Source organism: Chelmon rostratus, chromosome 3 (assembly GCF_017976325.1).
Source record: "Chelmon rostratus isolate fCheRos1 chromosome 3, fCheRos1.pri, whole genome shotgun sequence".
NCBI classification, from domain to species: Eukaryota; Metazoa; Chordata; class Actinopteri; order Chaetodontiformes; family Chaetodontidae; genus Chelmon; species Chelmon rostratus.
This window is the reverse complement of record NC_055660.1, coordinates 8133132-8194079: the sequence shown is the minus strand read 5'-3', so window position 1 is coordinate 8194079 and position 60948 is coordinate 8133132. Positions and strand designations below refer to the sequence as shown.

General features: G+C 41.9%; 4 protein-coding genes across 8 annotated transcripts; 3 read left to right on the top strand and 1 right to left on the bottom strand.

Annotated features, from left to right (window-relative positions):
- The first annotated feature begins 344 nt into the window (after window positions 1–344).
- Window positions 345–5468, top strand: rpl9 (ribosomal protein L9). Its single transcript, XM_041933544.1, has 7 exons — window positions 345–502; window positions 637–752; window positions 1598–1693; window positions 1923–2055; window positions 2793–2873; window positions 3970–4099; window positions 5310–5468. The coding sequence occupies exons 1-6, from the start codon at window positions 457–459 to the stop codon at window positions 4074–4076; spliced, it is 579 nt and encodes a 192-aa protein (XP_041789478.1). The 5' UTR covers window positions 345–456; the 3' UTR covers window positions 4077–4099; window positions 5310–5468.
- A 2220-nt stretch (window positions 5469–7688) lies between these two features.
- On the top strand, window positions 7689–17982 carry rfc1 (replication factor C (activator 1) 1). 5 transcript variants are annotated; one of them, XM_041933411.1, is made up of 21 exons: window positions 7689–7795; window positions 8256–8408; window positions 8506–8581; window positions 9151–9267; window positions 9519–9817; window positions 9977–10051; window positions 10657–10734; window positions 11645–11824; window positions 12338–12442; window positions 12706–13123; window positions 13264–13376; window positions 13538–13652; window positions 14249–14337; window positions 14687–14824; window positions 15063–15158; window positions 15262–15512; window positions 15691–15808; window positions 16177–16322; window positions 16421–16634; window positions 16904–17089; window positions 17208–17982. In XM_041933411.1, the coding sequence occupies exons 1-21, from the start codon at window positions 7793–7795 to the stop codon at window positions 17292–17294; spliced, it is 3057 nt and encodes a 1018-aa protein (XP_041789345.1). In that variant the 5' UTR covers window positions 7689–7792; the 3' UTR covers window positions 17295–17982. The 5 variants fall into 5 exon arrangements, with proteins under 5 accessions (XP_041789345.1, XP_041789344.1, XP_041789346.1 ...); XM_041933410.1 differs by having other exon boundaries at window positions 17205–17982; XM_041933412.1 differs by having other exon boundaries at window positions 13261–13376; window positions 17211–17982.
- Window positions 17983–18626: 644 nt separating this feature from the next.
- wdr19 (WD repeat domain 19) lies at window positions 18627–33508 on the bottom strand. The gene is made up of 36 exons (XM_041933053.1): window positions 33411–33508; window positions 31350–31441; window positions 31162–31227; window positions 30918–31043; window positions 30616–30731; window positions 30394–30509; window positions 29955–30035; window positions 29548–29660; window positions 29279–29452; window positions 29126–29196; window positions 28857–29029; window positions 28087–28207; window positions 27862–27968; window positions 27651–27767; window positions 27139–27294; window positions 26386–26533; window positions 25772–25985; window positions 24980–25139; window positions 24773–24883; window positions 24414–24523; window positions 24265–24322; window positions 23538–23684; window positions 23298–23380; window positions 23123–23206; window positions 22886–23032; window positions 22416–22540; window positions 22217–22326; window positions 22021–22089; window positions 21862–21939; window positions 21059–21155; window positions 20839–20963; window positions 20062–20143; window positions 19767–19917; window positions 19553–19676; window positions 19367–19443; window positions 18627–18886 (listed from the first exon to the last, which is right to left on the bottom strand). The coding sequence occupies exons 1-36, from the start codon at window positions 33414–33416 to the stop codon at window positions 18772–18774; spliced, it is 4050 nt and encodes a 1349-aa protein (XP_041788987.1). The 5' UTR covers window positions 33417–33508; the 3' UTR covers window positions 18627–18771.
- Window positions 33509–53461: 19953 nt separating this feature from the next.
- Window positions 53462–58407, top strand: LOC121604685 (homeobox protein unc-4 homolog). The gene is made up of 3 exons (XM_041934260.1): window positions 53462–53726; window positions 54352–54527; window positions 57244–58407. Exons 1-3 carry the CDS (start codon window positions 53462–53464, stop codon window positions 58405–58407), a joined length of 1605 nt encoding a protein of 534 aa, XP_041790194.1.
- Window positions 58408–60948: the final 2541 nt, after the last annotated feature.

The following is a 60948-nucleotide window of genomic DNA, read 5'->3' as shown; positions in this document are numbered from 1 at the left end:
GTAAGGCCTGACGCTGCGGCTCTGTTCGTGCTGAGGGCCGCAGCGGGTCCAGCAATGTTATTGGGTGAAGATAATATTCATACAGTTTTAGGTGTTAGTTACACTTACTACTATGTTGCGGAATTCCAAGTTAGCTCTTATGTCAAACAGATGGATGACAGCGGTCTCACTGCTCAATGTAGCTGTTAGCATTATCGCTAATGCTAGTCAGAATAACGCAGTGTGGCTGTGCCCAGTTGCCTGAGCGTAGCAGTTGCCACATTGTTTTAATAGACCTGTTTAAACTAAACGTTATACTGCAGCAGTTTAATGTACAATATGTTAGACAAGCCATGAGTGTCCGCACACAGCAACCTGAACTTCAGAACTTAAGCTTTGGAAAATAAAGTTGTCACACATCTCAAGTGGCTCAAACAAACTTCAGAGCATTAAACACATTGTCCCTCTCTCTGCAGAATGAAGACCATTCTCAGCAGTCAGACTGTCGACATCCCCGACAATGGTAAGAAACGAGGGTGATTTTTGCAGACCATCAGAACCCCGAGGTACTTGTTTTTAAGGTGCAAGTTGTGTGGAGGCTGGTTACTTACCTTTAATGTTTTTTGTCCCCTCGCTTCATCGTGTGTGGTGGCACAGTCGAGGTGAGGTTGAAGGGGCGGACAGTGATTGTCAAGGGGCCCCGTGGCAAACTCGTCAGGGAGTTCAACCACATCAACCTGGAGCTCAGCCTGCTGGGCAAGAAACAGAAGAAGGTAAGGAGGTGCAAGAGTTGTCTTAAATTATGGGAAATGCAGTGTATTATAGGAAATGCTGCCTTTAATGCTTAAATACAGATGTGTAGGCTGGCTCTTGTACGGTTGGGCTATATAGTCACATAACGACCTTCGTAATTCATGAAAAATTTAGTAATGCAATTGAACTGATGTACAAGGGACTGCTTTGTGTGTTTTCATTTAATGTATGCATGTTCAAAAGTTCAGCAAGTCATTTTGCTGATCATAGCTTCATCAGAACTATTCATTTGTATGATGGAAATTTGTATGTCACAAGGAAGTTGGAAAGCAATATTTTAGAGTCTCAATGCACTGGCAAGAAACTCAGATGAGCTGCTCAGTGTTTTTGCAAAATTTAAGTTAACCAGTGTTCAGAAAGAAGTTTCTGGAGTCCGAAATGGGTTGTTGATGGTATCTGTTGTAATTGAGTAGTTAAGTGTGTCGTGGAGTTTGTAGGTGATGTACAGTTCAGAGCTCCCACCAACATTTACTGCCATTTTTTGATATTGTTAATCTGCCAGTTACTTGATAAAACTGACCATCACAAATATTCAAGCTGTTTGACCTCTTCAAATTGTGTGTTTTTCAACCAACAGTCTAAAACCCAAAGAATAATTAAATGTACAATTCTAAAAAAAAAAAAAAAAAAAACAGCTTATTGAATCAGCAGCTGGAACAAGCATATTTTCTGGGTTTAACTTTATAGATAGCAGCTCAATGATTTGTTGTTGTTGAAGGTGATACATTTTGTGGTAATTGATACATTAGTCAGTAGTTTGTTTTTGTACAGTTAGTGATGTTAGTTGCTGTGCTGTCTTCCTCAGCTTCGTGTGGATAAATGGTGGGGTAACAGGAAGGAACTGGCCACAGTCCGCACCATCTGCAGCCACGTCCAGAACATGATCAAGGGAGTCACTTTGGTGAGACTAAAGTTCAATCTTTTCATTGACGATGGTTAATTGTGCCAATGTTAGACTGCCACAATAAGCTCTGTGCCCAGTCTTTTATGGTGGGATTGACATATTTTGTAGTCAGGATTTCTGTTGTGTGGCTGTGAAGCCATACAGCAGGTTATTGTTGGCAGAACAGTTTATTTTGTTTGCCTTTACAGTTCGGCTCAATGCCTCCTTTGCTTCTGTGTGACTGCAGGGTTTCCGGTACAAAATGCGTTCTGTGTACGCCCATTTCCCCATCAACGTCGTCATTCAGGAGAATGGAACTATGGTGGAGATCAGGAACTTCCTGGGAGAGAAGTACATCCGCCGTGTCCGAATGAGGACTGGTGAGTTTGTTTCAAATTGTGGAAATATAATTGTAGTCATGAGAAGGACGCTGTGAGGTTTCATTTTTTTCAGTTTCTTTGTGGTCTAAGTGACAGTGTAAATTTAAGTTTCATCAATAGAGGTGGGGAATATGGGTAACTGTATGTTGGGACAGGAAATTAATTGTGATGTTGTATTTGTCAGTTCATTTGAGTTTAGGAGTAGAATAAGAAAATGGGGATTCTAATTTGTAACCTGTAAATCTTGTAAATTGTGTAATCCAGTGGATTAAATGCGACTAAGGATTTCATTGATTTAATTCAGTTGATTTTCTCGATTTATCTTTTAAAATGTCCCACAGCCCAAGGTGATCCATTTTAGTACCCCAAAGATGTTCAGTTAACTATCATATGATGAAGAAAACAATAATTTCTCACATTCAAGGAGATGGTACCAGCAAATCAATTATCAAAATATTTGCTCAATAATGTTTAAATAGATTTAATTCTTGCTCCTGTAGATTTAAACACATGACTAAGCAAGTACTTAAAGTGTTGAACTCCAGTGTTGCCATAAAGTGTAAAGCATTGATCTGCAGATTTAATAAAGTCAACAGAAGTGACGGCTGCTTCCTGTAGAACCACTACAGCTTGCCCAGCAGCTCCACCAAGGGTGCTGTAGAAGTGCAGTTTGTTTTACCAATATTTTTAATGAATGATTGTGAATAGTAAAATAATTTCTCCTCTCCTTCTTCCAGGTGTGAATTGTACAGTCTCCGCTGCCCAGAAGGACGAGCTGGTCTTGGAGGGTAACGACATTGAGCTGGTGTCAAACTCAGGTAGGCTGTGCACCTTTATTCTCTACAGCTGTTTTACTCATGACACTACCCTGCTTCCATGTTTGAACCCATTCTGCTTCTTGGCTGTTAAACTCTCAACTAAGATGTTGTGGATTGTTTCATTATTTCACAAGCAGGAAACCTCAGTTCAATGATGCTGCCTTTAAGATCAGTGTAAAATACTTTTTTATTTTATCAAACAAAAGGTGATCAGACAGACATCAGGAAATCTGTTGGTGATGGGATTGTCAGAGGCCTGGTCCCTCCCCTGTAGATATTTCTGCACCAGTTTGATGTCTGTAGTCTCTGTTGCTAGTTTAACATCAGTTCTATGGTGGTGTTAATATTGTAAAATCCTGTTTTCAGATACAGCCCTCCCTTTTCAGATATAGCCCCTCCAATATGTCCACTGTTATACAGTAGTGTTAGTAAGATGGTGACATTCCTTTGTGTTTTGGCACTGCACTCCAGCATGTTGGCCTTGAAACTAGATGACTTTCAGCTTTATAGTTGCTTTGTTCAACAGTGCAGAGGGTGCATATGCAACAGCGCAGTAATAAACAAGGAAACTAGAACCAAACAAACTCTAGAGAGTTTTAAGTCAGTCTCCTGACCTCAGTCAGTCTTTCAATTAATAAAGACCAGACTGAAGACAGAAAGCCCCTAAAACAAGCAGCAGGTGAATGTGGCTGCAGTACAGTCCTGGCAGAGCATCACCAGGATAGAAATTGTCTGCTGATGTCTATCGTTTGCAGCCTGTAAACTTTAGACTGCAACAGATTCACAAACATTGATAATGGCCAATGTGTTTGTTAGTGCCCCATACACTTAGGACAGCTCAAATTGTGAGCTTATTTAAAAATATTCACTTCATATGATGATGCGAATGCTCTTAAATTAAAGCTGAAATTGAAACCTTTTTTTTTTTTGTACAAAAGTGAAACAGCCAAAACAACACAACTGTCACAGTCTTAGTACTTTTCAGGCTGCACTGTATCTCTTCAGTGCTCATCCCTCCTCAGTCTGACCTTTCCTCTGTAATTATTGTGATCCTGTGTGACGTGCTGCTCATCATCCCAACTTCTCTCTATTCCAGCTGCTCTGATCCAACAGGCCACCACAGTCAAAAATAAGGATATCAGAAAGTTCTTGGACGGTATTTACGTGTCTGAGAAGGGAACAGTAGTGGAACCGGATCAGTAAAATTCACATCTGCACTCATAGAGGTTAGACCAAGCCGTCGAAGTCTCCCTTTTGGCCTATGTTTTCTTTCTCTTTGCATGTTCCTTATGCTTTCTGATGTCTTGGTGGTAATGCAAAACAGGTTTCTTTTCCTTTTCTTGTATTGTTCCAGGCATGTCTGCAGGTTTTGTGCAATGTAAACACAATGTAGTTTCACGACTATTTTCATTATCGATAAATCTGATTATTTTCAGGATAAATCGATTGTTATAAACTGTCAAATTGTTTCCCAGAGTCCCAAGTGACATCTTCAGATTGCTTCTTTTGTCCAGCCAACAGTCCAAAACCTAATGATTCTTCATTTCTGATCATGAATGACAGAAGAAAAGCAGTGCATCCTTACATATAAGCAACTGGAACAAGCAAATGTTTACAAATTGTGTATAAAAAAAAACGAAACAATTGATGATTTAAATAGCTGTGATTTTCTTCTCTTCAATTTTCTAATCCTTACTGCTCTTAAGTAATGTTTATTTCCAGTATTAACCAAAATGTCTATAAAATTGGTTAAAAAATTGCTATAATTTGTCTGTTTGATATGGCATTTCTTAAAATTGCTCTTTTGAGCCAACAATCCTAAACTCAGTACATTTGCTATATATGACAAAAGCATCAAAACCATAAAATTGAGAAGCTCAAACCAGCAAGTGTTTGGCATTTTTACCTGAAAAATGGCAAATGATCAAAATAGTTACATTTTCTGTCAATAAAATAAGTTAATTAATGACAGTTCCAATAATATTTTGACAAGTCGTTCTTGTAGTTATCATGGGTTGCTTTTGAACATCTGCATCTGTCCAATGCATGTAACATGGCACATATATTCAAAGAAATTTAGGTGCATCGAACTCAATATTTTACCATTTACAGCAAAACATTAACAGTCCGTCTTTTCAATAATAGGAATTTGTAATTAATTGGGGCCACACAGTTTTGTGAAAGAATACACTGACAGTCCTGCTGCTTCACATGGCTCATTGTGTTTTTGACTTTAGTTTAATGTCTTAATTTTAACACTAACTACAGCATGTCTCTAAAATCTGACTTGTGAAATCTTATTTTTATGTTTTCTGATCAAAGCAAATTGTGCACCTCTCATGCAGGCGTCTGTAATGTGCCATTTTGTGGCCATTAAAACACCTAACTGCATGTGATCAGGCCTCTCCCTTCACACTTGGCTCTTTGTCTTTTCAGCGGCCTTGATCCAACAGGCCACCACGGTCAGAAAGAAGGACATCAGGAAGTTCCTGGACGGCATCTATGTCAGCGAGAAGACCACTGTGGTGGAGCAAGATGTCGAATAGATGTTCATGTCCTCTCATGACCAATAAAATTACCAACTTTTCCAATGAATTTGAATTTGTCCTCGTTTGTCACCTGATTAGGTGTGATTGCATGAATAGAAGCTATGGTGAACTAGTTGTGGGTCACATTGCTAACCTGTGTCCAGGTGCTCTCTGTCCCTCTTTATCTCCTTGCAGTTCTCCATCAGCTCCATGCTGACTAGTTTCTTCAGCTGCTTTGACATGCAGTGTGCAGGGGGTTGTCGTCTTCTACGTTGCCAAAATTTTAACCATTAGATGTGTTATTCTGGCCAAATGAATACAAAGACTTTTTTGACAAAAGATGTGGAAGTGGAGTGAAGAAAAAATATCAGCATTTAAATGTAGGTGAGACAAAAACATGAATATGCAGAAAATATTGATTAAAAAAGCACATGAATGTAAATATGTGAAGGAGTTTGAGATTCAGGGGATTATACAAAACACGAGGTTATATTTTATTAAGTGGCACCAAATAATTTACTAATGCTCTGCAGACTTATTACAGAGAACATCTTTTGAGTTGGCAGGTTTTTGCAAGCTCTTAAATTCATCAAGAATGCACACACATGCTTAGTTTACGGTTTTAAATACATCACAGGGTGATGTGCGTTTAAGTCCAGGGAGCAACTGAATCTGAAAGAAATCACAAATCATATATTTGGACTCAAACTCCTCCCAATGTCGAGCTTTAATTTTAAGTTCACTCCCGTCACTATTCATCTTTGGCCTGCCGAGACGCTATTGTTTCATTTTCAGTGCTTTCCTCAGCTCCCTGAGATCGAACGGGATGTGCCATCCTGAATAACATATCTTCATGAAAGTGGGCATCAAGCATGTTCCTGTATCACTACACCACTGTATGTGAAGGCACGCTCAGATTATCAAACATCTCTCTGTTACCACGATGTTTTTGCAGTTCACTTACAGTTACAAAAAAATAAAATGCATACTTGGGAGTATACATAAAAATATGTAGTGTTGGTGCTAATAAACAGGTTAAATATTTCCCACACAACCTACATATTATAGTGTCACTATTTGCATGAACAGACAATTATTCAACTTGAATTCAACTTGTCAGAAACCATTTTACATTCACTTGCAAGACTGCCAAAGACATTTTTTCTCTGTGGAGATACAGAACTTAGATACATCACAGAGAATCTGTCGTGCACATCACACATCTCGACCCTGCCAGCTGGCAAGAAGCGTCCGCTGCCGTACCACCAGACTACAGAGCAGCTTCTCCCCTCAGGCTGTGAGACTCCTCAACTCCACCTCCTCCTGTGTATCTACATTTTCTGTGTGTATAGCACGGACGGAGCTACACCTGCATGGTGCTATCCTGTACTGTGTAGTGACAGCTGTCCTCAATCAGTGACTGTTGTTTCTGATGAGCAATCATTTTCAAACATTATCTGGGAACTCGCTTGATCAACTTTAACAATTTCAAATGTTAATTCAATTTAATTTAGCACCAAATTACAACAGAAGCCGTTTCAGAACACTTTCCATATAGAGCAGGTCAGGACCATACTCTTTAATATACAGAGAGCAAATCCCCCCATGAGCAAGCATAAGCAAGTCATATCCATAACATATGCCAATTATCATGTTCTTTATTATGGTATATGGTCCTGTATATTTATTGGTGTTATTTTATCAGCCTTACATGATCCCTTTGATCTTATGGGTTTATGTGATGTGTGATGTCTGATATGTCTCGCTGACATAGATGTCGTCCAGGAACTTTCTGATGTCCTTCTTTCTGACCGTGGTGGCCTGTTGGATCAAGGCCGCTGAAAAGACAAAGAGCCAAGTGTGAAGGGAGAGGCCTGATCACATGCAACAGTACATATAAGATCGGTACACCAAGAACCATGGGGTCCATGGTGTACCGACTGGTGTCTACGCTCAGGCCAGTTCCAAAACTAAATTACGTGCACTATGCACAGTTAAGGGCCTGAGTCAAACGTGTCCAAGAATAAGACCTATGAGTTTGGGCATCTATGGACACCATATAAGTGAACCTGAACAACCTGTCTTGGTCATGCCTGGGCATGTCTCTATATCTGATCCTGATAGTTAACTATGATCCTGAATATTAACTCGGCACCTAACTTTTTAAACACAAACACTTTCTTTAAATTAATATGTGCTTGATGTTAATTGTTTTTTGTATTAAAAAACAAAAGACGCACGCTGAGTGACGCACATGACGCACACCTATCGGCTCTCGGGCGTACGTCATCTCCAGGCGACGATAGACTCTTGCTTCGCGCCAAGCAGTTGAAGGATTTCATTACTTTTACTAACTAACCTGAACCTAAACTGCGAGAAAACCTGTTCGTAATGGTACGTTACAATTTTCAACTGTTTGTTTGCTCTGATTGCAAGCTGTCCGTATAAACAAAGAGGATGAATAAAGCAAAGATAATCCTGTTTTCTTGTTAAACCTGCGCGCTGCCGTTGAAACGCAAGTCAAGTGCGCAGTGTTAGCAAGAGCTAAAGATGAAAAACGTTAAGCCTTTTTATTAAAGTTAGCCAGTAAAAGTTCAGTGAGCAGCACATTATGATCATCTTTTGCTCTGTTGTCGTCTAACAGGTGACATTTTCGCGCTGTAACTAAGTTCTTGTGATGCACATATTCCTGAAAAATCTGTCAGAAAGCGAAATCATCGAACTATCGAGCATCAATTTCCTTTTCATATTTGGATAATAGTGCAACGTTTGTGCTCATTGTGCTCAGTCAACAGTGTCTTGCCGCGGTTTTGTAATTAGACTCAAGTAATCATACATGTTTGCGTGCACACAGGATATCAGGCGGTTCTTTCAACCGACCTCAGCCAAGCCTGCGGTGCAGAAAGCAGCCCCGAATGGAAACATTAAAACAGAGGAGAAGAAGAAGAAAAACCCTCTGTCTTCAGACGAAGAAGTGAAGAAGAAGAAGAAGAAAGAGACAGCCAAGGCAAGGAAATATTGTCAACTCCTTCCCTCCTTCATGTAACGACTCCCCTGTTTCGTTATCTTACTCATCACGTTTTATTGTGCTTTAAATGCTTTAGGTCCAGAGCTCCAAACCAGAGGAGAAACGCAAGGATAGCGAGAAAAAACGCAAGAAGCACGCAGTCATAGAATCAGGTGTGTGACTTCTGTGCCACTATAGCAGGATGCAGCCATTGTTACATTGTGATTAGCCCAGGTTTGTGCCTCTCATGTGTTATCATTACATTCAGAGCCAAGCATCTGTTTTTCAGAAAAAGGTTTTAGAGCTCAGGCTGGTCACTTTTGTTTTGAAGGCTGATAATCAGATTGAATTGCCATTCTATCTATCCATCCATCCATCTATTAAAATGAGCAAGGAGATAATTTCCATCTTTATTTGGATTAGGAAATCGAGTTGCAACTAGGGGAAACAAGTTAAAATGTTTTTTGTGCGGTGGATGCAATTTTTCCACCTACCTGGTGCTATTTTTTATGGTTGATTAGATGGTTAGTGGAGTATTTGAAGATTAGCTGTAAGTATTGCTAAACAACCTTATGTATTTTTCAAGGATTTTTTTTTTTTTTTTTCAGAAAAACAAAATGCTCCGCCCTGTGAGAGGCACAAACTGGGGGTTTTCTGATCAGTTGTGATCGACATCTTGACACGTTCTTTGTTCTCCCTGCGTCTTTTCCTCATGGCACCACTTGTTTTTCTGTCTGTCCAGATTCGGAGGATGAGGAGCTAGTGAAGAAGTCAAAGAAATCCCCCAAAGAGAAACAGAAGATGAGCAAGACAGAGCCACCTCCCAAAAAAGATCCTGTGCAGTATGTCTCTGAAACAGGTGAGGGGGACTATGGTTTATCATCATACAGATGCACAGCTGGGCAACATGACCTGAGACCCATGTTGGGATTAATTGTTCCATTGGCCTCGATGATGATGATGATATAGGAAAATATATCTTGTCAAACAATAACTGTTTTAAATATTTAAAATACATTCAGCAATTAAAATGCAAAAATGGAGATGGGTCCAGCTTTAACATGAGTGGTGAAAATGTATTTGACAAAATGTTTCTGTCTTTGCTTGTAGACTCGGACAGTGACAACTTTCAGTCCTTGAAGAAGGTCCCTAAACCCAATCACAACGGCACGGCCAAACTGACAAAGTCAGACGCAGGGGGTGCTCGTCCAGGAGCCAAAGAGGGGCTGAAGTCTCCTGTCAAGCCCTCCTCCACGCAGGGGAAATCTGCAGTGAAGTTCCCTGTCACCCCGAAGTCAGCCCCGCCTCCTCAGCCCAAACAAACCCCCACCTCAGTTATGGACTACTTCGGCAGTACGGCTGTCCAGCGCTCCGATAAGAAGCTCGTCGCCAGCGTCAAACGAAAGGCCGTGAGTAGTGATTGACCATTTCCTGTCTTCTTCTCTTCAAAACCCTCTTCCGCTTCTCATGTACGGCTTCTTCATCCAAACCGTCAGGATCATGGCTTTTTTTTCAGCCTTTCAGTATTAACAACAAACTGACTTTATAAAAACTCTTCTTCTCCTTAGCCGACTCAGGACACAGACGATCTGATAAGTGATGAACAAATCGCCAGAGAGCTGCAGATGGATGAGGACATGGAGGTAGGCTGATGGAGATAACAGCTGATAGTTCTCTGCACTAGTAATCACAGCTTAAACAAACAGGACCTGATGAGTCGATTGACAGAAGATTCTACTTAACAAGCTGTTTTTGGAAATCAGTTTATCTTTGTGTTATCTTTAATTAGATGCTTTTTTTTTCGTATCGAGTTTGATTGTAAACTGAACAGGTTGTAGGCTGTTAGTTGGATAAAACAAGCGGTTTTAATATGAAATGGAGGAGCTTCCAGAACTGAAAATGGCCGTTTTTCCTTCTTCCCTGTCTTTTTTTTAAATTATATTTTTTCAACAGTCTCTAGACAAAGTGATTGATTAATCTGGAAAAATAATCTGCACGTTCACTGATACTGAAAATGAGCATTATTAATGTCCTACCTGGTGTGCAAACCTCTGGGTGTATGAGTCAGTCATAAAAGACCTGCAAAAATTAAGGACTTTAAAAGTTTGCCTTCAAAGCCTTTACAAATTACTATTACTTTTTTTTTTTCTAAAATTCTAAATAATGCTAAAATATTTGCTTGAATACTTAAATGTAAATATCTCAGGAGTAATCCTTTCCATTCCCATGTTTTTGCTTCTTCACTCAGCTGGAAAAGCAGGTCCATGAGGATGAGGAGTTTGCCAGAACGCTGGCCATGCTGGATGAGGAGCCTCAAGCGAAGAAGGTGATTTAAGAAAAGACAAAAAACAGCACAGAGCCACATTCACTTTTGTTGTTACTGGTTGTAACATGAACATGTAACATGAATATGATTTTGTGTGTGTGTCCTGTGTGTGTGTGATTTTGTGTGTTTGTCAAATACATTTTCACCACTCATGTTAAAGCTGGACCCATCTCCATTTTTGCATTTTAATTGCTGAATGTATTTTAAATATTTAAAACAGTTATTGTTTGACAAGATATATTTTCCTATATCATCATCATCATCGAGGCCAATGGAACAATTAATCCCAACATGGGTCTCAGGTCATGTTGCCCAGCTGTGCATCTGTATGATGATAAACCATAGTCCCCCTCACCTGTTTCAGAGACATACTGCACAGGATCTTTTTTGGGAGGTGGCTCTGTCTTGCTCATCTTCTGTTTCTCTTTGGGGGATTTCTTTGACTTCTTCACTAGCTCCTCATCCTCCGAATCTGGACAGACAGAAAAACAAGTGGTGCCATGAGGAAAAGACGCAGGGAGAACAAAGAACGTGTCAAGATGTCGATCACAACTGATCAGAAAACCCCCAGTTTGTGCCTCTCACAGGGCGGAGCATTTTGTTTTTCTGAAAAAAAAAAAAAAAAATCCTTGAAAAATACATAAGGTTGTTTAGCAATACTTACAGCTAATCTTCAAATACTCCACTAACCATCTAATCAACCATAAAAAATAGCACCAGGTAGGTGGAAAAATTGCATCCACCGCACAAAAAACATTTTAACTTGTTTCCCCTAGTTGCAACTCGATTTCCTAATCCAAATAAAGATGGAAATTATCTCCTTGCTCATTTGCTCATCATTTAGCGAGCAGCTGTCTGGCCTTGTTGTTAATCACTGACTGAATGTCGTGTCTGTGTGTGTGTTTTCCAGGGTGCAGAGAACTGTTTGGAGGGCTGTGTGTTTGTGGTTACGGGGGTCCTGGAGTCCATGGAGAGGGATGAAGCCAAATCCCTCATTGAGCGCTATGGAGGCAAGGTGACGGGCAACATCAGTAAGAAGACCACCTACCTGGTGCAGGGCAGAGACGGCGGAGCCTCGAAGCTCGACAAGGTAACCAACCTGATCATATGTGATTGGTCTGATTTTTTTTTATTTACTCTATAATCATATGAAAAGTCATTAACCTTGATGCATTGGCTGAGTTGCAATGGGAGCAAATAGAACCTGAAAATACTTCTACGTTAGGCTTTAATACATTACAGTATATATACACAAAACATTATAGCGATACTGAGGATTTTAACATTTGAATTGACTTTCTACTGAATCAGGTCACATCTCCCACATATAAATGGACATGCATCATCGTGGTAAACTTAAAACTGTTGGATGCTAATTAAAATGCAAATGATATACAAATGCAGGACACTGAGTGAAATTTTACACATTTTGATGTATGAACATTATATGTAGGCACCAAAGACAAATTAAAGAAGTATTGAAGCTGCAGCCATCACTAATTTGAGACTTCCCTCTGTGTTTCCTGTCCTGCACCTTTTCTCTCATATTTGCCGTATCTGTCCATCAAATTCATTACGTTTGTGCAATCGTCTTTATACTCAGGCGGAGAGTTTGGGTACCAAGATCCTGGATGAGGATGGTCTGTTGGAGCTGATCAGAACCAAACCAGGAAAGAAGTCCAAGTACGAGATCGCTGCAGAGACTGAGGTCAGCTCTTACATTTTTACTTCAAATCATGCTGTTGTTCAGCAGCGGTGATACAGTTTTAACCCAGAAGATGTCAAATCATTTTTTAAAGTCCAGCTGAAGAGCACAGGTCATGTGATTTACAGATCATATCTGTGTGCTGCAGCAGAAAAAAACATGCAGTTTAATTTCAGTTGGCCTTTAGCTGCAAGCATATTGCTCATGTAAAGGATTGATTTTATTTTGATGTGCTGTAACTATTCCTGAATATTTTCGTTTTTTAGAGCAAAGCCTCAACGACCAGGACTCCCCCAAGCAAGACCTCAAAGAGCACCCCCAAAGCCCAGAAGGTCTCTCCCTCCAAGGGTAATTCCAGGTCCCCTCACACCCCGAGTCCATCAAAAACTGGCCTGACACAAGGCCATGATGCTAGGACCAGAGGGGGCGGCACTCCATCTGGGAGAGGCTCAGGTCACTCAGCCCGGAGGGAGCTGGGTCTTCCCTCCTCCGCTTCTTCATCATCAGACCCCGATACGTCACAGACTGGAGAAGGTTCCAGTTTGCTGTGGGTGGACAAGTACCGCCCGCGCTCTCTGAAGACTGTGATTGGCCAGCAGGGAGACCAGAGCTGTGCCAATAAGCTGCTACGCTGGCTGCAGAACTGGCACCGACACCACAGCGGGGGTCCTTCCAAGCCACCAGGTAGCAGTTTGGCTCTGTTTGTATTTTGAGGGTGTGTGAGCAGAATTCAGAGGGGTGATAAAAAACTACCGGAGCTCATTTTATTTCAGAGAGTTTTTAGCTCTGAGAAAATGCGCTTTGTCCTGTTTCCTGTGCAGTAGCAAGGTTCAGTAAGTTTGGAGGAGGGAAAGATGACGGATCAGGATACAAAGCTGCTCTGCTCTCTGGACCGCCGGGGGTCGGGAAGACCACCACAGCTGCCCTGGTCTGTGAGGTCAGTCCGAAAACACACACAGGCATGTTTTTCTTTGTATTGTCTGTATTCACACCACTCAGCGTATTATCTGCAAGTATTGCTGCATACATGACCCCCATGCTGGGAGGAGTAAAGTTGATCTCCGTCTGTTTTTGCCTCTCTGCTGGGTCGGCTTGCAGGAGTTGGGCTTCAGCTTCGTGGAGATGAACGCCAGCTGCACTCGCAGCAAAAACAGCCTGAAGGAAGTTGTCGCAGAGTCACTAAACAACACCAGCATCGAGAACTTCTACAAAGGTAATCCCTCTTTAGATTTTTGTTTGTCCATGTTGCTGTCTGTTCCACATTTTAGGGATGTCAGTTTCGGTTCATTTTGCATGTGGTAGCTAGCCAGTTAATTTTGAGCTGAGGAGCAGAGGTGTGATGTAGCTTTCATTTGTGGGAGCTGTCCAGCAGTCATTGGTCAGAGGTAGCCTGTCTGCCCTGGCTAGCGTGATATTTAGTTTATCCTCTTTCTCCTCAAAGTGTTTTTAAATCATAATAGCTCTTAGTGAAATAAGGTACTTGGGCTCGAGGCAGCTAAGAAGCTCTTTGAATCCCTTGCCTCTAGCACACCAAATGGCAGCATATCAGTGTCAATCATTCGGCACACTAACTGGGTCGAGTGCGCATCACACTTTTTCCTCTTGGCTTCATGTTTTAATGTCAGACGGCTAGCTAGTGACGCCGTTGGCTGGGTGTGGGTGAGGAGGTGTGTGTGCGCAAATTAATTCTCATTTTCATATTTTTATTGTTTCCTACAGAGGTTAAATTATTTTCTCTTAGAGAACCAATGTAACAGAAGTGACGTGAATACTATGTGGTATATGTAACTGTTGCTGTGTATTTTTTAGGCACATCTCAGACAGTGAGCAGTAAACATGTCCTGATCATGGATGAGGTTGATGGCATGGCTGGCAACGAGGACCGTGGAGGAATCCAGGTAAAAAACATCAACACATTTCTACGATAGTCTGACCAGATTTTGACATTTTGAAGAGGTCGGAGGGGCGGTTGGTCACACTTCTCAACTTTTAGAATAGAAACAGGGAGATAAAATTCAGTTCACAGGTTCCAGACCTCTGAATTACTGCACACAGGTCTGGTTTGTGTGCCATAGCCAAGACAAAATGGCAACAGTAAAAAAGAAATAATGACTCTCAAATTGGCATGTTTCAGTGAGGTTAACCGCTCCTAGCTACTGTTACCGCAGCTTCAGCGAGGACTAACAACAGGTGGACGGATACACTGCGTTTTCCTCATAGTGACCTCTGACCTTTTGCCTCCTGTAGGAGATGATCGGCCTGATCAGAAATTCAAAGATTCCCATCATCTGCATGTGCAACGATCGGAACCACCAGAAGATCAGATCACTGGCCAACTACTGCTTCGATCTGCGCTTCCAGAGGCCGCGATTGGAACAGATCAAGGTACACACACACACACACACACACATATCCTGTCCAAATCTGACAGTGATGTGTATTCTAGCATTTGGGTTAAAGTCAAACAGCATGTTGTAAGCATTTGGATGCTGACTGATACAATGACACAGCAGCAAATTTTTGTTATCTTTTTTAAAATTGAAATAATAATAATTGAAATAATTAAGTAAACTCTTCAATATAAAATATTTGCCTCCTTCACTTTTTGTTTTTTATTTTTCAGGGAGCCATGATGTCCATCGCTTTCAAAGAGGGAATCAAGATCCCACCCCCAGCTCTTAACGAAATGATCCTAGCCTCCAATCAGGACGTCCGACAGGTAAAAGAAGCCAAGTATCCTGAAAGTCAATTCAGACTGTATCTACATCTTCACTCGCCACCCTCGGCCTCCCCTCTCACCACGCCGGCTGTCTCGTCTGCAGGTGATCCACAACCTGAGCATGTGGTCGGCCAAAGACAAGGTGATGACGTACGACCAGTGCAAGTCCGACGCAAACAGAGCCCGCAAGGACATGAAACTGGGACCGTTTGACGTTTGTAGGAAGGTGTTTGCTGCAGGGGAGGAGACCAACATGAGCCTCATGGACAAGTCTGACCTCTTCTTCCACGACTACTCGCTAGCGCCGCTCTTTGTCCAAGAGAACTACCTGCATGTTCGGCCAAAGGCTGCTGGGTGAGAGGGGCTAACTAATTCCACCTGTAACCAGTCTCTATGCTAAGCTAAGATAAGATAATCGCCTCCTGGCCTATAGTGCCATTAATACAGCAACAAGAGAATAAATTAGCATGTTTCCCAAAATGTCAAACTATTCCTTTAATGTTTCTGTGATTTCCTGTCTCTCTTTTCTCAGTGGTGACCTGAAGTCCCACCTGGTGTTGCTCAGCAAGACAGCTGACTCCATCTCTGACGGAGACCTGGTGGACAGACGGATCCGCTCTGGACAGAACTGGTCGCTGCTGCCCACCCAGGTCACACACACAACCACCCACACACACACTCACTCACATGCACACATCTTAAATGTGGAATCCTCCATGTATGCACAGCAGTCATTTTCTGGCTATGCTAGATGAACGTGACAGGAAATCAGAGGATAAGTGACACCATATCATGTGAAAGCAGCACGTTAGCAGAGCAGCAGCAGCTTCAGTCCATCCTTAGTGTCGATGCAATCAGGCAGAGCACTGAGTTTTGGTCATTCGCTTTTTTGCAGCACAAAATGCGACGTATCACAAGCTTATTCTTGGAAATAACCTGATACATTTAAGCACACGCATGCTCATGTATTGGGGCACCAGAGATTCATCGTTGTGCTGTTCTGTTTGTGTGCCTGCAGGCCATCTATGCCAGCGTGTTACCAGGCGAGCTCATGAGAGGCTACATGAATCAGTTCCCCATCTTTCCCAGCTGGCTCGGCAAGAACTCCTCCACCAATAAACATTCCCGCATTGTGCAGGAGCTGGCCTCACACATGGGTTTAAAGTGAGTAGGCCTCGATCACCTTCCTTCACTGTTTATGCAAACATAGCATCACACTTGAGGATTTGAGTGTTTTGGGTTTTTTTGTTTGGCTCTTGCAGGACAATGAGCAGCAGACAGGCGGTGAACCTGGACTACCTGCACTACCTGCGGCAGGCGCTGTTGAGCCCACTTCAGAGGCACGGGGCAGAGGGCGCCAGCGAGGCTGTGCAGCTGCTGGACGACTACCAGCTCATCAAGGAGGATGTGGACAGCATCATGGAGATCAGCGTCTGGGGCGGACAACCTGACCCCTACTCCAAACTGGACTCTAAGGTCAGCAGCAGGCAGGAGTGGGTATAATTTTAATTTTGGAGACAGCAGAAAGTTTCATCAGGAATTATACTACAGTAAGTTCAGGCTATTGTGATTGGCCGACGGCACTTATTGCATGTCGGAGTATCATTCTGCTTTATTTACCCACATATAAATACCCCTTAACCAGCTTCTAGTAGTATTTCATAAATTAATCCGCTGATTTCAGCCTGCCCATGGTTGATCCAACATAGTGAATTTTGACACCTCTGTTGTCCGTCTCCTCACAGGTGAAGGCAGCATTCACACGGACCTACAACAAAGAAGTTCACATGACGCCGTACTCCCTGCAAGTAGTGAAGAAGGGCCGCCGTGGTGGCGGGGGGGAGTCAGAGTTGGGAGGCGAGGACGCGGACAACGAAGTGCAGGAGTCTGAGGACGAAGGGGAGGGCCTCAAGGCCGATGCCATGATCAAAGTAAGAGCATTCAGCTTGGGATAACAAACCCATTTGATCCCATGAACACAAAGTATTTTCTGGCTGCCTTCTTATCATTCTCTGTTCATATGTCGCCTTGTCCTGTTGCTCTCCGCAGCAGAAGGCCAAAGCCACTAAGGAGTCAAAGAAGCCGAAGAAGGAAGATTCTGGGAAGGGCAAGGGAAAAGGCAAGGGCAAGAAATGACCGATGACCAGAGGAGGAAAACAAACTGTCTCCCTCAGCAACCACAGACTAATATTTCTCTTTGCACTTGCAACGATCCTTTAATGATCATCAAGTAGTGAAAGTGGTCTTAACCTCTGCAGGTAACTCATCTGTCCCTCATCCAAACACTTTACTTCAACCACACTTGACTGAGAAATGTCTTTCCTGTTTTTTAACTTCCTGTCCTGTTTCCATCTGAACGTCTCTATACTGAACAAATGATGCATATTATCTGCTTATTGCACCCATCATCATGTCCGTAAGCCTCTTTATTAATATGTGTCTCAGCAGGAGCAGGGTACATTTCTTCCGTCATTAGTTTGTGATCAAGTGGTCGAGGTTGTAAATAATGTGAAGTAAAAGACTGTTGCTTTTTGTTACAACTACAATACAGGAATGCTTTAGCTCGACGGTTAGCACTGATGCTCCTGTAAACTGCAATTTTGTAAAGATTTCATGAGAATTAATAGAGAAATATGTCACTCATGAGTGTCTGTGATATATGTATATACATTTTTCCCCGAAAGAACTTTTTAGAAAGGTTTTGAGATTTAAAATCAAATGTTGAGATACCACCTGCTCTGAATATACATTGATACTGTTCTCAGAAAACCTGATTAGTCATCATATCAAATCCAGCCACTCAAAAGACAAACCAATTATTTGAAAAATGATTAATGATGGTCAGAAATTTCATTTCATTTTTCTGTCATTTGAGTGATTGATTTCAGCTCTAGATAAAATTATAGCCAACAACAGCAGATGTCAAGTTTCAGCACTGATTCTACAATGGTACTAAAGTTGCTATCCAGTCAGCACTGCGCTATAATGAGTTAAAGTTAATTTTGTCACTGGCTGACAAAACAATCTAGCCCCAATGTTCATGGAGTCGCTTTCAGTCTAATCACACAACCTTCAGCAGATGGAGTGGCACAGTTGTCGTGGAAAATTATCTTTGAATCGCAAATCAACATGAAAAAACGTCCTTAAAGTTGTCAGAAAAACAGACATTTAAACATCTATATTTCTATGACAAACCTCATCTGAGGAAGATTTGGTGATCAGCTACAAAATGGAGCTTGTGGTGATGGGAGGTTTTGTCAAAGTGTAAAATAATTCTAAAAATGCTCAAACTATACAAAGTAAAAGGAAAACCCATCAGTAGTCGCCACAGCCAGGAAGAAAAACCAGTCAATAATTATTGAGACCTCTGAGTTCCCAAAACATGGAAAAAATAGACAAATAATGAAAAATAAAATAAGATCAGATGATTTATTCAAAAAACATGAGCTAAAAAAAAAAGACAGTAATTGAAAATAAAGCATTTCACTGAAAAGATATAATTTATAAAGTAACTAAAGCTGTTAGATAATTCTAAATATATATTTGATGTCTTTAAACAAATCAAACATTTGACTCGACAGTTAAATACATGTGATGCATCTTTTCTTCTTCTTCACTGATCCAGTTCATCAGCCTGCAGGTATTTGGAACAATCCGAGATCTTCTTCACCTGTTTGACACTCAGAGTCTCAGAGCACATGGGACACACCGTCTCTGTTTCCAGCAACCTGGACACACAAGCAGTTCAGTGTAGATGTGCGAGTGTGACAGCGGCAGAGAGGAGTGACTCACCAGTGCTTATCCTGGAGTCTAACACTTTGGGAAGTACGCTTATTCTCTGTCTGGCTGAGAGTTAGAGGAGACGATTGATACCACTCGTGTCTATATGTTCAGTATGAAGCTGCAGCCAGGAGGTGCTTAGCTTAGCGTGATGACTGGAAAAGGGGACACAGCCTGGCTCTGTCTTAAAAAAACAGAGTAGATTAAGCAGATCTGGTGAAGTCACTTCTCTCACTACACACTGACTCCAGTGACATCACTTGAGGTGATTAATCAGACTTCTCGCTCCCTCTGGAGCCACAAAAGCTTAATGCAACTTTTTTCCATATATGTATTCCATATATTAGTACTTTCCAAGAACTATAAGGGGTCCTGATGTACAAAAGTAATGGTCAAGGTGGAGACAAAAAATGTTGCATATCACTTACAGAATGAGCTGTGAGTAGAGAGCAGGAAATTCACAGTGAGGACACACAGACCAGTCTTCTTTCAGCATGTGACGGCCCTGAGAAAACAAAGGTACAGATCATGTGATTTAAAAAAAAAAAAAAAAAAACGGGCAAGTATTTGGTTCAAAAGACATACAGTGTGTGTCAGTGATGGTGTGTTTGTACCGTGGCAATGCAGTAGGGCAGGTTGTTCTTGCAGGAGATACACAGCAGTTCGTTCTGTGGTAGCTGAAAGCCACAGAACGGACACGGAGTGGTTTCCTCCTCCAGCTCTGATGTATCTGGACGTCTGTTGACAAGGAAGCAAATGCAGTGCAAGGCGGAGCAAGAGATGAACGAAAGTACAGGTGTGTGGAGAAGGAGGGAGGTGTGTACTCACCGAACCATAGCCTCGATCTTCTTCCGGTACTTTGGGTCGATCTCATTGCGGTACTCCGGTCTCATCAGCATGGCGGCAAAGCTGAAGGCCGAGTTCTTTAATCTGGCGCGATGACATTCAATGACTGCCGACGTCAGAATGGGAACAACATCTACACACACACACACAAACACTGATCAGAGGCCTGTTGGACAGCTTTTAATTTTCTCGGACATTTCAGCTTCATTTCGTTTTTTCCCCTGTGAACTGGACAGTAGATTAGAGGTGTCAAAAGGTGAATTCTGTGAGGACTCACGTGCAGGAAATTTGCTGATGTTGTTGCTGACACGAATGAGCATGCGAGCCCCTTTCAGGTGGTCTCCCCTCTTCACGTGGATCTACATAACACACATTAAAGTCAAGAACACAGCATTCGCGTAGTTTTAAGGTCGAGAAGCTTTATCATGTAACAGTAAATGGACATGGGCATCATACTTATAAACCTTTTAACAAAAGATATTTTCAGATGCAGCTCCATCAGTGCTGCCATCAACTCCATTTCAAACTTACTGATGCCTTTAATGACCAACAAAACCAACGACTGTTCACCCACATCACACAAGCAGTGATTTATCAGCTTCGCAGAGGTTTCAACTTCTCTCTCTGGCTCTCATTTTTCATTTCTGTCACTTTCTCCGTTTTCAGTGTCTGAAAATGTGCAGTTCACGTCATATTTAAACGATATGTCTACTTCCTCTTTATAATGGCCAGCTTTCACTCCACCTTTCAATGTGGTCTTTCACAACAGCGATAAACACTTCATTTCCAGACAACACATCATACATACTAGCTCTGCTTGAGCATAACCCAACACTTAAAGAGGCTGACATTGAAACACAGTGTTCCTGGTTTATTTCTGGCCCTTTCTTCATTTCTCTACCATCTGCTCTGTATAATAAAGGCATTAAACACCCCCAGAAAGACATTTAAATATTCTGCACAGTCATACATACAAAGCAATTCAGCATGACTACAGTAAATAACCTGAACAATCACACTGCAGGTGTGTGTGATAGACTTCAGCTGTACTGACCTTGACCAGTAGGTAGGAGTGGAGGATCATCAGATTGGTGGCCATTTCAGCAGGGATTTTAATCTTCTGTGCCTGCAGCTCCGTGTACATGCTGAACAGCACGTCATGAGCGTTACGGTAGTTCCCTGCGAGAGGAACGTCCAAAAACAAAGAACACTCAAACCTACACAAGCTTTGGTACACTTGTGTTTGGTAACTGTTTGTGTGAATATGTTTGTACCTGCACACTGCTCTTCTCTGGCGATGATGATGGCGGTCCGAGCAGCCTCCCTGTACTGCTGCAGCGCCATGTACAGACGGAACAGGTACTTGGCATCCTGGGAGGAGGAAAGAACAGTCAACTAACTCACCAGTTTATTCGAAGTCAGGGTGAAATGTGCTGCTGCTGTCACTCAGTTTGTGTTTACATTCTCTGTGTAATATGCATCTAATTTAAGGTCACAGCTAATGACACGATCAGGGGCCTGTACCTGTAGATGTGTTCTACAAGGGGAGAGGGTGATCTGCAGTTTAGTGTCTGAAATGATCAAACTCAAAGGAAATCAAAAGCAGTGATGCTGGAATAAAATAAAAACCTTAAACATTTTCACTGTATTGTAACCCAAGAAAATTTAAGTGGACAACTACTATTCTTCTACGATTAGAGACATGACTAAATAAGCAAAAATTTAAGTTAAAGTTAAGTTAGGTATTGACCTAAGAGTTTAGCCCTTGTAAATTCACACAATCGGCTTCTTCTGGACTGCGTGGGTGTGGTTTGATCACATTTGATTGGCAACATAACCTAAGAACCCCACAAGTACTGTCATCCGATTTTAATCTGATTATATTACTAAATCCTGATCGGTGCACGTACATGCACGACATCACATTTTTCTAACAAAGACCCACCCACTGACAAAGCTGCTCACTGAGAGACACTGCACACACACCAAACAAGGAGAAGGAGAGACAGCGAGGAGAAGAAAGATGATATTTAAAAAGTATAAAACAATGATCTAAGTCTTCCAGTGTATTGATTACCTTGGGTATGCCGTCGCTCTCTCCCATCAGGTAATCTATCAGCTGACTGGTCAGAGAACTGTCCTTGGCTTGGCCCACCTGTGAAACACATACATCCACAAATCTTTAACTGAATGGTCACATCCTTTTGTACATGCACATTCAGTTTGACACACTCACCGTCTCTATGGCCATCTCGACAGCCAGGTTGTCGTCAGTGTTGGGACACTTCAGGAAATGCTTCAGGGCCTGAGGGACAGTGGACAGAAAGAAGAGACTGACAAATTTGCCGAACTGTTGGAGTGAGTCACTAACTGTTAGAACATGTTTATCAGTGTCAGAAAATGATGGATAGAGTAAAAAGAATGATTCTCACTCTGCTGTACTGCCCACACTTCTGAAAGAACTTGCCAGCCTGCAGGTGTTTCTTCTCTCCCTCAAAGTAGAGAGCGATGCTCTGGTAGTCCTCCTGCGTCGCCTCGGGACCTGATGAACACAGCATTGCTAGAAAAATGACCCGTTCAGAAAGTTTGTTTCCGTATTCCGTCTGTATACACATTCACACACGGACTGACCGATGATGTCTGCATAGACCTCCATCTGTCCGTGCTGCTGCGCCAGCTGGAAAGCTTCATCGTTGCACTGAGACAGCACCAGGAAGTGGATGGCTGAGCCGTAATCGTTCAACATCAGGAAGAACCTGAGACGCACGCGAACATAATTAAAAGTTTATCACACAAATGTAAAAAGGTAGCAGAGGGAAAAGAATTGGAGGTTAAACAAATAGTTGAATTACTGGTCAGCTGAAAATTACAAGTGAGAGATGTTACACAGTCACAGGTAAAACATCTCATTAAGCATCCCCTTTAAATTGTCCAGATCCAGATGTTAGAAAAGTAGCTCAGTAGCTCTTCATAAATCATGTGACTTCATATGACTGGATTTCTATTCACAACCACTGGAGTCGCCCCCTGCTGGCCATCAGAAAGAATGCAGGCTTCACTTTTCAGACCCCGAGATTATGTCCATTTCTTTTGGTCTGTACCTGGCGACCATCTTCGCTCCGTCGATGCTCTGCGTCTCCCTGACGATGCGAACAGCTTCCTCTGGGTTGTTCAAGTGGTCCAGCAGCACTCGTATCATGTTGTCCCAGTCTTTGGCGCTCTCATAGGCCCGTGCAGCTTCCTTATACCTGGTGCACACAGTACACATTACATCAGCTCCTCCTTTTATGATTTCAGTATCACTTCACTTGTGACATAGATTTAAACTAAGAACCTACTTGCCGTCCGCCTCCTTGGCCTTGGCGTACTGCAGGTGGATCTTAGGAGAGGAGACGTGTGGGAGCAACTCTCCCACCTTCGCCCTGAGTATGGAGTAAAAATAAAGCTGAGCTTTGTAAAGGAGGAGAGAAACTTGCAGATGTGTATGTTGGTGTGTGTTGGCGCTTGTCTCACCAGTTCTTGCAACGAATGTAGACAGATGCAGCCTTGTCATAATACTGGCCTTTTTCATAGAGCTGAGCAGCTTCAGAGAACTGCTGTAAGAGAGAAAACCACAAAAGAGGGTATGAACAAAATGACGTTCTGTTCCGCAGTGCTCTGGAAACACACTATGCATGCATACATAAACACATCAGATGTAATCTACCAACCTGTAATATTTGAATTTACAAAAACATATATATGACTCTCTACCTTCATGCTCTCCAGTATGGCTCCACATTCCTTCTTGAGGACTCTGCTTGGGTGCAGGATTGCCTGAGCGGCTCCTCTCCTGATGTCGCCCATCCTGATGGACATCCTGGCCACGCCTGCTTGACACGCCTCATCGTGCTCCTGAAACTGCACAGTGAGGGGGAGGCAGAGGAAGGTGAGGACAGTGGATAGAGGAGATTTCAAACTAGAGCCTTAAACGTAGAAAAATGCAAATCCTAAAAAGAGAATCTGAGCCTGATTTACAGTAAATCTACCAACCAGACTGCTTAGAGTTCTTTGTAAATACAAACAGAATGGAAAGGAGAGCAAACTGGGGCAGAAGATAAGACTCTATGTGGCATTTTCAGCTAGGAAGCATCAGACATTAAACATGGACTGGATCTGCCATTACTTAATAAATAAAATATTAGATGAAGTAGTTTTTATGCTTAAAAAGAAGGGATATATTAACAGTCGTGAAGCTATGATCCTTTGTCCTACAGCAGCTTGGTATCCTGATGACAATATTAATGGAAAACAGCATCAGTATCATCACTATTTTTTTGGATACAGATATATCACCTTTTAAATCAGTCGCTTATTTGAAATAATTGATTAATGAACATTTGGGGGCAAAAAATACTATGAATGTGGTAGGTAAAGTAAAAAAAACTAAATTCAAATGGAGAAGAGAAAGAAAAAAATGTAGTGAGTATTTTGCACTTACTTTATTATTGTGGGTCATGCCTTTTTCATAGTGTGCCAGAGCATTCACATAGTCTCCACTGCAAAGAGAGAGAGAGAGAGTTTGATACAGTAGATCAGGATCAGGTCCAATGAATGTGTGTGTATGAATGTGAATGCACGTGTACTTACATAAACTCCAGATGGACAGCGTATTCTTTGGATATGAAGGGAATTTGGTCTTCTGCTAGCCTCTTGGCTAACATAAGAGCGCTGTCCCAATGCAACAGGTCTCTCCTCATCTAAAACACGCGCACACACACACACAGCAAGAGAGAGTTCACATAGGTCTGAATTTAAACCTGCATTAACGATCTTCAGCTTTACAGTCATGTGTTACACTCAATGACAATATCTAAAGCGGAATGGAATTAATTCATGAATTTTCCTGTCGGGTGATAAAAGACAAGTGATCAGCTGTGGTCTCTTACACACATACATAAGCACTCATAAACAGAATAATCACTCTTAAATTGTGTGCATGTTTTTACCTCCAGTGCAGCGATTGGGCAGCTTGAGGACATATAGAGGTCCTGGGCCAGGTTGTAGTCACCTAAAAACATGGCCAAATGTCCTGCCCGTAAATTCATGTCCTCTATACCCTGGACAGAGAGGGGGGGGTTTCAGAATAGTCAGAATAGACTCAAATGGTGTCTGTTGTCAAGCCATATGAAGCGTGGTTTGTGCGTGACTTGTACCTGGATGCCCTGCAGTGACAGCACCATGCCCACGTTGCCACTCATGCGGTAGACCTGCATGGCCAGCTCCACCTCCATGTGGACCAGACAGGCTTTACCTAACTCTGTCCAGTCTGTGTTACTACCAGCAGACTTACACAGATCAAAGGCTTCATGGAAGCTGGACAGGAATGTGCACGTGCACACACATGCACACACACACACACACACACACACACACACACACACACACACACACACACACACGTTTTCATGTAGTCATTAGATTAAATCTGTCTAGAAGAAACTAATATTTTTATTTTTTATTTTTAGCATTTTTAAAAATCTGTAAGCAGATTTGGACAAACCCCTCTCAACATATAAAAACTGGACTTTGTGTCAGTTCATTCAGTGATTATCCCTGATTCAATAAGTGTCTGTTTAAAGAGCTACATTCATTTATTCATTCAGGAATATTATTGTCATCCTGAGCCACAATTAAAAGCAAAACTACAAACAACCTAAAACAGGACCTCTAGCACATAAAAACTATGCAACACACAGTACATGGCTCACTGAAGTTCTGACTGGCTTCCCTACATTAAAATACTAATTTCCGCTTTAATTTTTACATTATTCACATTTTACATTTTTCTTTGCTGCTGAAATTCTTTTATTACATTCTGTATCTTGACATCCTGTGTAAGGGAAAAAATGATTTTAAAAAAAATCTATCTGAACTGGTATATATATAAAATATGTCAGAGAACACATATATGAGCACACATCATCAGTATCTCCAGCATGGCTGACCTCTTGAGCATGAGTGCCTGGGCGAGCTGCTTGCTGAGCTCCGGCGGTGGGTCTGCCAATGTGCTCGCGGAGTGCTTGAGGAAGGAGTGTGTGCTCAGGGCCACCTCACTGGTCTTGCCGCTCGCCGTCTGACACGTCAGCTCCCCATTGTATAAGAGCAAAGGCTTATGGGAAAAGAGGAGCGCTGTGCTCCCCACCAACACCACCCGTGGGCCTGGACAAGCAGAGCGAGAGAGGCGGAAATAGAAGTTTAATATGACTCTCAATTTACATTACAGGATTATGAATCATGAAGAATCCTGATGTTTGAATTCTGTACTGTGACATGACTTTATCTTGTTGATGTACATATTACAATAATGCTGTCTGAAGGGACCGGGGTGAAAAAAAATAAAAAGGAGCCAGCTGCATGCTGTTGAGCACCAGAGTCACGATGCATTTATGCTGAAGGTTAAATTGTTTTACTCAATGACTCAGATTCATGTTTCATCTTACATAATTCAGCATTCTGTTTTATTTACCATGAGGGCATCTGAAAGGTTTGCTTTGTCTGATTAATATATTAGAGGTAAATGTCAGAGAAGTGAAAGTATGTGTGTGTGAGATCACCCTACCATATATGGTGGTTTTATGCAGGGCGTAGGTATAGACTTTGTCATCATCATAAGCTACAAACACTCCTCTGTCAGCGTGCCAGTTGTCCCACAGGACTCCTGTGATGGTGGGAGAGAAGTTGGGCAGCTCAAAGCAGGAGTCTGTTGCCTGGATGGGACACACACACACACCCACACACACACACACATCCAGACTATCGTTAATCCAAATCTGCTATTTGAAATCATCAAAATCATGTTGCTTTTTTCTTGCAAGGCTGTTCATAACCTCCGGTTTTGATGTGTGCCGTACAAATAAACTTGATTATTATCATCTTTATTCATCATCGTAATTCACATCTTGTGTTATCATAAATTTTATCACTGGATAATGAAATATTTTTGGTTTGGAATTTACAATTGCTGTTGAGCTCTCTTCTTACTCAAACAGATGCTTCTGCTTGAGGTGGTGAAATATGTTTGTTGTATTTCACCCTTTTGTCATTACAGTCTTTTTGCATCTCTTACGTGTTGCCATGGTTTGCTGCTCCCCTTTTTGGAAGTAGCTCCACCACAGTGGAGCTGGTAGTTATGTGATTTTCGCATTCAGCCATGCTTGTTGTTGCTGTGCGCAATGGTGTGATGTAATTACATCAAATCAATATTTTTTATATATAAATTTTTTATCCTATTACAAATTATACCTATATTATTGTGAACGGTATGATACGGCACACCCCGAATGGACAGACAACAGTAACCGTATGTACTGACATTTGCAGGCGAGAGCAGGAAGCCGCCATTCTTGTCGTCGATGAAAACCAGCCGAGTGCCATTTAGGTCTGGGAACACTTTCCTCACACCAACCGAGTGGCTGTAGGTGCTCACGGTCTTCCATTCCTCCACGAACACACACACCACATTACCTGACTGCGAAACAGAGAGAGAGATGATTACATTCATAAGAAAACAAAAGGCAGGGAAATAATGATGGGGAAGATAATGAAAAGAGAACACATTTAAGAAGAGTGTGGGGAAAAGCAGGAGAGAGAGTGAATCTAAGGGGGGTGAAAGGGAATGGACCAGCAGTAGAGAGGGAGTCTCAAGAAAGACTTTGAGCTCAGTAAACCAGAGTCAGGCATCCAGTCATTGCTTTGTGGAGCAGCTTGATTGTAAACTAGCTTTAGACACCTGCTTGAAAAAGGCTAAAGGCAAGTCTTCAGAAAACACGTGACTGAAACTAAAAAGTGTCTTCCTAATATGTCCTGCTAAAACTTGAACCTCACATCAGTGCCGTAGTAGAGGAAGTCAGTGGTGAGGGCGTGGCAAAGGATCCGACCATTTCTTTCATCGTCAGGAAACAACTTCATCTGCTTCTTCTCCTCCTGCTCTTTGCCTTCGATCTAAACACACGCACAAAAAACAGTAACTGGTGACGCCCCCTCGGTAATCGTTCAATTAAAAGAGAAGCAGAAACACGTACAGTTGACGACTCACCATGTGCAGCTGTACTTTTCCCTCAAACAGCGCCGCTGCGTAGTCTGAGTTAAGGCACATGCCGGCTATCGTCCCCAAATACTCAACGTCCTTCAGCCTGTTAAAACCTGAGCGACAAACAAAGCAGTTTAGTTATACTTCATCCACTCATACATGGTTAAACGAATATCAACACACCACTTAACACACATTACATCACATCACATCACATCCACACACACGCACCAGGTGCTTGGTCCATCAGGGCGTAGAACCAGGCTCTGTTGTTCATTCCCACAGCTACGTGGTACGGTCCCATCGCAATGAAAGTAGGCTCCACTTCCACTTCTATGGCCACAGGACTCTCCTGAAGAACACAGAGCAATTTTCATCAATCTTTCCTCCCATTGGCTCAATCCTGAGCTCACTTACTTCTTGTCTTAAATGATTATTTTTGGGTCATATAAATGTTGATCCTCCATTTGGATCAAAAGGATTCCAACTACATGTGTGTTATGTATATATGTGTATATATATGTGTGTATATATATATATATATATATATATATATATATATATATATATATATATATATATATATATATATATAGTGTTTCCCATCTCTGCCTTACTCTGTTTCAAAAATTGGTACCTTCCGATTACCTCCCGTATAACAGGATTTATCTTATTTTATTTTATTTTATTTATTATATTATATATTCTATTATGGCTGAAATCAGCCAAACAGCATTACAGTATCTTACTAAAAGACAACATTTCTAACTATTTTCTAAAGTTTTGTTACTATCATCTGTTACCAGTGAAGCTGTTTACCTGTGGAACGTTCCAAACAGGTGTTTTACACAGTGTCACAACTTGTTTGGAATCAGCCTTGTGCAGCCTTGTGGTTATTTCTTGTTGTATTGCTGTATTCATTCATTCCATCTAGAAAACCTTCTAATATGAATAGAAAGTTTAGAATGTAATACTGTGGGCATGAGTGAGTGTGTCCTCACCCCTTCCACCTGGTTGGACACAGTGACCTCCAGCAGGGAGGTGAGGTAGGCCAGCCGGGTACCAAAGCTGTCACCCAGGATGGGCAGCTTGGTCAGGAAGACATGGAGTGTCCCCTTCTGTGTGGAAACTGCCAACAATTGGCCATCATCTGTCCAGCTCAGCTGGTCTAGACCTGGATGAGGAGAGTAAGAGTCAGACAAAGGAGAAGCAGGCTGTGTTTTTAACATGGTCTTCTGACAGTATGGCTAAAAAAAGAGGACTGTCTCACCTTTGGTCTCATCATCTAGCCGAACCACATTGCTGATATCTTTGAGATCAGACAGCTCGTGGATCTTTATGCTGCAAAAGAAAACCTTTAGTTTTTTCACTTTCACAAAAAAAAAGAAAGTCTGTGCTACTTATATTGAAAGGCTGTGTGCACCTGTTGTCCCCGCAGGAGGCTGCCTTGTTTAATGCTGGTGAGATGGCCACACTGTTGAGACTATCTTTGTGGTTGTGAGCCTGATAGAGCTCCTGCCCAATCTCCCTGATGTGAGTCGAAATAACCACAAAGTAGCCATGGGAGAAGCCTATCAATATATACCCATCACCATACCTTGAGAAGACACACAGAGGAAAAGAACTAACATTAATACAAAGATGCCACAACTCAGTACCAGTGTTTCCTCAGTGTGTAATCAGGTGCAGTACCAGCGGTAGGACACAATGTTTCCATAGTGGCGCTGGAAGGTCAATTCTATCCGGTTCTCAGGATCGTTGACATTGAAAAGCATCAGTATCTTCTTGTCCACAGACACGCTCACCTGGAGGGTCAATATTTGCAGTGAGGTAAACCATAAGGTCAAGATCAAACAATTACGTCACTTATGAAAACTTTTCAGAACATTTTAACAGATTTAACAGGCTTGCACAATGAGAGTACATAGACAATGGTGAATATAGGTGTAAGAGTAAACAGGTGACAATTCAAGACTCTAAAATGTAAACGTGTTGCAATGAATGTGTGATGTAAAAATTACTGTATATAGTGTGCGCATGAGAAGAATGTGGATGAATCAAAGTTAGTAAAAAAAACTGCAGAAAACACATAAACTTACAGTGTTCTCTCCTTGAGCAGACCTTTCATCCGTCTTCATCACAGAAAAGCACATCTCAGCAGGTTCACCACGAAGCATTGTCTGGCAAAAGATGAGCAAGGTAAACTGGATCTTTTTTGTTTTTTACTCCTTTTCTAACTGATACTCTGCTGTTATGACACCCGTTCGCTGTTCTGACATTTTTCAGTGCATCTCAACTTTTATTTGTTTAACCTGCAAATCATATACAGTATGACCACTGAGGGATTTCTGGCAGCACTTTTCTTTGCTAGTAATGTGAATGACAGAGACAAGCATATGTGGCTACTGCACTTATTTCAAGACCACCCAGATAATTTAATGTTTAAACTGTTTGGTTATCTGGTCAAGGTGACATATTAACAAGGTAGCATGTTTGTGCTGCTTGTGTGTTCATGAACTCATGCATATGTTTGTCTACCTGTCTCACAGTGTCCCCCTCATGATTGCTGATGCTCAGAGTGTTGTCATCACTTCCCAGAGCCAGCAGATTCTGAGTACTCCAGCACCCACAGGTGATCTTCTTGGTATGTTTACCTAGCATTTGTGGGGAGAGGGGGAGAGACAAGCAGGATTGTAAAGTGACTAAATACAAACAAAAGCATAAAGGGGTATCTGTGCAGTTAACTTGTATGTGTTTTACCCAGGACAGGGATCTTGCGTGAGGTCTGCTGATTGTAAATTAACAGGTTTCCTTTGACTGTCCCAACTGCCAACAGCGGGCCCGTCTTTGACCACAGAATGAGGGACATTTGATCTCTGTTGAAACCAACAGATTAGATTACAAGAGATTAACAATCATGTCAAAGTTACTGTCATATAAAAAAAAGACAGTTTTTGTTCTGTTATTGGAATTACAAACACGCTAACACTGGCATCAGATTTCAGGACAACTAACGAAATGCCAACGTCTTGCTAACTGGAAATGATGCATGTCTGTCATACCTCATGCCACTGTCTATCTGGGATGTTTTATTGACACTGGCATCCCAGAGGTAGATTGAGCTGGATTTTGCAGCTATCACAGCCAAAATGTCCCCATCTTTATCCCAATCCATACCCACACAGCGTCTGCGAGGAGCAGGAGAAATGAGAGAAAGTTGAAAAGTTAAAAGACTTTTGAACAGATAACATGCAAAGCTTTTTAATTAGACAAAACTGGAGCCAAAAATTATGTTTAGACACTTACCCCGGAAGGTTGACTTCAGTCCATTTGTGTCCATGCCGATCAAATATTTTTACTGAGTTGTCCTGTCTGTAAGATTAGAAAGATCATCCACATTGTAAGTAATGTACTGATGTAAATCTTGTATAAAAGGAAGCAGACTGCTACACAATTTCTGCAGGCTACATTTCCTACCACAACAGTTTACTCACCCCGCAACAGCAATATAATTACCAAGGGTTTTCTGCCACTTATACAGTAGGCTAGAACCCACCCAGGCTTTGTCATCGAGGATGAAAATGCTCTGTGGACACAAACATCAATAAAAGCTTCATGTGGAAGAGACACACCAATATGTGGAAATCAGTGGCATTCATACTTTTAAATAGGGATACCTATATTTAAAACTCATTAATAGTTTCCACACATCCTACCCAAGACTGCTTAATGTCAGCTGTGACTGGACACTGGGTTTAAATGTGCTTGCAAACTACAAGCGAAATTATTGTATATTTGCTGTTCAAAAACTAGAATGTTGGAAATTAAGGAAAAGATGCGAGTATACATTGTTTTACTGTACTGAACTAACTGGAAATTTCCCAGTTTTTTGTTGTTCTGTCTGTTTCTGTGCTTTTGAGGGACACTCCTCTATTTTTACATGTCAAAGAGTATTTAGTACTTATGAAACCATCATTTTTTCATCATCTTCTGTGGGCCTGGAGGAGTCAGTCTGAGAAAATTACGCAAGTGGAGGTCATTGTGGACTTGAGGAGGTCCAGAAAGACGGACCCCACCCCCCTCCTCATGGACGGAGAAGTGGTGGAGCGTGTGGACAACATCATGTTCCTGGGCCTCCACAACACATCTGATCTCTCCTGGTCCATGAACGCCTCCCGCCTGGTGAAGAAGGCACAACAAAGGCTCTTCTTCCTCAGGAAACTGAAACGGGCTGGACTCTCCTCTTGGTTGCTTGTCAACTTTTACAGGGCCACAATTGAAAGTGGTATATTTCATTGTTTTAGTATATTTTCATTGTCTTAGTATATTTTATTTCTGGTACATTTTTTAAATTGCATTTACGCACATTTTTTTCTGCATGCTAGTTTATTTTATTCCCTTATCTTTATTTTATTTTATTATCTTTCTTATTATCTATATGGGGGTTGCAATGCAAATTTCGTTGACATGCTCAATGACAATAAAGGCAATCTTGAATCATGAAGTGATATCACTTAGGTAATCTTGGTTTGTGCTTGAAGTCTGCATATTTTCAACAGGAAGCCTGCAGTACAAGCAGGGTTTGTAGAGGTTGAAATGGCGTGGGCATTAACAGGCAGGGAAGAATAAGAGTTAGTTATATTATGGGAAGTTTAGGATTTAGTTTTTTTGAAGTTTCATCCATAAGAAGGACTTAAAATCAGTGCACTGTTGCCTCTCTTGCATCAATTTTGATTGTCTCTTTAAATCCCCAACTTTATGGAGTGTAATTATAAAGTAAGTCTGTAAATCAGTCTGGCAACCCTTTTGTGTTCCCCACGTTTACCTAACATTTATGCCCATTTATAAGCTTCTGTGTTCACAGATAACTCAAATTTGGGCTGTTTCTGAAAGTCGTATTGGGTTTCAATCACAGACCTTGCTAAAAACTTACCTGGCTCTTTAATCAAATAACACACAAAAAAAATGTGCTTTGCAACAGGTGTCCAATTAATTATATCATTATCTATAAGATCTTCCTTTTCAGTGTAATGGAGTACCTACCGTTTTCTCTAACTGGTCAATTATGCAGCTGAAATTATTGTCAGTTTCACTGTCCAACATTTTACCAAAAACGCTACAATGCAAGCTGTGTAAAACGGTTTGGACAGATAGCTGCTACAGCTTACATTATGTTAGTTACAGGGGAATTGTAGGCAACCACTTTGGCAAACTGTGTTATGATTATTCCGGCCGTCAGTTAGCCAAACAGTTTAGCATAAAATGCACGAGTCTTATTGGTTATCTTACCCCGACGAAAACTGTCCGATAATACACTTAAAACCCACGTCGTTCGTCAACTTTAGTTTACGATATAGCCAACGAGACGGTTGAACTAACGCTACCCAATGTAAAACGTTAACATCACATTAGCTTGGTTTCCAGAAGTTACCAAATTAACGCTACCGCTTATAAGTAGCTAGGTTAGCTAACTGGCTTACGCCCTCTCATGTGATAAAACTCAACATCGAAACCGTAAAAATGCTTGTATTTTAAATTAATTCACAGGTACAAACCTTCATCTTGATGGCGTTTAATCCATTAGACTTTATATCGCTCTTTTATGTTCAAAGCATCTTCGACATAACGCTAACTGTTGTGTGTATCCCACAATGCTTCACTCTGAAGCGTCTGCAGAAGCTACGGCGATGTCATAGCAACGATAGCAACAGCCAATTAGTTGCCTGCAAGGCAGAGCTGAGGGAAAGCTAGAGATAAGGTTGTACTAATGGCTGTATAATATCAGCATTGTAAGGAACCATAAACATATAATACTGATCTTATATTTTAACGCAAATACACACACAATCTGCAAAAATAAATAGCTAACCCCCCCACCTCCCAAATGACGAGTCTGAGTTGCTCCTTTTAATGTCAAGTGCAATAGATCCAAACATTTTTTAGTGTGTGTACTAAAATTTTTTTCTACAATTATTTTCTACCCTCTGTAATAATAATAATAATAATAATAGTAATAATAATAATAATAATAATAATAATAATAATAACAACAAGCTTTGTTTGTATTTCATTTGTATTCTCCATAACCGTAACACATGCCCCATCACTTTTTTTTTTAAATTTATACCTGTTTTAATTATTTTCACCCCTATTTTGTGTAATGTTTAGAATCGTTAGATCATAAGTGTTGGATGAGTTTGTTTCAGAAGTCTGTTTTTGCCATGATACAGCACAATGTTCCCACATGGGACAGTAAAAAGAAAATATTTTTCTGTGGTGGGATGGTCTTCAGTACATTATCAGTGATTGTGAGATGGTGGCTGAATTTCACATTTCCGAAAAGGCGTTTTTCACGGGGGCCATTGTGACATGTCATGGCAGGAAAAGCACATGTGTAAATAATTAGATCAGTGATGGCTGAATTCCATTTAGCTGCTTCAGTTTCAGGGTCCTGGACTCTGAATGGCAACCACCCTTGTCTCTTTTTGTGCCAACTTTAGTCATCACAGGATAGTGATCGCTCCCCACTGTTGTGTTATTAACCACACTCCATGTGGACACACACCATCTCTTTCAGCTAGGACGAAATTTTTATTTCGGTAAGTCATCATGGAAGTAGCAGCCAATTGTTCATGTAGTCCAGCTATGACATCTCCAGTCATATTATTGAGCCTTTGAACTTTAAAATGAATGGTGGTAGGTGGTAAAAATTCTTGTGCAAACAACCGTGTTTCAATAACAATGAATAAAATCCACATTATTTACTTGAATGTCTTCATGCATCTGTTCAAGAAACAACAACTTAGGTGTAATTCAGAGGAATCACCTCATTTGACTTCTCTGTTTTTTACACCTCGCCCACAACCTCTGAACTATATCGAACTACTCAGTCGAAATCTGTAAACTGTATGTGTCATTAACACACAGTGCTGATAGTTTGTAAAACATCCTGATGTTATTGGCCACTCAGCATCAGAACTTGTATTTCTTGATGTTATGCTGTACACCATTTTCTCCTTAAGTGTACTTGGCTGTACTTTCAGGTATTGCATTGCATTCAGGTACCATGTGAGCTGGATTTGCTCTGCTCTCAGTATGGATTAATACTGCCATCTTGTGGTCGAAGAGCAGATGTGAACAATGCCGGCAGCAGACTGAAATTCAGGACATCAATCAGGACCATTTTCTCCCTAAATAAAATAACAGAAGTGTTTTGTTTGTGTGTACTGCTCATAGAGGAGATTCATCAAGGGTGAGAAAATAACCCCAACTAAGGGATCCCTTGACAATATGAGGCTTGGACACAACGAAGAGCATCCGCCAGGGGACAAAAACTGAGGTAGCCTACTTTTATTTCACTTTTTTCCCCACAGATTTATCTTAAATTATCTTCATGTTTTAAGATAGACTTGAAAAGATTTGAAGCCATCTTTAATGTGCTGAAACTCCTCAGACAATATTAGACTTGTTTGATTTTACTTCGTTGTGGTTAAGGACATTAATATTGTTTTTGACGGTTGCTTTGATGGAAACGGACTAAATGACTCAAGCGATAACCTCACGTGAACGTATTGAAAAAGTGTTCATTGGTTTATACAAGCGTTATTACTCATAAGATGTTTCACTTTTTTTACAAAACTGAACGTATTGAAAGTAACAAATTATCTAGCTCTGTCAAAGTCAAAGTCAAAGTCAGCTTTATTGTCAATTCTGCAGTATGTACAAGACAAACAGAGAATCTTAGCCATATGCCCATTAGTAAGTGTATTCCTTTGTGTTGTCTTTGTTCATGTCCAGGCCATGTTCATGTTAGTGTTTTCCAGTCTTGTCTTTGTCTATGTTTCCTTGCCGTGCCATGTTTCATGTAAGTGTTTGTCCAGTGTCATTTAGTGTTGTCTGTGTTACCCTCCTGTCTGAGAGTCCATGCCATGCCCTATGCCACTAGTAAGTGTTTTCCTTGTGTTGTCTTGTTCATGTCTGTGCCATGTTTCATGTGAGTGTTTCCTTGTTTTGTCCTTGTCTCTAACCATGCCACAAGCCAAGTGAGTGTTGTCCATTGTTTCTTAGTGTTGTCTTTGTCCTTAGCCAAGCCACAGCCCACGTAAGTGTGATTCTCGTTTTGTCATTGTCGTTATCCTTGCCACGTGTCATGTAAATGTTTGTCCACCATTTTCCTTGTGTTATCTTAGTTCCCTTCCCATGCCTTGTCTCTTAATGTTTCTTCACAGTCCCTATAGTGTGTTTCATGTGGTTTGAATATTTGTTTAGTTTTTCCCAGACTCTTTAGTTTCATTTTGTGTGTTTTCTAGTCTTGTCTTTGTCTTCAGCCACGCTACATATATATGTATGTGTAATAAGTTAAAACATTTGTTAATTTGAACCAAGCACCCCCTCGTGTCTGCATCTGGGTTCAACCCATAGCTCCCTTAAATCCCCACCTCCCTGAAATATACAAATGACTAATGACAAAAAGAGAAATATTTAGTATGTAATATAATATATATGTGTATTTATGTGTGTATATATACCCACACAGACACACATACATATACATATATATGTGTGTGTATATGTATATATATATATATATATGTACACCACACACAGCTTGATAACTAAATGCTCTGGCTCCCATTCTGGTTTTAGAGACTTTAGGAACCACCAGTAAGCCTGAATTCTGGGATCGCAATCTTCTACTGGGGTAATAGGGTACTACGAGTTCTTTAAGATAAGATGGTGCCTGACCATTTAATGCTTTGTAGGTAAGGAGAAGGATTTTAAATTCTATTCGAGATTTTACAGGCAGTCAGTGCAGCGTGGCTAATATGGAAGAAATATGGTCTCTGTTCCTGGTTTTTGTCAGAACACATGCCGCAGCATTCTGGATTAGTTGGAGAGTATTTAGCAATGATTTTTTTCTTTATAAATTTTTTCTATTTTAAGGACCAACCCTGATAGAAACTCTGAGAATTCAGATATAAATTCAGAATAAGGACTAGGTGGGCGGTACACTATGACAAAAAAAACAGTCTGTGATGTTTTCCAGGTTTGGTTTGAAAGATTAAGAACAAGGCTTTCAAATGAGTTATAATTGAGTTCAGGTCTAGGGTTGATTACAAAGCTAAGTAAATTCTGACTTTGTTAATGAGTGTTAATGAAGGTTGTGATGTAGGAAAACATAACACCTTCATGTAACTGGTGCACTATTTAGGTCTCTGTAACAGGTAACAAAATAACTGCTGTGAGTTGGTGGACAGCATGAACAAACCACTGTCTGTAGGTCTGCACTTGATTTTACATTTTTATCAAGTCATGCAGCTGATGAGGTATTTAACACCCTATGCCATTAACTGAGGAGAGTTGTGTAACTTATGTCATACTAAAAACTAAACTTACTTAATTCTATAATGGTGCACTGTAACAGCAAATTATGTGAAGAGATTCCACTGATTAAAAACATTTCCACGCACTAAAGCAATCACAAAAATATTTGAACTTTTCAACCCACGGTTATACTATTAATAACCTTATTCCTTTGTTTATGAAATAACTGCGGTGTGGCTACAACATGTGACATGTATGGATGTAAAGGATGAAAGCACTGTGCTAAGCATGGTCAAAAATCTTGCTCACTGCAGGTGGTGTACATTAACTGTCCCACCAGAGAAAACAGGGCTGCTTTTGCTACCACAACATGTAAACATGTCAAATATTTCTTTGGAAATGTGTCTTACATGAATGATCCAGGCTGTACTGAAACAGAATATATTAAAGCACATATATAGACAACAATGAATGAAGAGTTGCCTCATGTAAGATCCCGTTTCTGGAAAACTGCTCAGCTGAGGCTGAAGACTGTCCGACCGTGCCATGAAGGTGTCCATGTCTTGTAGTTGGCTGAAAGTCAGCTTTTACCTGTTGCACATAAAAAAGTGGCAGAAGACAAAGGACACTGTGCTCGGTTATTTACAAAATGGTGATTCTTGTAATACACATGGTGAAATCATAACACATAGTGGAAATGCACAATGAAAAGAGGCACACTGGATGGAAGCAAACATGTATTTACCTTATTAATATGGAAAAGTGCAGGCCACCTCACTTTCATCTCTCCAGCACCTGGATTTCCATGCACCACTTCTTTTCTCCGGTAGGAGAAAGTTTTAGACATCTTCTCTCTTATATCTGATGCCCCATTTCTTTTTTCCAGACTCTCATCTGTTTCGCAAGTTGGGTGTGAAGGAGAATAGTTGACCTCTGCCTTTTTAGCTTTCTTTGCATTTTTGGCTGGGAAGCACTCATCTCTTGATTTATTTGTCAATGCACTAACAGCCACTTCAGGACATCCAATGTTCCACATCTTTGTCTGCTAATTAGCCATTTTGTATTTCAGGCTAATCATCCAGCTGTAGTATCCAGTGGCAGACAGATCTTGCGAACAGGGACATTTTTTGATGAGCGCCCCTGCTCCATCATCTGTCTGCTGATTTTGTGGATACGCTGTATACTGGAAAATTTCTTCAGCCAGTCTGGCTAGGATGTCGGACGTCAGCCCTGGTGGAATCTTCAGAATAATAAACTCACCGCATTTCAACGCCGCGTCCGGCTGAGCGCTAGGGCAGATTCCACAAGGAAGCCACCAATCGCCAACGGCGAGCACTAACCTTCCGAGTTTGTGACGCCAAATAGAAGTTTATCAGCCAGGTCCTGCCAAGCAGTGGTATGATGATGATGAAGGAAGAACTCCGCTGATACAAGCTTGGGTTGAAGAGACCTTTATTAGCAGGCAGTATCAGATCAGATGCCGGCCAGCCGAGAGAGCTTCAGGGTCAGATCAGAAGACTCCGCCCTTAACATACAGACAACACAATATAAAACATTGTGTTTTGTCTTACTCCACCCATACCTTTCCTGTCTCAAAGACCAGATCATGCTCTGGGCATTGTCCCACTGAGGAATGTTCTCCTTTGCAACAATCTATGTCTACATCTATAGAAAATTTAGTCCTAATAGCCCCTCTATAAACTTTACCACCTCCGGTTTATCTTTTCCTGATATGACCCTACGTGGCCTCACATACCACAACTAAGAGTGTTCAGCATTTTAAACATCAGTTCACCCCTGATCATGCTTAATCTGACATATATTTGATAGTTGATTGATCTGATCATATACCTCATGGTTCTTTGGTTCTGCCATGTTAGTTACCTAACATGGGGTAAATTTGTTCTGTGATTGTCCTTTTTCGGTGGGGCAGCTGCCTTGTTTAACAGTAGCTCCCACTGGTGTTAAAAACTAAGAAGTGCAATGCACTCGGGCAAAAGTTTCATGAGTGAGCCATATTCTATTCTATTTATAAAATTTCTTGCGGGCCAAGTACAAATGGACCACGGGCCGTAGTTTGGACACCCCTGGTATAGCTCTTCTGTGCTGCCGGGTTGAAGATGTGTGTGAAGCATCCATGTTTTAAAATTTGTAAGTTCTTTGCAGCAACATCTGTATCTGAAGCATTGTGGTCACCACAAGCTGATTGGTTCTGCTGATATTGAGCTTCAGGTGAACATTTTGCCACTTAGCAGGTCTTCACTACATATAAAAGTCTGGACAGATGTGAAAGGAAACTGTAACTTGAACGGCTGGCAGAAGCGTACAATATAATTCTAGTTTTCTTTGAATCAGTCAATAGGTATCTTATTTTCTGCATTTAATGATACTGATAATGTAGACAACATGTCTCTGCACGCTGCACAGCACACCAGCACATGCCTTAACGCGCTCAGCTGATGTCATCGATCTTTTCTCTCCCCTCTCTGGCTGATGCTCGGTGAAATTAAATGCTCAAGTGTTCGGAGGGAAAATGTATTTTGCTGCTGGTGCGTACTTGAGAGCTGTCGATGATGGGACTGCCACGCCGTCCAGCACTGCGCCGTGTTCGCCACACGGGGGCGCTGGAGAACCACGGGGCCAAGCTGAGCATATTCAAGTGAAAATGCAGACGTGTTTTGGGACAGTTTACCTTGAAGTCACAATCAACTCTTCATCACTCACGTACAGTAAACTCAGCAGGCCCACATTTTGTCTGACAATGAATCACAGAAAACTTAATGACAGATTTTCTTGAACATGATGAAACTGGACATGTTCAGGCAGTTCATGTTATGATCATCACAATAGGCCTGACAGTATTTTTGGGAACAGTTTAGCAGAATCTTCCCTTAATTTCCTTTTCAGGTGCTAAAATACTTGCTCAACAAATGTTCCTCTCATAAAAGACACAATTGACACTTATTAGATAATTCATAAATAAACAACCTTGAAGTCAAAGCCAACCTTCAGTTCCACTTGCAGTGATTCTCTGACTCTGCAGATGTGAGGCGGAGGCCTGATGGCAGCGTGTCTGTTAAAGCAGAGCCTGGTTTAAAGGCTGGATTGAAAAAGAGGGTCACAAAGACGACCAAATCTAAGTAAGTTGTGCTCTCTTTTTCATGCAGCCTGCACTCAGCCTGCAGAGAATTGACTTTGACAATTACAATAACGGGATAATTGCAATCTGTCACTATACATTCCGTGTTAGCATATCACAAAATAACCAATCCGAGCCAGTCGCTCCACACACACATGTCCCCGATCTGCATAACACACACAGAACCCCGCTTTGTAATTATAAATGAATTTCACGGTGCGAGGCTTTTAATGCAAATAATATGGATCTCTTTTTTTTTTCCCCCTCTCTGACCAACACGACTGAGTGTGTGTGAGTGTGAGTGCGTGTGTGTGTGTAAGAGAGAGGATCAGATTGCGGCCGGGCTTTGTTTGACTAGCCTCCCCTCTCGAGCGAGTTAATGGGATGGAAGTTATTTGCCACCCTGAGCTGACGATGCGAGGTCGAACAGAAGCATTGAATTAAGAAAAGGCGTCAATAAATGTGCCAGAGACAAAGAACTAAAACACACCCGAGCAGGACAAAGACAGACAGATGGAGACTGCAGGGGTAGCCTCGGTCTGTGTGTGTGTGTGTGTGTGTGTGTGTGTGTGTGTGTGTGTGTGTGTCATGATCTGGTTGCTGACAGGGACCCCATCAGTGCAGGATCAGAGTGGGGAAATTGGAGGACAATGTCGGAAGAGGGGTGTGGGGGGATAATTTAAAGCGATCGTGGAGGCGGTGTCCCAGAGGTGCATAATTCACTCATTCATTAACTAGACCAAACAAGAGCCAATATTAATTAACTCGTTCCTGGTGCCGAGGCCTCCCCGAGAAGCGCCTGCTTTGTTGGCCACAGCAGTTCTTGGAAGTGAGCTGACAGGCCAGAGGGTGAGGGAGTGTGTTAACCCTCCAGTCACTGTGTGCATGAGTGCAGAGTTTTAGTATAAAACAATACATGAAATAATCGTAATAATCATTGGCAGAAAGTTACTTTTTACTCAAGTGCTGCAATTAAGTACAATTTCGAGGCACTTTAATGGAGTGGTCCCACCTTATACTTTCACTCCATTACGTTTCAAAAGCAAACATACTTTTCACTTTTCTGTTTATTCAACAGCTAAACAGGCTTTAGCCCACAAAATACTTAGAGGTTGAGATTTTAAATACAAAACCACTGATTATCTTTAAAAATATGATGCTTTTGTATTAAGATTAAACGACCCAACAGCACAAGAAAGAGTTAAAAAAATAGCTCACCTTGCTGCAGGTGTTTGAATGAGGGACCTTTTGAGTATTTTTATATTGTGGTGTTTTACTTCAATTAATGATCTTAGTGCTTCTCACACTATTACAACTTCTACTATAATGACAATAATCATCATTGGTGAAAAGTAACGCAGTACTTTTACTTTCACTTCAGTACAATTTTTAAGGTACTTGTACTCACGGCTGGATCACCAAAAGGGAGAACTGCTCCAGGACCCCAGACCCTGACAGGTGTTCGGTGTTGATGTGTGTTTCTTGATCTTACCAGAAACTTAGGTCTGGGACATCATCAGTCTTACTGATACACCTGAACAATCAGCTGACACACCTGGTGTTTACCTGCTTTACCTGTACCTGCTCCTGGTGATCGTTTTAACGTCAAATAGAAAAACAAGCAACTGCTTCCCTTTTTTTTGGTGCAACTCTACCGTGATGCGTTTTAAATATCGGCGGAGGTAATTTTATTAACTAACTTTTTTTGGGCCGTGCATAATGTGCTTTATCAAATCAAAACATCAGCTGATACGATTCATGTGGGTCCTGCTCACCTGACCTTTAGACCCTGTCTGGAAGAGTGGCTCTATATTAAAGTCTGGGTTTCAGAACTTCATCACGTCAGCTCATACTGTGCTTCCATAGTTTCAACGTTTTCCTAAATGACTTTAATATCAAAGTGACTCCGCCACACAACAAACCCTGGACCACATAGAGTATGAAGACAAAAATACTCCACACATTGCCCTGATAGGGGGGGTTAATGCAGGCCGAGCCCCCTAACAGGTCAGTGTGGCCATGCTTTACTTTAATGTTTCACTGTGATACTCCGTTATAGTTCAACTCCACAACAGTTCAGAGGGAACTACTGAAATATTTTCACTTTTCTCCAGTTACTTGAGAGATTCCGTTACTTTGGACATAAGAAAGACTCATAATGATCTCACCCTTACTGCTTGGACATGAATACTTCAATAACATAATGATAATAATAGTATATCGATATAATACTTTGTACTTGTGATGTTATTACGACAAAGACTAATAATAATAATAATAATAATAATAATAATAATAATAATAATAATAATGTCAGTTTTTTAATTAACAATAATAATGCTAAATTATGACAGTTAAAAAGCCATTCATTCTCACCCAGTCCTAGACGAACTCTAAATAAATAAATAAATAAATATATAAACACAGAACCCTGCAGAACGCCTCCTTCCTCTCTCGTCCACTGGGGGGCGCTCCTGCACCGAGCCTCGCTCTGCTGTCAGGCCCTGCTAACTTTGATTAAGGTTTAAATTGGCTGAATTTAATGAACGTCGCCTAATTAGGCAGGATAACAGCTTTAATTGATAAGTAATTATCTGCCACAAATTGTTATTAATTCTCCAGCTCTGTCTTATAGTGTACCGACTCTCCTCCACTCCCCCCCCACCCCCTTTCCACTCCTCCCCTCCTCCCCTGCAACATTTTGTATTTATGTAAACAAGCAGTAGTAAACAATTAGACATATGTTAGGATGGGATATTCCAGAGGGTATCATCAGGCTGTGCTTGGACTGGCAGTTCATCCCGAGTTATTTCACTCTGACTGATATCTTTGAGCATTAATTGCTTAAACTGTTCTGTCATGTTGGCTGCGTGCCATCGGCTGCATGCTGTCATGACTTGTACAAAAAAAGGCTGCAAGAGAAAAGCTGGTTGTTTGACTAATAAAGGAAACTGAAGTGTAAGAGAAAGTGCGTTTGTGGTGATACTTCCTACAATCATTTTGCACAATATCGAAATTATAATTTCAAAAGATTATCCACAGTTACGTCCTCAGTTTGCATGTAGCTTTTAATCCAAGTGACAATAAAATGAATATTATGGCGTTTAACCGAATGCACCTGCCTGTATGTGAGTAAATGTTGCAGTTGTGTGTGATTTTTTTTACAGGTACTTAAGTGTTCATCAGGAAAACGTAAAGTCATCTTGGCTGAAAAATATCAGAATTTCAAGGATTCTTGTAGCATCATAGATCCTGAAAGAGCAGTTTTAAGAATACCTTTCTGGCTTTGGCTCACCTGAGCATTTAAATAGAACATCTAAAGCAGGGTAAATGTAGCTGCGATGTAAGAGCAAACACACAAGTTCCTGTGTTCGGAAACTTGCTGAAACTCAACGTGATGCGACTGCAGGAGGGTCAGTGTTAACTTTCGGTTGGTACTGTCCAAAATGAAGCAGTGGTGTAGCCCGTCCGAGCTGTAGATTTATGTATATCTGCTGCAATTTAGCTAAAAAACATACAGAATTACTAAGGGAAGATACTAATCAGGTCAGATTGGGCCCAAAGGTCACAATATCTGCGAGCAGAACATCTGAATGTATCAGTTTAGCTCAAACAAAGTCCCACCGAGTGAGCAGAAGAAGTCAGTGCTGCACTTATTTAGTCTGTCATACAGGCATCATGCCAGTTTAGAGAATATTTAGTTAGCATTACATGAAAGCAATTGCTGAGGATATGCAATTGATAATATACTTTATCACTTCGATCAGCTCAGCTAATTATGGGCAATCTAATTTTACATTGAGAAACTGAGCCATCCTTCTCCAGGCAATATTATTTTTATACTCTTTTATATATATTGTTGAGTTTATTTTTTATTGTCTATTTGTTCTTTTCCTACATCTCCTTTTTATTCTTGCTGTCTGTAACAACTTTATTCCCCCATTGTGGGATCAATAAAGTTTTATCTTAACTTATCTTATTAAAAATGCTGATGCAGCATAAAGCTGGGCAAAAAACTGACTTACGAGCTTGGTAGACTTTCCATTTCTTTAACCAGTGTTCTCCCCCGGTGTCCAGTGCCTAAACTGACAAATCATGTGTGAAAATACAGAGCCTTAAGTCTCCAGGATGTATTTGCACAACAGTAAATGGAATGAAGTGCAGCCTGCACACACTGCACCAGTGTTAATACATGTGGTCAGGGTCCTTCTGTAATCCAAATGTTACATGGACACACTTTGAACCCGAACACGCAGCAGAAACAATCATATTTGCATTAGATTAAAATATATTCAAGTCAGTAATGGAGGCGGTGTTTACATTGTAAACGGACATTATGCGGGTGAGGAGAAATGACTCATGGCGAGCTGAGAAAACAACACATGAACCAACACCTTTGTCTCCAACAGTCCTTTCATTTCAGTGCACGCGGGCCACTCTGACTAAGCTGTTCATTAAAGTGATTTAAATGAGATGCGCGTGAACTAGCTTCCTAATTAAAACATCTTTCCTCGTTTACAGAGCGGCTTTAAGCTGGGCTCTTTGGGGGAGGAGGGAGGGAGAGAGGGAGGAGGTGACTTTCTCCTCCCTCCCCTCCGCCGCGCCCCTCCCGGCAGATGGTTTTGTTGGGCTCCAGTAGCCCGCCAGTGGCCGAAAAGGCTGATCCATTCTTCCTCTGTGCCCATCAGATCTGAGCATTTGTTTTAACCCACCACCCTCCCCTCCACATACACGCGCGCTCATGCACGCACGCACGCACGCACGCACGCACGCACGCGCACGCTCCAGATGATCAAGAGATGAGAGGAAAAGTGGCTAAAACGCGTATGCAAATACCTCGAGCCAGTGCGTGAAAAATTGGCGTCACCATTTCTCAAATTATATCATTGCTATATTTTGAAAATGTTCATTTGCATAGCGGATTTCCCTGTGGGCTAGGGGGGTTAATTAGGTCTATTTCCGTGCCGCTTGTGCCAAGACAGCCAAGGAAAAAAAAAAAAAAAAAGGGGGGGGGGGGGGGGGGGGGGGTGCAGAAGAAAGAAGGAGAGAGAAAGGGGGAGATCCGACTTGCTGATAACAATTAAAATGGCATTTCGGACTCTTTCAAGCATTGAACATTTTTGGCATATTAAGCACGTTTTAGGAAAAGGTGATAAGTCACTTTTAATTGAAATGGAATTATTGCTCCAGAGGAAGTTTGGCTTTTGTTACACTCATTTTAAAGATATATTATACACACAGAGGAGGCTTTGACGGACTTTAAAGGCATCACGTTTAATCTATATCAAACAAGAGGTGAATTAAAGCAAAGAACTAAATCAATCACAATTTGCATTTCCTCCCGATATTCTGTCAGAGGCACAATTACGCTCGTAATTAGATGGAGGAAAAGTTTCTAATTGCGTGGAGAGAAGGGGCTGAAACGCGCTCGCCTGGAAATGGCTTCTTTCCTTTTCTGAATTATCAAAGCTTCCATTATGTGTCAGGATTTGTGGGAAAAGAAAAAAACAAAACATCAAATCCCTTTACTTTTAATTGGAATCGCATCCTTTCCTGGTTTTAGGCTGCACAAAGCACACTGCAGGATCAAAAACTGCCTCCCAACAATTAATTTAGATTAGACTCTTAATTATCAACCAATTGCCTAAATAATGACTGACTTCATTTCAGATAGTTAAAAATTAACTTGTACCAGTAATTGAGTAATTAACTCTCCACTGCTTCACCTTAGTTTGCTAATTAAAAAATAAATATGACTTGATTCCTCCTCTCAAGAGGCATATTGAGGGGTTTGTGCCTCAAAAGAGATTCTTATTCTTCTGTGTAGTAACCTACATGATCAGAGTCTATTTTTGATCTATCAGCCATGTTTGACAAAAAAAAAAAGAGTTTGTTTCCATGTCCTCATGGCAACCTGAATGTAACGGGTGGAGCTATATTTGATCCCTGCAGGACAGGTAACCTCAGGTGAAATACCGTATGTAACCTGGTAGCCTTGGCTACCCTGTTTGTGGTTACATACAGACAGTTTTTCTAAAGAGCAGACATGAAATGAAGACTGATCTTAAAAATGTCACCCCCAGATGTCTCATATTAACCTCTTGGTTAGAAATTGGATTGGTTTTGTTTCACGTTGGGAGATGATTTGCTAATGAGTGGTAGCTTTGATTCCTTACACATGCACAAATGCTGTATCTATATGGAGTCTGGCAGCCTGGCGGTCTATGAATATTGATTGTATCTGGAATGGCTCTGAAAAACAGATGAGAAAGTAAAGGAGTAAAATGTCATTGAGATGCTTTTTAGCAAAGATTAAAACCCTGAACTCCCCCCGAGGAGCTGCTCAGCAACCAGCAGTGTGAGACTATATTGTGCTTCACAGCCTCTAAGTGCTAAATGATTTACCCATGCTAAACTGTGTCTGCGGCCTGACGTGATGTAGGCCATCGCTGGTAAATGACTGATAGCTTCCACGATAGATAATCTGACACCAATAAGAGTCGACAGTCACGCTAGCTGCTCCTTGCTGCAGGCACGGCGGGCCGTGAGCTAACATGCTTGCGATGACAAAGCAAGCGTGTGGCGATGATGCTCAGGTGAAGAAAATGCAAAGTACAGCTGAGGCTGATGGGAATCAGTATTTGGTGACAGATTTTTGTTTTGGCCTGATGGAAAATTAAGGGATTAGAATAAGATGTTCTAATTGATGGGGTGCATGTCTGCCAAATTTCACGACAATTCAGCCAGTATGGAGATATTATATTTAGCCCAAAAATGTAACTTCATGGTGGCGCTAGAGGAGAAGTCAGGGATACTGGAAACTGTGAATGTCTGTAGGACATTTCATGGTAATCCATTTCAATCTGGACTGGATAAACATAAAGACCCTTCACAACAAAAGAAAGATGAATCATTTTGCTTGCCCAGTGTGCCACCTGATCATCTCTAAGCCACCTCCATGCACATAATGGTTATCTGTAGTGCCCCACAGAGAGACGTGTACCAAACATCTGTAAAAGTCTGACTTCCTTTCTCCATCCTCAGTTTGGTGGCAGGTTCTAACCAGTCGGGAAGTTCACAGTCTCAATGCTGTACATGTACTATGGATTTAGTAATTGGCAGAATGAAGGAACTAGCTTCTACAGTAGTTTAGCTGTTTGCTGATACAATGGCAGTTTCATCATCGCTACTCATCCTAAGCCCAGGTTGCTATCACAGTTAGTTTCCACTGTAGAAATTACCCTCAATATGCTTCAAAGTTTCAAAACACATGGTGGTCAAAAAAGGAAAAAATGAATGTCACGTCAGCTAAATTCAATCCTGTACAAACCCCACTTGTCTAAATATCACAAGAATAAAGTACAGCAACATTTAACTCATGTCAGCTGCAGACCAGCATCACGGCAAAGTGGGGTAAGTAAGGATAAGGGTAAGAGTAAGGGTAAAAACTGCAGTTCCTCCAATAGCCAGTAGAGGCTGGCTTCAAAAACCACTCAATCCCCATAGACCCCCATATTAAATTACAGCAGAGACTACATCAACGTTTTTAACTGTCTATGGTCTAGGTGGCGCATGAATGAAGGTGAATTACCAGCAGGGGGTGATAATGACTGGTGCAAGCGACAAACATAAAGACAGTGTCCCCTAGGGAGCAGATCAACACACAAAGTCAAACACAGGACTTTCATAGAGGCGACAGGGGTTTGATGCCTGTGTGAAACCAGTGGAACCGAACCAAACTGTGAGCGTCACCTGAAATGCTTCTCAGCAAGCTTTATTTTAAAAGTGTCACTGGACGTTGCATATTTCTTATTGCAGACTTGACCTCACAATGAGAACATGTTGACGTTTCACGCCTGGATGTGGCGAAAACGACACACTGCCGCCGTGGGCTGGTGCGTTGCAACTGTTGTTGTGATAAGCTGCAGCACGGTCAGCACAACCAAATGCAATTTTTCACTGCAGGCCCCCTTCAGGTTGTTTTAACCATGGCTAAATTGTATATTCAATCCCAGCAAGACCAGTAGATGCACAGGGGTTTGTTGTACTACTCAGCTGACACAGACACTGAAACATGCTGTTACTATAACTGTGCTATATCTTAGTCAGGAACATTACAAACACTGTACTTAGACCAGATGTTAATTAATGAAACACAAAAACGTATAAAAAGTGTACTGAGAAGGTATCAGATGGATGTTATTATGCTTTGTACAGAAACACTATGAACATTGGTCCAATTAAAGATCTAGAAAATGCCTGATTTCATTCAACACAGTGGACTGGGCTTTGTTTGGGGATTTCCTGTAACTCCACAGTGCTTCTGACGTCTTTTTTGAGCAAGTTAGAAATATTAAAGAGTCACGATCGGCTACCTCAGATCTTAAAGTGACAACAGATTAGAAGCTATCCACACAGTGGGGACCAATGTTTTGTGTTTTTCAGTCTTTTTTCCCTTAAGTGACTGGTTGTCTGGTTGTGTTGCCTGCGCAGAGAGATGAGAGAGGGGAGGGAGGCTGGAGGCCTGTATGTGAGTCGCCCATCTTATTATCAAATTAATTAAAGCTAGCATCTGACAATGTCACTCGTGCCCAGCAAAAAAAAGAAGGAGGAAGGAAGAAAAGCGAATTTAAATGCTGCGGTCTCTTAGGACCTCATGTCAAGGGCTGCTTTTCATCGAGCGCTGCATGCGTTTGGCTCGCACAGCCACTAGGAAAGTGGAGGGAGGGAGGGTGCTTTTAAAAAAAAAACAGAGCTTTTATGAGCAAATGACAAGAAGGCAATGGGTTTTGATGTTCAAAAATGGCAGCGGGGAAATAAATACACATCAGAAAGAGCAGCAAAGAAATAAAAAGGGGATAGAGAGAGCAGAAGGGGGAGATAGCGACGGGGTGACATCAAAAGCACCTCTCAAGCCGTTCAAAGTTGCACTAAGATTGGGGAAAAGGGGTTTATAACAGCCCGACGACCAGCCGACATTAAAGAGTCCATTTAAAAACTAGACATTGAAATGCAGAAAGCCTGCTCGTGTGTGGACTCGGGGTCAAGTAACTGAGGGATTATATGGTTCTTCATAATAATATTAATTAAACAATTTACATGCTAATAAGGTAACAATTATCGGAGCTTCTGGTGAAAGATTCAGGTTATTACAACACGCCAATCCCAGGGCTACGGGTCACAGGCATAACAGCAGAGAGAAATCTCAACTCAAATTAACATTCTGTCAGCTCCAGAAATTGGATAAATAAAGTCGAATTAATTCACAGTAATGGAAGAGGGAGGGAGAGGCACTTATTCAAGCAGCTCTGATTACCATTCAGTATTCACCAGCACGCGGGTGGCTTTCTGTCAAGAAATTTAACACAAAATGAAGCAGTCACCGCCTCGGGCAAGATTTGGCCCCTGCGACACCGTTTACAATTTATATGTATAATCTTTCTCTCTCTCTCTCTCTCTCTCTCCCTGCATCGCTTCCCCAAAGATGTCCACCTGGACGCCCGGTCGCTCCTGGCCTGCGCCGCGATTGTAAATTTCAGAACCTTTCATTTTCCAATGTGTACTTCAATTCGAGCACCATTTCCCCTGCATTAGACAGGACCCTTAACTTAATAGGATAACTTGAAATTTTAATTGCAATTATCTTCTCTTTTTTTTCAATCTGCACCAGGCAGGTACCAAATATTACTCACAGTACATGTTGAATTCAGCTTTGCAAAAATGGCTTTGTTGAGATTTGCAAAAGGCGGTTTCTATTGCTTAACCAAAAAAGCATCTCCCTTTGTGGCATTATTCAAGTTCTGCTATGCAGGATTTAGCTCAAAAGAACAATGTATAGATTCATATATGACAGTAATCAGCTGAATCCCTAAAAGTGTTCAGTGACGCTTATTTTCCTCTTATTTTGCTGTGGTCAGACGTTTCTGGGCTGCAACCTCGGGCAGATGGCGTGTAGCCCCGAGCCAATAGCAGCACACAGGTGAGGTCGGAAAAGGTACCAACCAGGTGCTGACCCTAACTACCTAACATCCAAGAGGAAGCTACAAAAATGGTGGACACAGCGCCGAAAGCTGCTCACAAACAGTATCCGACAATTCCTGCATGGTAAACCTTTAATTCTTCAGTTGCGTTTTTAGCCGTGCTAGCAGCTTAGCTCTAGCGATACCAGCGCCAGCTGGTCTCAACAGCTACTGGATGGATCATTCACGGGCTGCAGAGGATTAATTGCAATGAAAACCATGAGATTGACATTTGTGGTTTTGAGTGAAATGTCTGGACTGTTGAGTGGATTGCCATGAAATTCGTGTCCCCCACAGGATCAACTGCATCAACATTAGTGGTCCCTGAGCTCTTCAACCCGCTCCAGGTCAAAAGTTTAATCCACCCATGGTTCGGTTTATCACCAGACACTCACAAAATTAAAGACATTCTTCAGCTGCACTTTGTGTTTAGTGCTAATTGCCTAAACACGCCAAACTAAGATGATGAATGCAGTAAACATTGTCAAACGTTAGCATGTTAGCATAGTCATGAGCTCATTTGTCTTAGCATGAAATGTTAGCATTTAGCGCAACAGTACGACCTCACAAAGGAGATAGCAGGGCTCTCGGAAAGTATCCCTTCCATTAAAACGTACTAATGGATACCAATCACATATGTCTATTTGCTACTTAAGTGTTTTTCCGTGACTGTATGTTGATAAAAATTATAGCAAAGTTTCCAGTGCACACGTTACTTTGCAGAGGAGCAGTGTCTTTCCTACCTAAATGTCCTAGATCGAAGTAAAAGCAAACATTTTTACTGACACAGCAGCCCAAATTATTTGACGCAACCTTCAAAACTTAAAAACTTGACCCTGTTTGCTCTTAGGTTCAGTTTTGTTTCCTTTCTCTGAGATTATCATGGAGAGTAATTTTTAATAAAATGTCCATTTTAAGAGTAAGGGTCGAAAGAAAACAGTAAAATTTCATCCTTGTTCTGTTTGGTGTTCTCACCAGCGAGCTACACAGCGATTGGCTGCTGCAAGGTGTCTTAGCACCAAGTGTCGCTAATAAAGGTGGAGCATCCGGAAGCTAAACCACATACACGATGGACAAGTCTTTGTGGAGCTTGTTTCGACTGTAATATCTGTCCTGTTCTGCCCACTCAGATGCACGGTGTTTATTGTATATGGCATCCGTGTTTGACATTATATATGTTGTTTGAGTGAGCCCAAAATCTAGCACAAAAGGACACAGAGCTCATGACCAAAAGGGGCAGCATGAAACTGAAAAGCTTCTTGTTTGCAAACTTGTGTCACGTAACCTTGAGCTGTTTTAGCTGCAAAGCTTTACCAGGTAGTGTGTCAACGAGCACATAATCAATCAATCAAATATAGAAAGCGTCAATATAAAATGAATCACATTTCTTCAGTTTCACATTTTTAGGTTTCTACAACAATTTGTTTGTCTTTAACTTTTTGAGCTTTTATTTGTTCCTAAATTTCTCAGAAAAGACTAAAACTAGTTGATTCAGGTAAAATTGAAGCAGGTGTAGTTTGACTTTAGTATCATAATTGTTACCATGGTGAAACGTTTATTCATCAGCATTAATACATGCATACACTGCACTTATTAATTTGCGTTGCTCTCTACTTCCATCTATTGGTGGAGGAGTAGAGCTTTGCATTTAACTGAGATACCTGCTGAGATTCACTGGGTGGAGTCTGTCCACTTGCTCTGGCTGTCTGATAGTTAATAACTGAATTTTTTTAAAGTTTATTCTTGACTTTAAAAATGGCAAAACAATCTCACCTCCAGATCCATGGCAGCTGTTGTGGCGCTTGTGATCTCCATCAGCAGGTAGAGTTTGCACAGTTGTCATGAGATATGAATGAAAGCTCTAGGACAGCTACAAACCTCGAGGTGAGATTGTTTTACCTCGCCATGATTGATAATCTGTGTTATGTTTATAAATATTATCAATCATATAGGCTACTCATTTTTGTTTTTATATATATATCCTACATAACCTTGTTTGTGGAAACCAGCAACAATTATAGACTCAAGGATTTAAAAAAAACATCGGTAAACTAGAGCAAAAAGGCGCCCAAATATTGTCCTGTAACGATACATGCACAGTTTCAGGCTGCATGTGCGACTGATGAATTCTTGGAAACATCACATCATGTACAACCCACTCCGGTCGTCATTTACAACTAAACATCGGTGTAAACTGCTCGGGTGAAAAATCGAGATAATGATGCGGAGTTTGGCTTCGGTAGGACGGTTCACACACTGTGTGCGTGTGTGTGTGTGCGTGTGGAGGAGGTGGAGGGTGTGCCTGGGAGATGGAGAGAGGCTTGTAGTTTAAAATGCGATGTGACAGCTCAGGAAAAGGGGGGATGATAAAGGCGCTGTTATTGGATCAATCTGGCACTGAATGCCCCTATAAAACACTTACACACGCGTGACGCGGGAGCGCGCGCGCACGCACGAGCGAGCGAGCGAGGCGAGAGGAGACGAGACGCGCGGAGAGGAAAGAGTGATTGCTTTAAAAGTTAAAGTTAGGAGCGAACGTGTTTTCTCGCAATAAATACAGAAAACGTGCAGGTTATATTCCGGAGAATTTAATGGAGTCGGCCTATCAATCACCGGGCTGCTTCCACGCGCCGGCTAAGCCTCGGCCTCATTGTTTTGACAGGGCTGAATTAAAGGACCGCGCCAGGTGTAATTAGCGATCGATCTGGAAAGGGAAAAAAACGCGTCCTCTCTCTCTCTCTTTCTCTTTCTCCCTCGTGCTCTGCCTTCCGTTACTCCATTAACCGCGACTCTGACGTCACAGGGCGATTAACGTTTCTTATTGGTCCCGCGAGCAGATGGAGGAGCCCTAATGAGCTGGCTCGCGGAGAGACAGAGCAGGGTTGACATCTCGGCTGGACCGTAAACGTGAGATACCTCGTACAGCCTGGTCTCCGCCGCCTCACCTCACACCGCAGCCTACCGTGGCCGCGGCAGACGGCCGTCTGGGTTCCCTTCTCTCCCCCTCCTCTTCCTCCTCGCAGCTTCTTCCTCCTCTCCCTGACTTTTGCTTTTTTGACTGCATGTTCAGCCACACTGCCTCCCTCTGCATCTTCACTTCGGCCCCGCCGCAGCCCCGGCGAGCATGGACAGTCGGGTACTCGAGCATCCTCACGCCCAGTTCGGAGGCTCCTTGGGCGGGCTGGTGGGCTTCCCGTACGCGCTCGGTCCCCATCACCACCACCACCACCATCACCAGCACGTCTACGAGCTCGCCGGCGGGCACCAGCTCCAGTCCGCGGCCGCCGTCCCCTTCTCTATAGACGGATTACTTAACGGCTCCTGCTCGGCCTCGGTGGTCAGCTCCAACCCGCTGCTCTCGTCCGACAGCCAGCAGTTCAAACTCTCAGGTAGGCCTGGCTCTTTCTGTCTGGTGCCTCATTAATAAACAAAGCATTATAACAGAATGTTAGTGGCTTGTTTCTTGGCCAAAGAAGGCGATTTGTTGTGAACTTTGAGGGTGAATTATACACTTTTTTATTATTATTTTAAATGCATATTTTGAACGAGAAAGTCATTCTGCAGAGAAAACTATGTTGTTTAGAAGTTTTGGAGCGTGGAGAATTTAAAAAGAATCGATAAAAAAAGTTTATGTGCAGGCTCATAATTAATAGTTTAATGTAAAAATGACACTGTATGTTAAGATAAAGGTGAGAATTTGGCATTACACTGATATTGGCGGCTGATTCTTGGGTATTACATGGTCATAACTGAATTGATCAATTATTGGGAACGCTTTTACACATCAATTATGACATTTACGCTAAATGTTGTAACATGATGTGTCAGAGTTCACGTGCGATGGAAAGAAAGGTGTGGCAGCGGGCAGTTTTACACTAAACTGGTGCTTAAGCAAATTCTGCCATGACAGTCTCTCCTCTCTCTTACTCTCTCTCTCTCTTCTCTCACACACACGCACACACACGCACACACACATGCACACACACACGCACACACACACGCCGACCAATGCAGATTCTGGGGACCCGGATAAGGACAGTCCCGGTTGTAAACGGAGACGCACGAGGACGAATTTCACCGGGTGGCAGCTGGAGGAGCTCGAGAAGGCTTTCAACGAGAGTCACTATCCGGATGTGTTCATGCGGGAGGCGCTCGCGCTCAGGCTTGACCTCGTGGAGTCAAGGGTTCAGGTAAAGACAGCAAGAGACGAGTCCAGTGTCCTGAGAAGCATTCATTCATTTACTTAGCTGGTGGAGGAGAAACGGATTATTTTGAGTTGCTGTTGTGTTTTTTTCAAAAAATCCAAACACAGACTGAAAAAAATCCACCAAACATCTAATTATTAAGGAAATGTCAGAGGGGCGTTTGTTCTGTGATGCCCACGAAGGCCTACCCCACACCGAGATAGCTATTTGTCAATTATCAAAGCATCAATAAAGAGTCTCTTTTGAATTATGCATGGAGGCAACCTATTGATTTATGGGTTAATAAAAACAAGGCTATTTACTGAGCAAACCGAGGGGTGAAAATGGTAACTATTATTCTTTCTTTGCAATCAATTTTTTAAATATCGAATTATTTGACAGTTTATTCACATACTACCCCAAATTATGTAGTCTGAGGTGGTTCAATTAAGGTTTAAAATAATTCAAGATGAAGTAGACCTAATTATTTCTCTATTATTATTTATTTTAGGCTATTATTCATTATTCTTACAGTCATTATAATAATTATTATTGAATACATAAAGTGATAGTAAAGAACGATATTTCATGATTATGTTTTTTGTAATGGCAAAGTATATTTAAACAATTTAACATATATTAGTATTACTATTAATAATACTACTATCATTGTTATTGTTTTATATTATGATTAATAATAACAACAACAACAACAAGTATATACTAATAATAATTCTAATAATAATAACGACAGTTTAACTGTGCAAGAGAAATTTGAGCAATTACTTAAAAGGAAGAGTATGTAAAATAAAATTTTGTTAAAGTTTGTGAAAGCATAGGCCCATTTCATGATTTGAGGATTCTTTACTTGGTTAATAATAATAATAATAATAATAATAATAATAATAATAATAATAATAATAATAATAATAATAATTAATATAACAACGATTATCATAATGAAAGAAAAACACAGGTTTAGTACGTATTATTTGCTCAGTGTGTATCCATTTATGATATTCTTTGTCATTTAACGTATATTCATGTATTTCTAAATGAGCCACATATAATTCTCATGCATGGCTGGATGGAGTAAAAGCGGGACACAAGCAGAGCTCGCCGTTGCTGTGTGTTGTTTGGGGATTTCGCTCCTAAACCTCAGATTATTGTTCCCTCAAGCTGCTTAACGCTCCTTTATCACCAGGTTTGCGGGGGAAAGATATAACCAACATTAACAATTCATAAGAAGCGCCATTGTCGCACATGATGTTGGTGTCCCGTCCTTATTATCCAATGTTCGCGGATCCTACTTCTGCATGCTAAACTCCTGGCGTTATCAGCGCCGAACACACGGCCCTGAGCGCGCCCAGAGGCCGGGCGGTGAGAGCTCTCAGGCGGGGGAAGCTGCCTCTCTTGGCGCGGTGCGGAGGGTGGAGAGCCGGGGGTTGCCGTGCAAGTGTTAAGCCCCATATGAGCGCGGGCAGGCTGTGAAAGAATATGCAGAGACGGGATGCGGCTGATTTAGCCACGGTACAATTAAACGTAATTTGCGGAGTTGCCCATTACACAGACTCATTGGTAATTAACACCAGCACATGTGTGCATCTGCTGGTCCGCCTCTGTGACCCATTAACCTAATGTACTCTTTAGATGTTTCGAGCTCCAGCAAACAAAGACACAGGCGGGCAGAAAGGCTTCACTTCTCTCAGAGCTTTGTGGAATTTGTTTGGATTTGGAGGCAATATGGTTTTGTCCTTATCTGATAATCACTTTGACACTGATTTGTTGTCATGGCAGGTGTGAGGTCTGTTGTCTGAGGTTGTCTACACACACACACACACACACACACACACACACACACACACACACACACACACACACCACGAGTGGCGTTTTGTCTAATGTAGCCTGTTTTTTTCCTTGAGGGGGATAAATCACCAGGAACACCTCAATCCAAGAAAATGACCCAAAATACTCAAACTCATCCTCAAAAACTGCCACAGATTTTAATGGAATCATCTGATGCAGCTGCTGTCAGACAGTCAACATTACAGTGTCCATACAGGAGGGATTTATTGCGGGGATATTGTAGTGGTTTGCCTCAGATTGTGGAGGTTTTCATGTTAAGATGTACGGTTATAGGGAACAAAGGCCTTGTTTGATAAAAGTTGCATTGTTGTTCCAACTAATGCTGCTGCGAGCAATTATGTTCATCGACGATTAATTGATGCATTGTTTTTACGATTATTTATTATGTAAAATGTCAGGAAACAGTGAAACAAGCCCTTCACAATACCCCAGAGCCCAGGGTGAGGTCTTGAGTTAGCTTTTTTTTGTCCAACCAACAGTCCTAAGCACAAAGATCTTTGATTTATTTTGACACAAATCATGAAAAGGGCACAAAATCATCATATTGGGGAATCTAATCGCTGCTCATTTTTTGGATTTGAATTAATGTAAATGATTAATTGAAATTGTTGACGATTAATTATCTGGTGTGCCAGAATAATCAACCAATCCATTAATCAAGTTAATTCAGCCTGAATGCCAAAACTGCAAAAACAAAACATTACATGAAATATAGTATTGTGAAGGAATATATGAGCTCCTAGATGGTGTTTGACATGGAAAGAAATATTTTCAGACAACAATCATCTCATGTGCCAATTTTCCACCTGTGTATGTGTGTATTTCATGTGTGTGTGTTTGTGCGTGTGCACAGGTTTGGTTCCAAAACCGACGTGCAAAATGGAGAAAAAAGGAGAACACAAAGAAAGGGCCGGGGCGGCCTGCTCACAACTCCCACCCGACCACGTGCAGCGGCGAGCCCATGGACCCCGAGGAGATCGCACGCAGGGAGCAGGAGCGCGCTGAGAAGAAGAAACGGAAACAGGAGAGGAAGCTGCTGAAGTCGCAGAACAAACTCCTCGCAGGTGACAGCTTCCACACACCTGGAGGTTCGGAGAGTGACAGCGGGGTCTCCCAGTTCACTGACAGCGAGCAGCAGTCTTCGAGCGTTAATGGGACTATTCACATTGAACTGCCAGCAACAAAGGGTGCAGGAGGACACCAAACGGAATCCAGCTGTGACCAAACACGACACGACTTCAGCCAACTACAAAACCACCAAAACCAAAGAACCACAGGAGAACCGGAGCAGGTTTCTCCAGGCAGCACGCACAGCTCCAGCCCCGGAGTCCCGAGGTCCTCTGCCCTGCAGAAACGCAACCCTTTCAGCGTGGAGAGCCTCCTCTCCGACGCCACGCCTCGACGGAAATCTCAGCTGGACTTCCCCTCATTGCCCAGTCAGAGGACACTGGTGGGTAAAGGTCACTTCTTGCTTTACCCCATTACCCATCAGCCCCTGGGCTTTCTAGTGCCCCAAACAGCCCTGAAGGCCTCACCGTGTCAGGACAACAGCATTAACAGGCTCAGCCTGGGACAGAGGTGTGTGCCAAGTGAAGGGAGCCCTGCTCCCTCTGACCTCTCTAGCTTCGTCACTAAGCCTCTGAACTCGGATCATATGGAGCATAGCACGCAGCACCACCACAATCACGTTAGCAATAGAGTGGACGGAACAGACACGGAGGAGTGTGGTGGTGACTGCGGCGATGGAAGATTTCCTGTTTCTCCCCCACCGAGCAGCATGGCTCAGACGGCCCTGGCCAGGCTGAGCTCGGCACAGTCCGGCGACAGCAGCGAGGAGAGGAGTCTGAAAGTTCGAACGGAGGCGGCGACCAATGGCTGCCAAGCTGCCGAGCTGTGTGCTAAAGAGAAGGGTGCAAGAGAGGAGCGAGCGTCTCCAGACCTCTCTGAGCATCTCAAGGCAAACACAGACTGTCAAGAAACACCCGGAACAGATGGAGAGGATGTCGATATGGACTAACACTTGCAAGGAGCAAACATAAACAAAGGACCAGGAACACCACTCAGACTATTCAAACATTCCCAAAGCTCTGCTGAGACACTCTAAAACATATCAGGAATCAGGAGACTTAATTCTCATCTATTTTTTAATCATGATGTGTGATCAATCCAGATGGCCCCCAAAAGCTGTGGCCGTCCTCATATTCAGGCTTTAGGCCTCAACACCTTTAGAAGCAGGTTCCTTCTCTCTTTTTTGCTGACCAACCTGTAACAAAAACTAGGCTACAATAAGCATCTCACACACAACAAAAATCCTCAGATATTGTAAAAATGAGAAAATGATATTTATATGTAAACATTTTGATAAATAAAGTTATTGTTTAAATTGAATCACTGTCTTCCCAGGTCCATGCTAGGGGGAAAAGGTACAAAAAAAAAAAAGGAGGTTGCTGTGTGGCAGAACCTTGGATCATGGCGGCTGGAGTTTTGTCGTGTTCCAGCAGATAAATCCTCCTTTTTCTCTGTGTAGTGAGCCGGAGCTGGGGCTCAAGTCCGTCTGGCTGTTTGTATTTATTGCTTTAACAAATTTATTCATTTGAAAGGCCGAGCTGGAATGAGGTTAGTGGCCGCGGGCTATAGGACCCTGCGCCTCCTGCTGAGTTTTGATATGAAAGTAATTATTTTCCCACTGGCTGCCGCGGGTCTCGAGGCAGTTTTTTCCCCTCCTTTCAGCCCAAAGGGTTATTAGACATTACCGATTTCTAGTGATATGGAATCACATAAACTTCCTACAATAATAGAATTAGCATGAAAGGCAGGGGTGTCAAATTGAAATGGGAAAATAATAGCCGCGCCAGCTGCATCGTGTATGTGTGCGTGTTCGCAAGCGTGCGCGCGTGGGCCCGAGTGCGCACAGTCTATTGAGCGCGGGGAGGAGGAGGAGGATGAGATGGTGGTAGATTCGTGGGGCGGAATTTTCATGAGCTGCCGCGGTTGTCAGACGGCCCTTGTAGTCGGCTATATTAAGATAGATGTTCGATGATATCCCTCATTGTTCTGTCGCTTATATTGATGTTGCTGCGTTATCGCCCTATTGATCATGTGTCGCACATAATAGGACAGGCGCGCGCCCGCCTGCCTGCGCCTTTTTACAAAAGCGCCTGGGCCCCTCGTCATTTGTTCTAATAGGACTGCGAGTCCCTCGGGGGGGAGACAGATAAAGATATAGGAGAGGAAGAGGAAGAGGGGGAGAGGAGGCGAGTGATGCGCCGGGCTTGCATTAATAATTTTTTTGACCAGTTATGGGCCGAGCTCAAAAAAAGTAAGGCGGGAGAAAGAAAGTGAAGGATGGCTGAATTAGAGATGTTTAGGGACACAAGAGAAGACGGATTCTCCTCAATGCGCAGGTGTGTGCCCACGTGCGCCGGGCCGGACGTGCGCGCGCGCGCCCGTTTAGGAGAGAGTGTGTTTAGCTTATGAAGTGTAAACGCCACCAATTCCCTGGAAACTGAAATCCCAATTATTAAAACCATTAATTCTGGCGAGCCGGTGCGCGGAGGAGCCGTGTTGACAGCCCGGCTAAATATCCCTGATCCCTCCCGGTCACCTCGCCTTTATTTGCAAATAAATTGAGGGGGATCCGAGGGACAGAGCTTTACTTTGCTGCGCCGACCTAAAATGAATTTCCGTGCCTGAGTCCCTTTAATAATATTTACATAATTTTCGCTCAGTGACTCTGCTATTTGCGCTGTAGGAAGCGGGGGCTTATAGGAAAATAATTAGACAAGAGGACGAGGAGGGAGCGGGAGTGAAAAACAGCAGGAGGAGGACGGGTTAAGACCGAAGCTGAACACTAAATTCCCAGACAGCTAAAATCAATGAAAGTAATAACCCTATTATTTAATTCATAAGGACATTATTTTCCCATAAGGCCTCAGGAAACGTCCCCTTCGACCGAAACAATCACATTAAATCGTTCATTCCGCGCGCGCTCTGTGAAATTTCTACTTTTATTCCCTTTTTTGGCGGGGGAAACGCTTTATTATAATCGGTTAGTTTCAAGAGTACGATTAATTAGAAAATATAGGTTTGATTTCGCTCCAGCAAGGCCTCTCCAGCAGGCCCGTATGTGTGTGTGTGTTTGTGTGTGTGTGTGCGTGTGTAGTGTGAGGGCATGCGTGGACAGACGCGAAACGCGCCTTTGTCACAGACCATGAACATTTTTCTGCCAAATAAAACTGAATAACAGGATTATCATCACTGTGGAAAACTTTGGACATTGAACAGGCCTCCAAAATCAGAGGCAGCATATCTGATCCTCCATCAGGACTTTAACCCGTTTTAAAGCATGAGCATGTAAACGGCCTCTCACTATAGCCTGCAGCATGTTTATTTGAAACTGGCTTTACAGGGTAGCCTTTATACCTGGAGCTTTAATTAATTTGGAAATAATGATGACCTCACAACTCAAACTGTATTTTAGAGGTATAATCCAACAGATTAGGGTTTTACAGAGCAAATCAGCTCTAGAAACAGACTTGCATTAAGACGTCACATGATT

What these genes read in the sequence shown, in the direction of transcription:
- rpl9 (XM_041933544.1), top strand. Translation starts at nt 457, where the DNA reads ATGAAGACCATTCTCAGCAGTCAGACTGTCGACATCCCCGACAATG. An exon ending in TGATCAAGGGAGTCACTTTG is followed by an intron (nt 1,694 to 1,922) that starts GTGAGACTAAAG and finishes GTGTGACTGCAG; the next exon opens with GGTTTCCGGTACAAAATGCG. An exon ending in TGAGCTGGTGTCAAACTCAG is followed by an intron (nt 2,874 to 3,969) that starts GTAGGCTGTGCA and finishes TCTCTATTCCAG; the next exon opens with CTGCTCTGATCCAACAGGCC.
- rfc1 (XM_041933407.1), top strand. An exon ending in ACTCCAAACTGGACTCTAAG is followed by an intron (nt 16,635 to 16,903) that starts GTCAGCAGCAGG and finishes GTCTCCTCACAG; the next exon opens with GTGAAGGCAGCATTCACACG. An exon ending in AGGCCGATGCCATGATCAAA is followed by an intron (nt 17,090 to 17,204) that starts GTAAGAGCATTC and finishes TGTTGCTCTCCG; the next exon opens with CAGCAGAAGGCCAAAGCCAC.
- wdr19 (XM_041933053.1), bottom strand. An exon ending in CAGAGAAGAGCAGTGTGCAG is followed by an intron (nt 20,964 to 21,058) that starts GTACAAACATAT and finishes TTCCTCTCGCAG; the next exon opens with GGAACTACCGTAACGCTCAT. An exon ending in ACTCCTACCTACTGGTCAAG is followed by an intron (nt 20,144 to 20,838) that starts GTCAGTACAGCT and finishes TGTGTTATGTAG; the next exon opens with ATCCACGTGAAGAGGGGAGA.
- LOC121604685 (XM_041934260.1), top strand. Translation starts at nt 53,462, where the DNA reads ATGGACAGTCGGGTACTCGAGCATCCTCACGCCCAGTTCGGAGGCTCC. An exon ending in CCAGCAGTTCAAACTCTCAG is followed by an intron (nt 53,727 to 54,351) that starts GTAGGCCTGGCT and finishes CGACCAATGCAG; the next exon opens with ATTCTGGGGACCCGGATAAG. An exon ending in TCGTGGAGTCAAGGGTTCAG is followed by an intron (nt 54,528 to 57,243) that starts GTAAAGACAGCA and finishes GCGTGTGCACAG; the next exon opens with GTTTGGTTCCAAAACCGACG.